The 70,635-nt window shown below is 49.2% G+C and overlaps 1 protein-coding gene, 1 long non-coding RNA gene and 1 other non-coding gene across 6 annotated transcripts; 1 reads left to right on the top strand and 2 right to left on the bottom strand.

The window, feature by feature from the left end:
* Positions 1-295: 295 nt before the first annotated feature.
* Positions 296-402, bottom strand: LOC112658107 (U6 spliceosomal RNA). Its single transcript, XR_003135513.3, has one exon. It is a non-coding gene; the product is annotated as a U6 spliceosomal RNA (small nuclear RNA).
* A 16,253-nt stretch (positions 403-16,655) lies between these two features.
* LOC112657454 (uncharacterized) lies at positions 16,656-22,220 on the bottom strand. Of its 2 annotated transcripts, none has more exons than XR_007412526.1 (4): positions 21,991-22,220; positions 19,501-19,644; positions 19,107-19,264; positions 16,656-18,292 (listed from the first exon to the last, which is right to left on the bottom strand). It is a non-coding gene; the product is annotated as an uncharacterized LOC112657454 (long non-coding RNA). The 2 variants fall into 2 exon arrangements; XR_003135028.3 differs by lacking the exon at positions 21,991-22,220 and adding an exon at positions 20,376-20,564.
* GSC (goosecoid homeobox) lies at positions 20,435-43,329 on the top strand. 3 transcript variants are annotated; one of them, XM_025443485.3, is made up of 4 exons: positions 20,435-21,026; positions 21,465-21,724; positions 22,020-22,146; positions 23,268-28,893. In XM_025443485.3, the coding sequence occupies exons 1-4, from the start codon at positions 20,672-20,674 to the stop codon at positions 23,480-23,482; spliced, it is 957 nt and encodes a 318-aa protein (XP_025299270.1). In that variant the 5' UTR covers positions 20,435-20,671; the 3' UTR covers positions 23,483-28,893. The 3 variants fall into 3 exon arrangements, with proteins under 3 accessions (XP_025299270.1, XP_025299271.1, XP_025299272.1); XM_025443486.3 differs by lacking the exon at positions 23,268-28,893 and adding an exon at positions 42,958-43,329 and having other exon boundaries at positions 20,442-21,026; XM_025443487.3 differs by lacking the exon at positions 23,268-28,893 and having other exon boundaries at positions 20,459-21,026; positions 22,020-22,449.
* The last annotated feature ends 27,306 nt before the right edge of the window (positions 43,330-70,635 follow it).

The following is a 70,635-nucleotide window of genomic DNA, read 5'->3' as shown; positions in this document are numbered from 1 at the left end:
CCTGGAATCATTCCCTGAGCCGAAGGCAGATACTCAACCACTGAGCCACTCAGGTGTCCCAAGAGAGAAAATCTTAAATAGGCTCCATGCCCAGCACTGAACCCAACAAGGGACTTGATCCCATGACCCTGAGCTGAAATCAAGAGTTGGATGCTTAGCTGACTGAGCCACCCAGGCACCCCTCAGTATATATATATTTCTTTCATTTGATTCATTTTACTGCAATATTCACTTTATTGTGATAGTCTGGAACCAAACCTCCAGTATCTCTGAGGCATGGTTGTAAAGAAATCCTAAAAATATGGAAAGCTTCATGAATCTGTGTATCATCCCCATGCAGGGCCCATGCTCATCTTCTCTACATCGTTCTAATTTTTATATATATGCTGCCGAAGCAAGCACTCAGGATACATTTCTTAAGAACAAGTCCATTCTCTTATGTAATAGTTCATGAAATTCGGGAAAGTTAACATTTTGACAATACAAATATCTAATATGTATTCCATATTCAAATCTCCCCAGTAATGTCCTTCAGAGCAACTTTCCCCTGATCCAGGATGCAAAATGGCATTTCATACTGCATTTACTTGTCATGTGTCCCAGGTTTCCTCAGTCTGGAACAAATCCTCAACCTTCCTTCATCTCTCATGATATTGGCATTTTTGAAGATTATGGGATAGCTGTTTTCTAGAGTCCTCCCCTATCTGGGTATGCCTGACTGATTTCTCATATTAGATCTAAGTTTTAAAATGTTTTACAAGCATGCAGCATAAATGATACTGTGTCCTGCCCACTGCATCCCATCCCAACATTGTTCCCATCCTGCTGAGCGTATAACTGTGATCGCTGATTGAAGTGGGATCTCCTAGGTCTTCTCCCTTTTAATTATTAAGAAATCTCTGGTCTCCTTTTTTAATCGATAAGTAATCCGTAGCATGAGGCTCTGAGTGTAAGTATCCCGTTTCCGAATAATTTCACCCAGAGTTGTTTAGCATCTGTCACTGATTTTTGCCCTGAACCAATTTTTATTAGGATATCTGCAAATTATCTTTGAAGATGTAAAAAAAAGAGGGAGTGGGGTGCATGTGGCAGGAATACTGCAGAAGGGTTGAGCTTGTTTAAGATAAAGGCCTGGAAGATCTGGAAGATGTTACTCCATTTTATGCAAAATTTTTAATCTGCAAATTTGGTTTGGGAGGAAGGGACAAGTGGTCCCTGCCATTAGAACAGCATGTGATCACATTGGGGAGACAGTGCAGACAGAGCAGAGAGGACACACACACACACACACACACACACACACACGAAAGGAGAGGCAGGAAAATGCCAAGTGAGAGGTTCAGAGGGAAGCCAGCCGCCTGGAGGGCCTGCAGCCCGCAGTCTGAGGTTGCCCAGCTCACAGGCTCCATGTAGGGGAGAGTCCCCCATCTCCAGTGTCACGGGTTGATGGGTCCCAGCCAAATTCACCTGGTGAGATCCTAACCTTCAGTAGCTCAGAATGTGACCTATTTTGAGATAAGGTCTTGAAAGAAGAAAAAATCAAGTTAAAATGAGGTCATTAGGATAAGCCTTAATCCAATATGAATTTTGACCTTATAAAAGAAAGAAATTTGGACCTAGACTGCACACACAGAAGGAAGAAGATGTGAAGACGTAGGGAGAACATCATCAATAATCCAAGGAACACCGAGGTTTCCAGAAGCCTGGAGGGAGGCCTGGAACAGGTTCTCCCCAACATCTCTCAGAAGGTGCCAACCCTGCCAACACTTTGACCTTGGATTTCCAGTCTCCAGACTCTGTGACAACCCATTTCTGCTGGTTAAGTCAACCAGGGTGTGGAGTTGTCACAGCACCACTAAGAAGCTAATACACCCACCACTGGTGTCATGACCCCATGTTCAGGGGCTGCAAAATGTACAGGAAAAGAGCCCAGGCTGGGAGGCAGAGCCTTGGGGTCATGGCCAGGTTCTACTACTTCACAGCTACCTAAGCTCAGGATGATTTGTTTCTCTCCAGTCTTACTTCTTCATTTTTCCATAGAGGGGAGTGACATTGGAACAATACAAATCACCTACGGGGGGGACCTTGCATTCCGCTGTGGGCATCGTGGCTGGCTGATGACCAATCCAGCTATCGCTGGCTGCAGGGCTCCTTCACGGGAATCCCCTCACCCGAGTTCTGCTCTGCAGATGTGGCCACATCTGGACTCCCTTTCACACTCAAGGTCAGCTCGTATAGGGCAGAACTAGACAACACAAGCCAGTTGCCCAGAGTGTCCCCATGCTGCCTCAGTGAAAGGATGGAGTTTGTTTCTCCATCTGCTATTTAACATAATCCACTGTGTACAAGGCCTGACAGGCCCATGAGAGACACAGAGAGGCTGGTTGTGAGGACAGCTAGGGCCTGGCATATAAGAATCATTCAATAAATGTCAGCTGTTTTTGTTAGCACTGCATTTCTCAGCTGGTTTTCTCTCTTCCACTTGTCAATGGGAGCCAAGATTGGGGCGTAAGAAAAAAAAGATAGAGATCTGAGTTTAAAGAGGTTGAAATATAGCCTGAGTTAGGATCAGAAGCATCAGTACAAACTCATGATATATTTTACCCTTTAAAACATTATCTGTATTTTTTTAAAGACTTTACTTACTTATTCATGAGAGATACAGAGAGAGAGGAAGAGATATAGGCATAGAGAGAAGCAGGCTCCCCACAGGGACCCCAGAATCACGACCTGAGCCGAAGGCAGATGCTCAACCGCAGAGCCACCCAGGCTTCCGCAGTTATTTGGTGTTTTTTTGTTTGTTTGTTTTTTAATTTTTATTTATTTATTTTTTTTATTTTTTTTTGTTTGTTTGTTTTTTAATTCTGTTAACTCTAGACCCATTCTGTCAAACCCTAACATCAGATGTGTCAAAGTGTGGATAACAAAACAAGTATATCTCAGAATTGGAAAGGGCCCAGAAACAATGCTGAAACAGTGTCAGTGAGCATTCCCAGTATCCAGATTATGGTCTCTAAATACTATTTCTCAGGTAAAGAAACCAGGCATGGTTGATTCCAGGTCTTGGGCAGGAAATGAATGAGATAATTCTGGGACATCCCATCATACAGGAAAGCTGGGCAACCATGAAGACTACTGAGGCATGTCAGCTTAGAACTCGGAAGCAAATTTGGAAAGGTTCCCATTCACCAGAGATGGGAAACTGTGAGCATCAATAGGAAAATCAATTTCACTATACTGAAACCCATCAAATAAAATTAAATTCATGAATTTGCGACATGCAAAGGAAGGAGAAAAAACTCACTGGGTCACTCTCGGAGTATACGAGGGAATCACCTTATTAGTTTGAAAGTGACAAATAAAGGTAAAGAAAAAATACATACATATACATCGCTGAGGGGAATGCGAAATGGTACAGCCACTTTGGAAAAGAACCCACAGAATGAGAAAGAATGTCTGCAAATCATATACAGGATAAAGGACCTGCATCCAGAATAAATATAGAATTCTTACAACTCGAGATGCCTTGGTGGCACAGTGATTGAGCATCTGCCTTTGGCTCAGGTCGTGATCCCGAGGTCCTGAGATCAAGTCCCACATTGGGTTCCCCGCAGGGAGCCTGCTTCTCCCTCTGCCTGTGTCTCTGCCTCTCTCTGTGTGTCTCTCATGAATAATAATAATAATAATAATAATAATAATAATAATTCTTACAACCTGACGATAAAAAATACAAACACTCCAATGAAAACTGGGCTAAAGATTTGAATAGATGTCTCTCCATAGAAGATAGACAAATGGCCCATAAGCACATAAAGAGATGCTTATTTAGTCATGAGGAATATACAAATCAAAACTACAGTAGGATAGCACTTCACACTACTAGGACAGCTATAAATGAAAAAGACAGTAACAAGTGCTGACAAGGATGTGGAGAGATTGGAACCCTCCATGCATTGTGGTGAGAATGTAAAAATGGTGCAGTCACATTGGAAACGGTCCGGCACTTCCATAAACAGCGAACTGTAGACCCAGCAAGCCTACTCCTTACATACACACCCAAGAGAAGTGAAAACATACGTCCGCACTAAACTTTATGGGATGTGAATTATATCTTAATAAGGCTATTTTTAAAAGTTGTTGTTATGAAAGACTCTTAACTCTGGGAAACAAACTAGGGGTGGTGGAAGGGGAGGTGGGCGGGGGGTGGGGGTGACTGGGTGGCGGGCACTGAGGGGGTCACTTGATGGGATGAGCACTGGGTGTTATTCTGTATGTTGACAAATTGAACGCCAATAAAAAATAAATTTATTAAAAAATAATAAAATAATAAAAGTTGTTAAAGAGGGGTGTCTCGGTGGCTCAGTCGGTAAAGCATCCAACTCTTAATTTTAGCTCAGGTCATGATCTCAGGGTCGTGAGTTGGAGCCCCACGTCAGGCTCTGAACTCAGTGCAGAGCCTGCTTGAGATTCTCTCTCCCTCTCCCTGCTCATGTGCTCTCTCTCTCTCTCTCTCAAGTAAATAAATAAATCTGTCCAGAAAATTGTCTTTAGAGATGCCCATGGGTATTATTAAAAATTGACCTTGAATAAACTCCTTAAACTCGGGGTGCCTCAGTTTGGCGTATACATCAGGGTAATACTATCACCCACCTCCAAGGGCTATTATGAGGATAAACGAGAATATAAGTGTACAGCCTCTGGCTAGTGCCTCACTCGTTGTAACTGCTCAACAAATGGCAGCTTTTACTGACCTCATGGTTCCTATCAGATCCCCAGGCACTGTGCTGGGGAACAGGGTCGCATAGGGATGGGGGTGTGGGGAAAACCAGTTCTCCCCTGGAGGATCTCACAGGAGCAGGATAGAAGAAAACCAAGTTAGTGAGCAGCAGGTACCATGCGACACCTGCTGTTGTCACGATGGGAGCCCAGGGCCCAGGGGAAGCAGACACGGCAACTCCTCCAAGGCGAGGGGTGCAAGCCAAGCACAGCAGCTCAAGAATAGCAATCGCACGGGGTACTGCTTCTAACCCAAAGGTGTCATCCAACATAAGATGTGTCACTATTTTATGTATACACAAAAAGACATCAGGCGTAAACCGTAACATCAGATGCGTCTAAGTGTGGATAACAAAACACGTGTATCTCAGAATTGGCAAAATACGGTAAGGGCCAAGCACTGTATCTGAGTTAACTCTGCAGCAATCCTGGGAGAGGCACAGTCCAGAAGGTCTATTCAAACTAATCCTAAGGTTCATACAGCTCCTGGTGGCGGCCTCTAACTCCAATTTCATTCTAGACCCACACCAGATCCTGGAGTCGAACCTATAGCCCTAACCCTAAATGTGGCCCTGGCCTTAACTCTAACGCCAGCACCATTCCCAGTCGTAACTCTGGGTCAGCTCTAGCAGGTATGATTTTCTTCCCATTTTAAAGATGGACACAGTGAGTCTGGATCGGACCGTCGAGGATTTACCCAGGACCCTATGGTTTCCAGCGCAGAGGTGATCGGAGCCCAGAGCGGTTCAACTTCGGAGTCTGTGCAGTTTTCCCGCACTCCTGGGAGCCTGAGGCTCTGAGACAGAAATTCAAAGTGCACCCGGCTTATGGGGCAGCTCCAGATGAAGTCAGACCCTGCTCAGACCCCGGGCGGGCGAGGGAGGAAACAACTGCTTCCCGGCAGGGGGGAGGGGGTGGGGCAGGAGAGGATGCTTCCTTCGGCCAACAGAGCAGCAGCCTACCCGGGCAGGGTGTTCCAGGGTGCTTGTTAATCACGCAAAGGGTGTTGAAGCCTGGGTGCTTGTTAATCATGTAAAGTGTGACCAGAGAGCCAAGTTACTCAACAGGGGGTGGGGCACCCCCAGTAGGAACCCCGTTAGGGAGGTGCAGGGAAGGCCAAGAGAAACCCACCCAGTGGGTATGGCAGGGGGCACATGAGACAGCAGTCTCAGAAAGGAGCTCTGTAGCACACCCAGCACCCCGGCACCCATCGGCCCCATCCTGACCCCAACCCCAGAGGCCAGCAGTCAGCAACCTCACAGGCAATGGGACCTGCTCCTTGGCAGAGGGCTGCCTATGTACCAAGGCATGAGCAGCCTTGCCCTGGTTTCCAGCACATTCTTCCATTGCTGGAAGCAGCGCGAGCTCTGTGCGGCTGGCCCTACCGCCTGTCTGACTGTGTTATCTGTCCTCCAGGTGCAGGTGGGCACCCTGGCGGCGTCACAGACCACTTATGGAGAGGAGGAGAGCTGAAGGGACCTGGCCACATCCCACACCTGCAGTCAGCCCTCCTCCACGTTGTCTCCTGTGCTGCAAGGCGGAAGCGCAGGGCAGTGCTTCTCAGCCCTGGAGTCCCCCAGGGCAGGCGGCAAAGTGCTACTACACCCCAGTCTCAACTGGTCTCAGCGGAATGGCAAGCAGAACGGCGGAGAAGGGCCACGCAGCTCTCCAGCAGGTGCCTGGTTCAAACCCTGGTTTCACCTGCCCACCCTACCTCTTAATCACCCCCACCCTTAAGCACCCCTACCTGTTAAGCACCATGCCAATGTCATGTGAGCATCTGTGCAGAACCCCCCCCCCTTCATTCTGATGTGATGAGGGCTTCAGCCTAATGTTACCATAAAGAAATTTCTAGTATATATATCACTGTGTCCTGTGCACGTGAAGGAAAGTGAGAGCCAGGTAAGTTGTTTTCCCCTGACGAGAGTCCAACTTCTATGAACTAGATCCCCATGTTCCCACATAGCATCCCCCGCTGGGCCTTTACGCCTGTTGAAAGCTCTTCCTAAGTGGCTCCCTTATTCTTCACGGCAACCTATGTGGACAGGATGACTGTCAGCCCCATTTTATGGGTGCAAAATAAAAACCGAGGATCAGGGAGGTTCAAGCAAGTTAACACAGAAAGCCCCTGCTGAAAGTTTCCATTCTCAGCATCCGTTCTCTGTCTCGCCAAGGGCTGGGTGCAAGGAGTACAGCCTTCAGGGAGATTTGGGTTTGTCTAATACTTCTACTTTCTTACAATCTAAATGATCACTTAATCTTCCAGGATCCAATTTTCTCATTGTGCAAATGAGGACACTAATGCAACTTAAAAGGGCCTTTAAAGTATATAGAGATAAGGGAGTACTATCAAGATAGTCTTTATCTTTCCCCTTGAAGAGGATGGAGGGTTAATTTTCTGAGCCACATGGAGGATCCACACACTGCCTTGAGTCTGAAAGGTGTTTAGGGTCTTGGAAAATGCTAAATCTGAACACCCAGAATGCCTCCCCTGGATACACTAAGGGATCAGCTTCAGTGGGGGTACAGGTGTCTTGGTGCTCCTCCGGTAAGGGCCAAGGCTGAACCCCTTCTGTGCACCAAGTACTAATCCGTGCAACAATCCCCCCAGAGAAGTCCTCACAAGTAATCTTACACGGATGAATCCCGAGGCTCTGAAACCCCGACAACTTACCTGGCACCCTAGTGACCTGGCTATGAGCTGGCGAAATCGGGACTAGAGCTCCGGTCTTAGTATGGTGGTTGGCCCAAAGCTTCATGACATCAAAGTCACATTTCCCGATTGTTAGATGAAGATCAAGCAGGCTCATTACAAAAAAAGCCTGAGCAGGAACTTTGGATATATTCACATCAAAATCAAACTTGGCATCAACATCTGAATTACGAGTCTCTGCGACTCCACAGAACTCAGACATTTGTGCTCTGTCTGTTGTAACACATCAAGCTGGGACGATAATTTCCTGTCCTGTTCACCTCACCCATAGCTAGAATCACCTGCTTTATTTCTCCTTAGCCATGGCTTTTTATTGCTGGAAATTTCTTTGCATGTAAGGGACTCACTGAGGGGTCAAGGACTTTTTCATGTTCATCTTTCTTCCCCGGCACGGAGCCCAGTGCCCGGCACACAGAAAGCAATCAGTAAAGATCTATTGAGTGAATGAATGAGTGTGCTGCGAATATGAACTTGAAAGATCAAATATTAGTTTCATGCTCTAACATAGCAATTCCTTTGTGATTATCTTAATTCCTTATAAACTATTTTCAGCTCAGTATCGCAAACTGCCACTGAGCGCAAACAATGCCAGGCACTGTTAGGTGCTGAGGGACAAAGATGATTAGTGTTTTAATGAGGCTCACTTGCCGGCCTCCCCTTGTTTCTTAAGAGTTAAAGGGTATGTAAGGCAAGGATTGGGATCCCCATTGCAGGGTGACAAGAAGTGACTTGCACACAAAAGGGACGAGTTTAGGGGGTAGAATCCAGTCTTAAGACTTTAAAACTATAATGTGTCCATTTAGGACTCCCCTCTTGTTCACGCCCCCAGCCACGGTCCAGGAACCCAGAGGAGCAAGTCATTAGCGAGGGGGACTCATTTCCAAGGATGCTGTTTGCCTGTGATGAGGTGTTAGTTGAGGAAATGAGGATGGGGGTGGTGGGGTCGTTTATCCCATTATTTGTTTGACCTTGGTGCTGTTTCCTTGGAACACTGCCATACAGAAGAGAAAAGGACTTTCAGATTTTGGAGATAGCGGTTTTGGATGCATGTTTAATTTTAATTTCACAAGTAAAACATGGATGCTGTGCCTGTGTACAAAAGCAAAACATTAGCAATAAGGCTCCACTCCTCCTTAAGTAGCTTCTCTAATCCCAGGCCTTCCTCCAAAGAGGTGACCGGTCCCTGTTAATTCAGTGGTGGACCTTCCAGATCTTTCTCTTTTGCATTTATATTTCTTTCTCAAACACCATACAGCACTTACTATGTTCCATACCATTGTTCTGCTTTCCAAATATGTATTTTTAAAGATTTTATTTATTTTTTCATGAGAGACACAGAGAGAGAGGCAGAGACACAGGCAGAGGGAGAAGCAGGTTCCCTGCAGGGAGCTCGATGCAGGACTCGATCCCAGGACTCCGGGGATCATGATTGGACCCAAAGGCTCAACCACTGAGCCACCCAGGTGCCCCTGCTTTCCAAATATTAACTCATATGAGCCCATAGTCAAGTTGCTAGGTCGTGTGTATGTGACTCACTCACACAGTTATACTCTTAGAGTTCTATAATTTGTCTTTATTATTCCACAAGATATCTAGGAGATCTTTCCATATTAGTGCATATAAAATGGCCTTATTCTGCTCAATGGCTGTGTGATTATTTATTATGTGTGCACGCTGGTTTATTTAACCAGTACCCTGCCCGTAAACATTTAGGTTGTCCCTAATGAATTTCATCATCTTCATGAATATCCTTCAGCAGACCCTGTGAAGGGGATTGCTGGGTGGATTTACTCAAGGGTTTTAAATCTTAATCTTCAATAGGTTAGCGTATGAATGATACATGTCACACCCAAACAGGTTTGGGGCAGCTTGGTGGGGAGGAGGGGAGGAGGAGGAGGGATAGGGCTTGGGGTTACGTGTGAACTCTGACCTAAATACTGCCCCTTCCGCCCTGAATTCTTTGGGAGATAGAGATACCTCCTTCCAAGGTGTGTGCACAGCTTTTCCGGAGGATCCCACCCTTTCAGCGAGTGGTCCTTTAGCTTCTCAGACTCCCCACACTTGGAAGCCACCCTGATTTTTCCCATAGCAGAGCTGGAGCAGCTGGTTGTTTGAAGAAGCAAAAAAGCTAGGCTGCATAAGGAAGGGTCTGGTGCAAGGAGCCCCAGGCTATCAGGCCTGGCCATGAATAAAGGTGCCAAGACCTCCTTCAGTCACCAGGAGCAAAGGCATTAGACTTCTCTGGCCCTGAGTCTCTTCATCAGGCAAGCCAGATCCCTGTTCCGTGGCTCCCAGTTGCTTTAATCTGAGAATCCAATGAAGTAGTGGAGAATCGCGATTCCTAAGTGATGCATCCTAAGTGATGCATTTCCCTTGGGAACTCCCCCAGGATAGGATTTGAGGCTTTCCTTTTGCAGCGAGCAAAATCCCAGGCCTCTATCTACCTGTAGTTAGGCTTCTCTCTCCCTTGACGAAGAACTAACTTCTTAAACTGTGTGCAAGACCTGGGGCCCTAATGGTAAATATCCCTTAATGTGGTAAAGACTTTGCACTGCAACAATGACTACAGCTGTTTGGTGGGTGCACACTGCTCACTTGTCCTGAGGATGGGACCCTACCATCTCCATTTTAGAGAGTCAAAGACCGAGACTCAGAGAAGGGACAGGGCTCGCTCCAGCTCACACAGCTTGCAAGAGTCAGAGCTGGAAGTCAGTCTAACAACGAAAAGCCTGGATTTTTAGCCACCACACCACCCACAGGGGGGTAAGCCGCTCTGGAATTAGGAGCTCTGGAACCAGCCTGAGAGAGTTGAACTTTGCCAGCCTTTGACATGACTCTTTTGCTAGATGCACTGCAAGTGCCTAGAATTTCACCTTGGAGTCTCTAGACTTGCTTTGTCAGTGTGGTGAGCAGGGAGTGGTAAGCCAGGATTTCAAAGAGGCCTCCCAAAGGTGGTGGAGGCCTGCCAACAGTGCCTGTCACCTCTTAGGCCTCTTAAGAGGCAGGGTTTTTTTTTTTGTTTTTTGTTTTTTTTTTTAAATTCATGATAGACAGAGAGAGAGACAGAGGGAGGCAGAGACACAGGCAGAGGGAGAAGCAGGCTCCATGCAGGGAGCCTGACACAGGACTTGATCCCGGGACTCCAGGATCACGCCCTGGGCCAAAAGCAGGGGCTGAACCGCTGAGCCACCCAGGGATCCCCGAGGCAGTGTTTTCAACAACCCAAGACCAGGAGGGGAGCATCACGGAGGGCCAACTTTGTCCATGCAGCTCTGCCCTCACATCTCCCTGCGGCCTTTAACTGGATTCTGACTCCTTCTACCTCTCAGGCTGTATCACTGGAAAACAAGGATGTGTCTCTCCTGACCCCAGGCAGCACTTACATTAATGTTGAATAGTGGCAGATGTCTGAGCTGAGAGGGGATGCACAGCTTGTTTCTTGATTATTCCCCCATTTCAGACATGGGAAAAGGAAGGCTCCAGTGGAAACACAACCCAGGGCACTCTGGGGAGTCTTCACGCTTTCTTCGCACAGGACCCACCCAGAGGACAGTGGACATTCCACCCAGGTGTATCAGTCCTCAGGGGAAATGATGATAGCCGGCCTCCCTGTGTACACAGCTGTGGCTGGAGAGACACAGGGATGCCTGCATGCCAGTGTACGCCTGTGCACACCCTAGCCACATAGTGACCCCAGCCAGCATCTGGGGGAACTGCCTGGGCTTACAGATGGACAGACCTTCTCCCTTGCCTGCTCTTTTATCTGTTTCAGAAGAGCACCCACTGTGGTTAATTAACACTCTCCTGCTAATGGTGTTTAGCCTGGAATTGGGGTGGGGAGGGTGGAGCGCAGGAGAAGGGGCGCAAATGCATTCTCTCCTCCTTAAACAAGTGTTTTAGCACACTTCCTGGGCCAAGGCCTGTGGCCAGCTGGTGGGACCCATGGAGCAGAATCAAGGCTGGTTCTGCCCATGGGGTCTCAGCTCCTACACCTCCAACTCTAGGGGGCCTCGTTCTGGAGCCCAGGAAGGCCCCAAGGATTCCCTCCAGGTCTTCAGAGTAGCAGAGGCCATGTCCACACAGTGCCCTGGACAGGGAAGCCAGTGTGGTGACGCAGACCAACAGGGAAAGGCCAACTGGGATGACGGGAGAAGGCAGCCAGGGAAGGCGCAGAGACTGAGCAGCCCAGAGCAGGAGCCCCCGACGTGGCCAGAGTCCGGACAAAGTGGGACAGAAGGGAGGAAAAGTAACTTGGCATCAGCGAACAAAAGGTATGGCTCGCCAGGCCAACGAGCTGGGCATTCACTTGTTCTGCAAGAGCTGGCAAAGTCAAAGAGCGACAGGGAGCGACTCAGAGCTCCCATCCAGGCCTCAGCTGGAAGAGGCGGGGCAGAGGGAATGATTCCTACCTGCAACAGGAGACAGTGACAGGGCCCACCTCCCAGGAAGGCAGTGACCATCCACCGGGCACACGGAGATGGTCCTCTCTGTCTCCCTCTGGCCTCAAAGTGAGGATTGCATGCCAGGTCCATTTGCTGCGTTTTCTAGAACAACCGAACGGGTGGTTTGTCCTAATTAGACATAGTCATGGCTGGTCCTCAATACCAGTTTCCACTGCCTTCCGCCCCAGGATGCAGATGTTTGCTCCCATTTAGAACATGAACCCATAAAAAGGCAATTTGTTACTAGGCTGGGAGACCAGGTCAGCCCCGACAGAGATCCAAGGAGCGAGATTTCACAGCGACTCCAGCTTTCCGAGCGAGAAATATTCAATAAAGAATTTCCCTGAAATATGGAGTGGTACGCATTCGTCACACATATTCAATATCCACCAACCCTCAGAAGCACCACAAGGCCCCTGCCACGCAGGGAGCTCTGAAAGCAACGCACTCCACTGCTGCTCTTTTACCGAAGGACCTGAATGGTGAACAAGTTATTTCAAAAATTATTTCAAGTGAAACTTTCAGTTGATTATCTAGTTTAACTTGGAAAGCCACTTTCTGAGGGTTGGGGGTGGCGGGTGGGGGCGGCAGTGGTGGGGGTTGAATGGCCAGAGCTTAAATCAGAATGTGGATAGCATTATCGAAAACTCCTGTTCCCATCTTAAAGTCAACTTCAGGATACTTTAAGATCCAAATAATTCCAGAATCCTAGGCTTTCAGAGGAAAGCATTGTCATTAGCTGGGCAGGAACCGTGTTTGTTGATGTCAGCATTTCACTTGTAAATACTGTTCTGACCTACCAGGCAGAGAAGAAAATGACCCTATCTACAAACCTTATAAGAGGAGAATGAAATGTTCTTTGGGGACCTGTTAAGAAAAAAAAAAACAAAACCCTGCGAGGTATCATGTAGACAAGAGGGGTTCTTTTCAGTTCAACTGTCCTATGTTTGGCTCATACTCTGAATTCCCCAAGCTATCATTACTACAAACAGACTACTTTCCCCCCTTATGCATAAATTACTAACAACCCAATGACAGGGGAGATGGACTCTTGTGATTTTAAATCCAAAACCTTCTGGTCTGCAGAAAGAATTTTACTGCTAAGTGAAACCAAATCTACCTCTGGACCCCAGCATCATTCAGGTTTTGTCCCTGGCTGCAGGCAGATGCCCCCAAATAAGAAAATAAACACAAGCTCCAGGAAGGAGGTGACCAAAGAGCTGGTACTGGCATTCGCTGGCCCAGAAATGACCAAGTGTGCAAACTGAAGGAGGAGGGGGCCCGGCGAGTGTGAGTGTGTGTGTGTGTGTGTGTGTGTAGGGCAGTGCATTCCCAAACTCCCAATCTCCTGGCTATGAAAAGATAATAAAAGCCCCAACACAAATCAAACAGATTGAAAGTTGAGGTTGTTTCTGAGGATTCTCTTTTTTTCCTTTCCAGGACAGAGAAGTGATCTAAATTATCAGCCTCCTCTGTCCCGTGGCAAAGCCAGGTTTAGGATGAGTGACAGCATCAGACCCTCTGGGTGATGGGACTGAGCAGGTGACATGACCTGTGACCTCTGAAAGTGGCTTCCCCCCCCTCGCTTCCCATGACTCTGCCTGACTCCTTAGGCTTCAGAAGCCGAAGGATTTCTGCATGTAACCAATGGACTAGGGAGTTCTAGCTGCTTCTTTATAAAGCAGACAGGAATCAATAGGCCCAAGTAAGTGCCCTTTTAGGAATTCAAAAAACCATTCAAACCACTACTGATGGTGATGCTAGAGCCTCCCTTGGCGGGTGAGCACTTTGAAGGACAAGGCACATCTGGGAATCTGCGTGTTAGTTCCTCACTCCGATGTTTTAAAAAGAGCCAACAATGCTACCTGCATTGATCACACTCAGATCTTAGGATGACGTACTGTCCAGTGACCATTTTAGCAAGTCCTCTTTCAAAAGATACACATGCTAGCAGAGTTTCACATGACACATATGTCCGCTGACAGTAACACCAACACGGCCATCCCGGCACGGCTATCTTTTCCTATAATTTTCAGTTTTATTTTATACTAGCCTCCCCTTCAAAAAACAGAACAAAACACAAACACCCCGAAGTCCTCAACCTCTCAAATTATCTTTCAAGTATTACGTGTTCCTCTTTTACCCAAAATACAGCTCTTGCCTAGCTAACTTTGATCACAAACACATTTTTTTTGGGGGGGGGGTGGTAAGTTCCTAAAAGTTCAGCAACTGAACGCTACGGAAATATTTTATTAGCAAATCAATTGTTTGTCTAAGAAGTTTAAAACTACAGCTAACAGGGGGAAAAAATTACCCTTATTCATTTCAAAATGGACGGAAGGGTTAGACAGGAATGTAGAACGCTCAGGAAAAACAAAACAAAACAAAAAAAAGTCTGGTGCCTTCTTTATGCTCTGAAATATGTCCTTTCCTTTCCGGTTTGCTGACCACAGTATGATGTGTTGGAATGCGTAAGAAATGTAAATAAAACACCTCCTCCTGTCTTTCTTGGCCAGTCTTTTTTTTTTTTTTTCATCATCAGGGTTTTGTCTTTAAAGAAGATCTCTGCTTGCTCCCGTGACTCAACTGTATACAAAGAAACCGGGCTCCGTTGCATCCTATCTCTCCCCCGAGTTCCTCCAAAACTTCAGAGGGGGAGATATCTCTTGGGAAAGTCGGTGTAGGACAACGCTGACATGTAGGATAAATAGGGTAGGACCCCCGAGAACAGAGGGGAGGGCGAGATGACCGCCAGGCCAGGGTGCCTAGCAAGTCAATGCGTGCCCCCCATGTCTAGCACCCCGGGCCACCTCATAGGCCAGGCAGCTCTCTCTGTCTCCCTCCAGGGTGACCAGCCTTCCAATCCACATCCCAAGCTTGTTTACGGGAGACGGATATATTAGCAACAAATGGGTTTATGCAGATGGATCGGTGTTTCAGAAACTGGGGGCAACCCAGAGGGGTCTCTGAACTATGTGTCCTGGGCTGCCTCTGCCACCCCCAGCAACGGCCTCCTGCTGAGAGAACCCCCCCCCCCCTTGCTGCAGGGACTCAGACCTGCTATTTGTGTGCAGGGATTCGGAGCCCAGGGTGATTCTCCTCCCGGGACTGAGTGATTTTTGCATCTTAATGGGTTCTGTGACACGAAGCCATTTCGCTGGCAACGTCCTGAAGTGATACCTAGATTTGTAACACCTATTTGTGTGTTGGACGGATTGGCTCGGCCCTCCGATAAGCATTTAATGACACGGCAGACAGTTCCAGCCCTGCCTAAGTGTCCCCTCAGACAGGCTGGCTTAAAGAAAAATGACAGAAAATGTTCTTTAATAACTATGGTTTATCCATTTCTTTCAGATGGTAAGTGGCACGTTCTCACCTCATTTGTAGCTTTTAATCCCAAATGGACATTGCTTTTGAAATATCCTCTTTCTCTCTTTCTTTCTTTCCTTTTTTTTTCTCCCCGAGGCTGCCACTGGAAAGTTGAAATCTAGCAAGAATGTAATGGTAGGTGCCAGCTTTCAGAATTACAGGGTGACCGCCTGAGCTGATCCTAAAAAGCAAGTGTCTTTTTTATACCGCATAAAAGGCTGAAATGTTTACATATCAAAAGGCTATAGGCCAATTTCTGTCAAAATTACACATGAAGTTAAGCAGTACAAGCAATTTATTTAAACACTAGTCATTGTAGAAAAATTCAAAACCATATGCTCTTTTAGCAGTTTTTCACAAATGCATTTGACCCATGACTTGGCTAGACATACAAGCTTCATAATTTACTCTAAATTTCAAATCCCCTTGACGTTTAAATAAAAGATCTTCATTAATGAGGTTTACATGAATGAAAACTTTAGAAGCTGATATTGGTTAGCGAGGGGCTTCGGGAACCGTCTGTGCATTCGCTCTAATTTTCAAATGACTGACTTTGCTAATCATTTCAAGAGAAAGTTCCACTAAGAACAAATTATCATCATTTGCATTCTGTGATTTGCAAAAGCAACGGTGCAAGTCACTTTGAAACAAACTTAGGTAAACAACTCTGCCGAAAGCGAATTTCTGCAACCCTAGAATCCCGGAGCTTTTTTTTTTTTTTTCCCTGATGCTTTGGGAAGACGTCATTTTTCGACACTCTCTTCTCCGCCCCCCCCCACCCCCGTTATGTTGCGTTTTCCTAACACCTTGATTATTTTGTCTGCAAGGGCTCAGAGCGCTTATTTGGACTGTTGCAAAACTTTGAGCAAAACTCAGCTAGTAAGTAAGCGTCCCTACATCCCCATGAATGGTGCGGGAGATCCAGCCCTTGCCCGCCGCCCCTTAGCAGGGTGCTATCTGCACCTGGTGCTATACTCCACCCTCCCCAGCTCACACGGAAAACCCCCTGGGGCTACCGGAGGTGTCCTCCAAGGAGCAGGGCCTTGGACCGGGGTCTGTGCACTATTTTTGAGGCACTGGGTTTTTTTTTTTAAGCAGGACTACAAACAATAAAGCCGATTTGCGCGCTGTGAAGGCTGGATGGGGTCCGGATGCCACGCACGGGCTGTGGCCCCGTCTGCTCATTGTTGCTCATTCCTCTGAGCTAATTCACCCTTTTGGGGGGGGGCTCCCTACCTTTGAAAAGGACACATCAGCTTTTTGCCCATGTCACAAAAAGTCCTTCTTAAGGGCGCCCGATGATGAGCGGTGACTGGGTGAGAGGCTGAAAAAATTAAGAAAGTTCCCGAAATCGCAAGAAGTTAGGACCGCATATGCTTTTTTTTTTTTTTTACAGCCAGCGGGGTGCGTGCCTGTGTGCATGTGCGTGTGCGTGGAAAGATTATGGGTGACAGTTTTCTCCACGATGACACTTTCTTGGGGCCGGCCAGTGGAGATACCCAGACGCACACTCCAAATCTCCGAATTTGGGCTCTCCGTTTTAAATCAGAGAAGCAATTTAATCTGTGCCCTATGAATCAATTTAGCGATGATTACGGAGCAAAAGCGCCTTGACACATACCGGTCCGCACATCTACCTTATGCGTACGGAATCCGCTGATCTGTTCTTTAATATATTAAAAATGAGGGCTATTACTGGGGCGACTGACTCCTCAACAAACACATTTTCATAGACTTCTGGCATGGTGATTGCTTTGTGTGAAATCGTGTTTGGGTGATAATAAGTAAAATCAGCGGCGTGTGTATTGCATGTCCGACCTAAGCGCTTGCTGGCTGCCTCCGGACGCTCCGGGTCCTCCCATGCTGAGCGGTGCGTGCGGGGCCGACAAACAATCGCTTAGGAACAGGAGGCAGGCAATTTGCGTGCTTTGCATTTGTTATTCCAATTGCGCCTGGCGAAGCGAGGCGGATGATTGTTTAGCGCCCGACGGACACTTGTGGGTTTTGGCCCCGTGGAGGACGCTCAGCACGGGCTGCGCATCACCTCCCCCGCTCCTGCCTCCCCGCGGACACTGCAGCCCGCTGATTGAGGGGCAGCCAGGATGGGGAGCCCCCGCCTTGCAGGGGGTGAGCTCCCTGAGAGGGAGAGAGAATAACCGGCTGAGTAACTGGAGTAGAGCGGGGTCTGGGTCCCTGTGACCTCTTCCCAGAAAGTCCCTTCTGCAAGAGGACACAGCTCCCAGACTCCCTTTGCCTAATCTTGGAACCAGCTGATAGAGACCCTGAGGTGGGTGGGGGTGGGGATAGCACGCTCCTTTGCCCCAATGCAAAAAACTAGAAAAATGCTCCAAAGTCTACCCCCCAGTCTCCTTGGCGAACAGGCGACAATTAGCTAGCCTTATTAATTCTTATGGTTGTAAGGGACCCAATGATGGTTGGCGTTGTTTCCATCAACTTAAAACCAAAAACAAACAAACAAACAAAAAAACAACCAACCCGAGACCTACAGAGGAGGGATCATTTCCAAGGTGGCTGTGTTGCGTGGATAACTGACGCTCAGACTCTCCGTACAGTGCTCTTCCTTCCAGGAATCCGAGGGTAGTGAGAGAGCACTGCAGAAAGGCAAGGGGCGAAGTCTAGAGGTTTGCTAAATCTCATGATTAAAAAAAAAAAAAAACAATGTACCAAGTGGAAGCATGACACATGGTGGGGGGGGGCAGGGAGGCTGCCTTATTTAAAAACTAGAAAGCGCTCTTTTAGAAATCTAGCTGGTGTCTCCGCGCGCCTTGCTGATCTGAGCACCTTTGCAGAAAAGGATGAGGAATCTGCCTCGGTTTCCCGCAGTGCTTCTGTGACTCCGACTCCGCTTGGCTCAGCAAAGGTCTTAAAAGATCCACTCACATAAGTGCTGCCCCAGCACCCAACCCTGAACACACACGCGGCCAGAGTCACTGCAGGAGCTGCAGCCTTTAGTTGTCTTCCATCGACTGCCCTGCAGAATCAAACCCAGGAAAGGTTGGCGGGGGGATGTGTGCCCGGAAACTGGTGATTTTTTAAGTCTCCCAGAGTGGGGGGAAAAATGCCTCTATCCCTGGTTCTTTCCCTAGACCTGACCTCTCAGAAGGGGAGGGTCACACTCTTATCCCCTGGGAGCGGTTTCTAATTGTTAAAAAAAAAAAAAATCGATTGCCTCCCCAAACTGAGAGCCATCTCGGTCTTGCCCTCATCTGCCACTACAACTAATTCTGAGTCTGCTCAGCATTCGGAGAAGCAAGGCTCCTGGGCCACAAGCGGGTGGGCCCGAGGGTGCAGAGGTCGGCGAGGGGAGGGAGGCCTAGGAGAAGAGCCGCCGCCTAGCTTCTCCCGGCCACACTGGCAGGCGCGCCCACCGCGGGGACCATGCCCGGGCCTGACCTGAGCTTCGCGCCACCGCTCCTCTGACCGGGGAACAGCGACTGACAAGTGCCCTGTCCCCTTTGCCTTACCGCTGGGCGGAGGCAGCCCCCAGACTTTGCCTTTCTGGAGCAACAGCAGACAACCCTGCGGGGATCCCTGTTAATTAGCCTGCGAGCCACAGGGAGAAATGGGGGTGAGTTAAAGGTGGCCCTTCTACGGCGAACCCCAACCCGGCCCTCGGCCTGTGTCGCTGGGGCTCAGCCCTACCCCTATCCCTACCCCTGCCCCTGCAGTGGCTGGAGGTGCCAGCGCAAAGAGCCGACAAAGGCCATCTCTGCAAGACTAGGGCTTGCCCCGGGCCCGCCAGGACCTCGGGGGCTCCTTTCGTTCCGCGCGCACCCATCGCCTACCTTCTCGAAGGGCGTCCGCCGCCTGCGCTTGGCCGTGGGCTGGAGGCATCTCCAGCAGCTCGGCCGGCTGGGGCTCCGGTGAATCACGGCGGCCGCCTGCAGCGAGCGGGGCCCGGCTTCGGCCAGGCCGCCGGGGCTCGGGGAGCGCAGCCTGGGGCCTGTCGGGTGAAGGGCAGCTAGGGGGCCTGTCCCAGCCAGGGAGCTGGCAAGACGGATGGGGGGAAATGCAGCTGGACTGTTGGGGGAAGGAGTGGGGAATCCCCAGAGCCCCATTTTTGGATTTTTGGATTGCAACAAAACAAAACAAAACAAAACCAACAACCCATCTGGAGGAGAAGACACCCCATTTCCAAGAATAATTTTTATAAAGGAAGAGAAAAAGCGTAAAACCTACCGACAGCCACGCAGGGAGCAGCTAGACACGTCCCTTCCCTTCGGAGTGCTACTCTTGGTGGCGAATTTTAATGAGCGGCTGAATTTGGTCTCCGCTGTGTAAAGGGCCTACGGATTCCTATGGTAGTTTTCAGACCCAAAGTGACTGCGGGGGAAAAAAAATATAAACACATATTTTTAAGAACCAACAACGCACCTCTCGCATCGATTTTTGTCTTCACAAATTTTGGCCTTTGCAAAAACAAAAAAAGGGTTGGGGGCTGGGGTTTACCGGTTCCACCCGGGAGAGAACCTCGAAATTCAAAAAAAAAAAAAAAAAAAAGAGGTGAAACCTGGCGGTGAGTGTTTTTTGGGGGGGGGGGGGGAAGTCCGGAGGAAGAGCGGAGTTTTGCATTTTGCTGGAGACAGGACGCAGCCCCTCGTTATTTTCCAAAACAAAACAAATTCCGAAGTGGGACAAAAAGGAGCCCCAAAGTAAAACTGGCCACAGTGAATTTGGGAGTTTCTCGCAGAGGAAATCGCACCCAATAATAGGACCCAATCTGAGAAGAAAAAAAAAAAAAAAAAAAAAAAGGGTGGGGGCGGAGAGGTCGGGCGGAGGGAGCTGTTAACTGCGCCGCACAATGGAATTAATGAGATTAACCGGAGCAATTAGGGCGCCCGCCCAGCTCGGCCGGGCCCCGCGGCGGGGCCCGCTGAATGGGAAAGATTAGGTTAATTTCATTAATTTGCAATCCACAATCCCTCTTCTGGCCCCCCGCAGCCCCCTCCCCTTGGCACCTCTCCCCCTCCCCCCTCGCCCTCAAGCCCCCCCACCCACCCACCCAAAGGAACAGAAAGGGCCAAATCTGGTTCTGTTTGTCATCTGCATATTACCAGGAACTAAATCCAGGATGACGTCGACTCAGTATAAAACCAACAAGAGGTTCAGGCGGCCTGAACTCCGTCCTCCCCGCGGGTTGAGCTCGGCGAGCGCTGCAGCGCGGGGAGGGCGGGAGGAGGGCGAGCGGACGAGGGGGCGGGGAGGGGCGCGGGGCTGCGCGCTCGGCCGCGCTCTCTTTCGCTTTGGTCCGCGGCTGCAGGCGAGAGGACCCCCCCCCCCGCCCGCGCCGCTTTGAGGCTTTTTCCCCGGCGCCTCCCCGCCGCCCCCGGTCCCGGCGCGGGGCTCGGGGATGCCCGCCAGCATGTTCAGCATCGACAACATCCTGGCCGCCCGGCCGCGCTGCAAAGACTCGGTGCTGCCGGTGGCGCCCAGCGCCGCGGCTCCGGTCGTCTTCCCGGCCCTGCACGGGGACTCGCTCTACGGCGCGGGCGGCGGCGCCTCCTCGGACTATGGCGCCTTCTACCCGCGGCCCGTGGCCCCCGGCGGCGCAGGCCTCCCGGCCGCGGTCGGCGGCTCCCGCCTCGGCTACAACAACTACTTCTACGGGCAGCTGCACGTGCAGGCGGCCCCCGTGGGCCCGGCCTGCTGCGGGGCTGTGCCGCCGCTCGGCGCCCAGCAGTGCTCCTGCGTCTCGACGCCCCCAGGTAGGGTCGCGCCCGGCGCCCGGTGCCCGCTGCCCGCTGCCCGGTGCCCGGGCCGTGGGCGGGCGGCGGCGCTGGCGGTCCCCGGTTGCACAGACTTTCCTCCTTGCGCTTGCGAGCTCGCTCCCCCTGCATCACACACACCCCTCCTTTTTTACTTTATTTTATTTCTGTGTGTGTGTGTGTGTGTGGCCGATCGGGCACGGGAGGTTGTACACTTGCTGCAAACTTTAGGCGACAGTGAGAGGAGACCAACTGGCTCAGGGGCTGCGCGGGGAGACCGGGCTTTTGGGGATTCCCGAAGTGGCCCTGGGAGTGTGCGCGCGGACGCACTGCCCTCGCCTCGGCTTGCCGCGCACCGCCCGGATTCCCCGCACCCTGCTGCAGAGGATCTGCCCGTGGGCGCGGAGCCGGCTGACCTGGAGCGCTCCTCTGTCGCAGGCTACGAGGGCCCGGGCTCGGTGCTGGTGTCCCCGGTCCCGCACCAGATGCTGCCCTACATGAACGTGGGCACGCTGTCGCGCACCGAGCTGCAACTCCTCAACCAGCTGCACTGCCGGCGGAAGCGGCGGCACCGCACCATCTTCACCGACGAGCAGCTCGAAGCGCTGGAGAACCTCTTCCAGGAGACCAAGTACCCGGACGTGGGGACCCGCGAGCAGCTGGCGCGGAAGGTGCACCTCCGCGAGGAGAAAGTGGAGGTGGGCGCGCCCGCCGGCCCCCCGCGGCGACCTCGGGGCCCTGCAGCCCGGCCCGGCCCAGGCCTCCCCGAGCCTCCCCGACGCCCCGGGCGGCCCGCAGGCTGCAGGAGCGCGCTGTAGGCCCGGGGAGTTGCATGCATGCAAATGCAGAAGCGGGAGCAGGTCTCCCGGTCCTTCGGTGGGCGTGCGCGCGGGGTCCCCGGGTGCCCACCCCGGCCTGGGGGTGTCCGCCCCCCCCCCCCCCGGGAGCGCGCCTATGGTCTTACAGCTTGTTTTGTCCTCCGTTGCGCAACAGGTCTGGTTTAAAAACCGCCGTGCCAAGTGGCGGCGGCAGAAGCGGTCCTCGTCGGAGGAGTCGGAGAACGCAGAGAAGTGGAACAAGACCTCGTCCAAGGCGTCCCCCGAGAAGAGGGAAGAGGAAGGTAAAAGCGATTTGGACTCGGACAGCTGACGGCCGCGGGCCGGCCGTGGCTCTTGCCTAACTCGAAGGACTTGCACAGACAGAGGATGCTACTTTCTTGCACACGCGCTGCCTTGCGGGAGGGGGTCGAGAAAGAGGAACGAGGAGCTGTAAATAGTGTACAGAGCCGGGAGGGCCGGCGCCTGGGGTCGGTCGCGCCCGGGGCCCCGAGGCCAGGAGGTCTGAGCCCGCAGGCGCCCGGCTCCCCACCGTAGTATTTATAGTTAAGTTAACGGTGACAATACAATAAAGTGATGGCGATGTAGACGGGCCACATTCTGTATTTCGTACCCATCCCACCTCCTGAGCCCCCCCCCCCCAAAAAAACCAGAAATCTACCACTTTACTTAGTTCTGTAGTTTCGAAAGAAAAATCGGACAGCTCTGATCTGTCCTGGGGAGAAAAGAAAAAAAAGGAAAAGAAACTCTGGGTGTGAATCAGTCACAGAATGAGTGTCCTGCTTTAAAATCCACTCAGGTCTCCGGGTCTCCGGGAAGAGGTGGAGAGGGGTTTGCCGGGTTGTTGGGGGGTGAGTGGCATTGCCTTCCTGCTCCCCCCGACCAGTGGGGAGAACCAGGGCGCTTCTCCCTTGCGGCCCGTGGGAAGCCCTAGAGGGAAAGTAGGATCTACCCCGGAGCTGGGCGATCCTGGGAGCCTCTTGCCAGAGCCAGCTCAGCCGTCCCCGTTCCCACGAAATCTTCAGACCTAAGGCTGCGAGTCCTAGGATGGAATTAGGTGGTAGGCATGCCTCTCTCCCGACACTTTTCTGAATCTTTCTCGGCCACTCTGCTGCTCCTCTTCTTGCCGGGCAGCAAGACCCAGATGGCCCCACAATCTGCTGGGCAGGACTTCGGCCCAGCGTCGGCTCTAAGCTGTGGGCCCCGAGACCCACTGGGGACCTCGGCCGGCGCCGCTGGGCTGTGGTGCTTTAACCCAGGCATTTGGGGTGGCCAGGTCTGCACCCTGAGTTCTGTCGGCCAACCAGGTACAAGAGCGCAGGGTGGCTGCAGTGGCACTTCTAGACAGGAGCGCTGATGCCTTTGGCTTCCCCTCCTCCCCCGCCAATCTCCCCCTCTGCACTAGATGGGGCCCGAGAAGGAGCATCCCCGGAGCACAGCTGGTGGGCTGGTCAGCAGCTTGTGAAGGACTGGAGAGGCAGAGAAGCTTCTCGGTGCTGGTGCCGCCTGAGCGCTTGGGACAGGGATGAAGACAAGAACATGCATTTTGTATGGTTCCCCAGGCCACCGGGCAGCGGTTGGGGTGGGTGGAGACCAAGGGCCAGCAGGAATGGTTTTTAATGCTTCAACTTTATTGATTTTACAATAAATCCATTTTATAGATAAGGAAGCTAAGGCTCTGAGAGCTTCCCGGGGTGGTGGACTTGTGTGCTAGCCAGGGAAGTAATGCCCTTGTTCTACTTTCTTCGGCTGCCTGGGGTATTTGTGGTACCGTCCTTCCAGGGGAAGATTGTGCATCCTGGTTGCGGAACCAGCACATGCAGAAGGGCTTTTTACAAGAGGCGGCATTTTTCCCACAGCATTTTCATGTTTAAAAGGTAAAAGTGACTCCTGGAGCATGTGAAGGGACACTTACGAACTATGGAGTAACTCTCAGACCGCCTTTTTAATAAGGAGCATCCCTAGGTGGAAGCAGGAGACAGCTGTTTGGAGGCCAGGTGTGCCTTGGGGGTGTCAGGGTCGCCTTGGTTCATGTGTGACCTTGAGCAAATTACCGAACACCTTTGGCTTTGCACCTTCTGTGACTATAAAATGGGCACAACCAGAATATCTGCTTCCCTGGGGTTGGTGTGGACACAAACTCAATTAGAACAGCTGGCATAGGAGAATCCTTCAGCATGGCTTCTAATTTAAAAAAAAAAAATACTACTATGATTTATATTGTCAGACCCAGCGCTTCAAGATTTATGTACATTATTTCAGTTTACTTTTCAAGAAACTGAGATGCGGAGTTCTCACCATTTTCCAATTGAGAAAATTAAGGTTCAGAAAAGTTAAATGCTTTAACAACATTCAGCATTAGCAAATAATCATCTTTGGGCATCTTTGCCCAAGTAAGTTTTCTACCGTAATTGGAAATGTTTCCACTAATACCAGTTCCGGTGAGAAATACTTAAGAGGCCATTGCATTCATTTCAAATGAACCTTAGACTTCAGACTTCCATGGTTGAGAAAGCCTTGCCTTTCCCTACGCCCCTCCTCCATTGCTGTTCCTAAGTACTGTCACCTGTCCCATTGGAGACTGGTGAGCCTACAGGGGGAGCCAGGAAGAGCTCTGACTTCTACCCCTACAGTCTAGAACACTCTAACAATGTAGGACCTAAGTGGGCAGTGTCATTCCAGCCTGAGACATCTGACATTCCAGAACTCTAACTCCTGTGTCTCTGTCTGTGACTTACCCTTGGACTCCCTATAAACAGGAATCATTTAAAAAATGACCTGCATTTGTCTAATCTGGAGAGGTGGCCTTATCAGGTGCCAGGGAGAGAGAGATTGAAGGAGGAAGAGGTCCTCAGACATTCCTCCCCCAGGAGCACTCGGTGAAAAGCCAGGACAAATGGAGTGTGCAAGGGGGGTGGGGGCAGAGCCAGGGAGCTGCTCTAGCTTGGTGACAAGACAAAGGTCCTTTCCTGTCTGTGTCTCCATGCCGGAGGATCCTGCACCATGCTTCAGCCTAGGCCCAGCTCACTGGAAACGAACATAATAAACTAATCTGGAGTGAAGAGGGAAATGTCAGGAAGGTCTCATACACCTCACTCACTTCCGGATTCCCCAATCAGCTATGCGGCTCATTTTGTCTGGAGCCAGGGAGGGCTAATGTCATGGACCAGAGGACACCTGGGCTTCAAGAGCTGTCTTTGGGCCTTGTAATTGTCTTTGGTGAGAATTGGGATCACAGTGTTGGAACGTGGCATATATATGTGCTGGAGGGGGCACTGCCTGAATGGCCTGTAGCCTGTACAACCTTCCCTCCAAATGAGAGTGTTGTCCCCATTTGACAGTTGAGCAGACTGAGGCACAAAGTTAACACAAGGGCCCAAATGAGAACTGTCATCTTTAAAAGATAAGCCTTTTTTTTTTTTAAAGACTTTATTTATTCATGAGAGACACAGAGAAAGAGAGACATGGGCAGAGGGAAAAGCAGGCTCCCTGTGGGGAGCCTGATGCAGGATTCGGTCCCAAGACCCCGGGATCACACCCTGAGCCAAAGGCAGATGCTCAACCACTGAGCCACCCAGGTGCCCCAGGACAAGGCCCTTAGTTTCCATAAATTGGTCTGCCTCGCTGAACTAAGCATTCTTTTTGGTGGTGGTGAAGGCTGTGCATAAAAGTTCCCCTACAGCAAATGATGCGGGAACGAATGCACTTGCCCCTGGGGGACGTGGGGATTAATCTGCCCTAAAGTGCCAGAAAGATTCTGGCAAAGAATGACAATGATAGCCTCTCCCAGGAGTCTAGCACTTTCCACCCCAGAGCCCTTCCTACATACATCTCTGGCCCTCTGCAGGTGAGAATCAGCAGCCCATTTTGCAGATGAGAAGTAGAGGTTCAGACAAACTAAATGCCTTGCTGGGGACACACAGTAAATGGCAGATCCCCCAAACCCCAAGCCTGAGCAGACTGTCCCGCACACCCCTTGGGGTGGCAGCAAGGTATGAGGTAATGGCTTCCAGCTGCCCCAGGGCGAAGGAGGGCCCTGGCTTCGGGCAGCTGACAAGCACCAAGAAGGTGGGGGTGGGGGCGGCGTGGCAGGGGAAGAAACCAGATTCTCGGGTTCTGGGTATACCGCGTGGAGGGTATGTTCTCACCATTGTTGCAGTGGGTTGGGGGGGTGGGTGGAAGGGCCTGAAAACAAGTGCTTGATCAACCGTACCCCTGGGGTGGATGTGTCAGTGACGGTTCTTGAATCCAGTTGCCTCTTACTGACTTCTGAACTTTGAGCTCATGTCTTAGGAGCCTGGTGTGAAGGATGCCCTTTCAATGGGTACCTGTGAGATGGAAGCTGGTGGATTCCTCTTGTTTCTTTGTGTGGGGGAGGGGAGGAACTGGAGGCTGAGAGGTAGGGGTCACAGGGCGCTCTTTCTGAATTGTGCTCAAGTGGAATTGTTCCCGCACCAGGGCTCCTCCCCCACCGTGAGGATCTCCTCCAGTCAGGTCCCCCCCAATTCACTGTCCCTTGTTCCTGGCACGTTGCAAACGCAAACCTCCACCTTAAGGAAGGCGGAATCCCAGCCTGGGGGCCTGCAGGGGTGTGGGGTAGGGGTGGAGAGTGACAGTGGTGTGGCAAGTGGACTGGCTGGGTGGCTGGTACAGGTGTGCATCTGGATGGGGCCACGTGCTCAGTCCCCTGAGTGACCCTGGAGAGGTTCCTTCCTCACCTGCACGATGGGCTCGGCTGGGGGATTAGAGATAATGTAAGAACCCAGCAGAGTGTCTGACACATTTATTATCGTGCGCTTTGAAAAACACCCTCCAATTGTCTGGATAATGCCCTGCCTGCATAAGTAGGTTGGAGTTAGGAATTAAGGAATGCCCCCTTGTTTTTAATTGTCCCTGGCTTAGGAGTTTATGCGTGACCGCAGGACACAGACTGTAGTGACATTAAATGTGACTGCGGTGGATTTAAGACGAGGTGTGATAGGTTGTATTCTCCCTAAGAGGTTTAGGACAAGGAGATGTAGGGTGAAGGAGAGAATGCCCAGGGGTGTGGGTTCGGATTCCACTTGCGAGTTTTATGAAATGACCTTGAAGTTTTGCAAAAGTTAAAAATGAAAACAAAACTGCTGCAGCCAGCGCACAGCTCCCTGAAAGTTCCAGAAGAGACGAATAGGCAGCTGGAACTTTCCGTTGCGGGGGGCTTCTCACTCTTTGGGGAGACACGGTGTGTCCCGAGGCCTGTCCCTAGACCCATGTTGACAACACAGAAGACCTCTGGCTTGGTTTTAAATCTGGGATGGGGAGAAAAAGCCATTGTCTTTTCAGTCCAAACGACCCACGGAACGAGCAGGATAAATTACGGCGTGTTGCGGTATTTTTAAGTGTGTCTATAATTTTTGGCTTCCAGCAGCCCTCATTTGTTCTCAAGTGTCCAGCCCTGGGAAGCATCAGTGAAGAGAGATCTTAATCCCACTCTCAAACCCTCTCTTCCTTGGGAGTTCGAGACACTTGTACCTTCTGTTTTGCTAATTCCGAGGTCCTCTGGAGTCTGCTGACCAGAGCAAGCGACCCACCTACCCCTACCTACCGGGTCAGTTGCGTGAGCTGCATTTTGCAGATTGTCCTCCCTCCGTCCCTCCCTTAACCTGAGCAGATTTATAGAAGCTATAATTAGTGAGGTAATTTTAGCTGTGATGGACAGAGTTCAAAACTGTCCATATCCTTTCCCCGATCTGCCCGTTGGATAATGCCGAGCCCGGGAAATGCTTCCACCCTGTTGCATTATCGGGGAGGCTCCTGACCCCCGAAAATGCCAGCACAACGGGTTAAAGAGACCAGTTCTCTTTGTCGGACCGAGCGAGGCCGAGCTCCTTCCCTGGCGTGAACATTGCTTTCCTCCGGCTGTTGCCCTGTTCCCAGTGCTCAGGACTCACACATGGTAACTTGTTTAACATTTTTCGTGGGGGAGGATGGGGCGGAGGCAGGAATATCTTAAAAGTAAGCATTTTTCAGAGGAATAAACCACCATGTCCTGCAGCCTGCAGTGAGAAAGATGGGGTGCTACAGGTGCAGTGTCCCAAGTGGCCGTCCGGCACGTGGCCACGGGGCTGCCCTGAGAAGGGACATAGCGACAAGGGCCTCCCTCCAGTGAGGGGGTGAGCGTGTGGCTTGGGAGGGGCTCCCCCAGCCAGGTAGGGGCTCCCTCCCGGCAGGCCAGCCTCGGGGCCGGCGTGGTCTGGATCACACCAGCCAGTGTTTGACCAGCCGGCCTCACCGTGACTGTGTCCCCTTTAATCGTGTCCCAAGCAAATTATTGACATCACCCAGCAAGGCCTGGAGACGCTTCTTTCCAGATGGAGTATGGCTAATCCTCCTTTGAAAATCCTCAAAGTGCTAACTATGGGACCAGAAAAATAAGACTGCCCTTCTCCAAGAAGCAGGGAGGCCCAGAGCGCTTGGAAAGTCCCCCCTCTGCGAGGGAGACTCAGAACTCTGTGAAGTCGGAATCCCAGCTGGTTGTTTCATCTGAAGATGTTCAGACTTGGGGCCAGATGGCTGGGACATTAGGGGATGCGCATGTTCAACATTGTTTTGTATTTGAGGAATAAATATTTAAATCTGAAACCAAGTGAATCACTTTCTACTGAAGTGGGGCAGGGATGGAAAGTTGTGTGTGCTTCTTGATGTAGCCCCCTGCCCTAAACATAACCCCAGGGCGTGTGATTCCTGCCATGCTGGGAACCTTTAAAAAGGGGGTACCCCCTCGGCGGGCTGGTGCAGGACACCAGAACCGTGGTGGTGGTGGTGCTTCCTCTGCTTTAGGGTTACCAGCTCTGTTTCGTGTCTGCTTTTACCCTAAGACCCCCGAGGCGCATGGATGCAAACTGGGGACCCCCGTCCCTTTGTCCTCAGCTTGGTGAAAACTCCCAGGTTCTGTTTCAGCTCGGACCGGTGTCGGAACTGGTCTCTGATACAAATGTCAGCGGCTGAAGTCTTAATCCTTTTCTGGACTGTCATTAAAACTCTCAAAAGATTGTAGGTGTTTATGATTTATTTTTGTCTTAGTAGAAGATGTGCGTGTGTAGGTTTGTTTTTTTAAAGAAGGGAGATTTTTTTTTTTTCTTTTTGCGACTCCCAGGGGGTGTTGTTGTAAAAAAAAAAAAAAAATGTATCATATGTTAGTTTGGGGATTGACAAATTTCATAATCATTTTCCTGGCCATGTCCTTATCTAATCCCTTCTAAGCCTTAGGAGGCAGGGTGGAGGTGGTTACCGTCATCTGGTTACATAATAGTGGCTACTTTGACAGTTTTTGCCCCGTGTCCGGCCTGCACTGTTCTGATCGCTTTGTCATCTGTGCTTAAGCCATCCTATCCAGGTCCCTGTGAAGTTGATGTTGTTGCCACCATTAAGCAGAAGGTGATGTGACCTGTCTATACAAGGTTGGATCTTAGACTCCAAGTGCACTTCTCTTTCTGCCCTGCCAGACTTCCTTCTTAAGGGCTAGCCAGGAGGTCTGGGTTCGAATCTCTGCATGGTCACCAGCAGGCGATGATGTCACCTTCACGCTTCAGCCCTCTCATTTCCAAAATGGGAGGATTATAATTTCCTGCGACACATGAAAATTACCTGAGGTTTTGCAAATGCCAGTGATCAATCACGGGAAATACATCAACACAGTAACAACACTCATAAGTGTATAATCGAACAATATATTTATTCAAGACCTTCATGAAACGGTCATCATAATGATGGCCTCCATTCAGCCCACAAATATTAAAAGGGTGCCCAGTCTCTGCTCAGTACTGTTCCAGGTGTTTGGAGAGAGAGAGAGAGAGAGAGCCTGTGCCCTCCTAGAATTTGCTTTCTATTCGAGGAGACAGTCACTCACCAAATAGGCCGTAATTTCAGACAGGGCTAAGTACCAAGATGAAAACCAAGAGAAAAGGGTGCTGGGGGCTGGAGCAGGGTTTGGGCTGTTTTATAGCGTGGTCTGAGGTCTGTGCGGTGAGGGGGTTAAATGCCATCTCGAGTAACCCTCCAGAGCAGGGTGGGCAGCCGATGCCCATGGGCCAATCTGGCCCACTGCCTGTTTTTTTCCCATAAAGTTTTATTGGAACACAGCCATGCCTGGTTCATTTATGTCTTGTCTGTGGTCACTTTCCCCTGTGAAGGAAGAGTTGAGTAGTTGCAGTAGAGGCTGTAGGGCCCACGGAAACTGAAATAGCTGCTTGCTGCCTGGTCTCTCACAGAGTAACTTTGCTGGCCCCTGGTTTAAAAAATTTAGAGTTCAAGCTAAAAATGGAAACTGTGGCTGATAAGGGGTGCAGCGAGGATTTATACCTATTTACCTAATGCTGTATTTCCTTCTCTGTGCTTTTAGCTCAGCATTAGGCCCCTGTGATGGGGTGAGTTGGGGGGAGGTCAGAGGGTAGGACATAAGGCGGAGCGGTGAAACACAATATGGTGCCTGATGCCGGGGTTGCTGCTTTCTCAGTGATGTGCAGGAAATGATTTTAGACCAGTGGAAAACAGGATGTCAAGAAATCCCAAATTATGTGTCATTGACTAGGAGACCAAGAGGGAAGACAGCCGCAATCCCAGAAGGCTTCCTGGAGGAAGTGGGAGTTGCAGGGAAGGTTTGCATTTGGCCACGCAGAGCCGAAGCACCGAGAGAGGCAGGTATGGTGGCGGCAAGGAGACCACGTAGTCAGATCAGAGAGGAGGCTGGCGCTCCCTCCGTTCCTCCAATACTTGCCGTGCCCCTGCTGAGCGCCAGGCAGGCCCCAGGCCGAGTTGGGTCACAAACACAAACGAAGCAGTGTCCATCCTCAGGCAGGTGCATTCTGGGCTGGCTGCTCCAGTACTAAATATTGGTGCTGGGGTGGAGCGGGGCCCATGAAATGCTGTGGTTGGGCAGAGGTGGGGCCCTAGAAGCTTCTGAGAACAGATCCCTGGAGCCACATACTTTGAGGCACATGGTGATGAGGGAGGGGAGAGAGAGAGAGCACCTTCAGGAAGAGGGAGCCGTTTGAGCCAAGGCATGGAGGTGGGAGGGGAGGGTGCGGAGGCAAACCGGCCATGGGCGGCTTTGGCAGGGCAGAGGCTGGAGGGCACTGAGGGCAGGAGACTGGTGGGTGTCTTGTTGGGCATGTGCAGTGCTCAGGTCACTTTTTTTTTTTTTTAAGATTTTATTTATTCATGAGAGATAGAGAGAAGCAGAGGCACAGGCAGAGGGAGAAGCAGGCTCCATGCAGGGAGCCCAATGCGGGACTCGATCCCGGGACTCCAGGATGACGCTTGGGCCGAAGGCAGGCGCTCAACCACTGAGCCACCCAGGGATCCCCTCAGGTCACTGTTTTAAAGCTGACTTGCAGAATAGGCATCCCTGCCCTCCTAGATGTCGGAAGACAGGGAGATGGCCAGGGTCACGCTGACACGTGAGTGATTCACGTCCACCGCCAGCCACGGGGGCCGTGTCCCGTCAGCATCTGCTCGGCATCCTCTCCATCTCCTATCGGAGCAGAGGAAAACATCTCGCTCAGAGCCTTCTGCAGAGAAGGGTTTTTTTTGTTTTGTTTTGTTTTGTTTTGGAAGGGATTTTAAAATACAGTGATTTGTGGCGGGTAGTTGAGTTCATCAAAGTAATTTTTCCAGATGCTGTAATTTTTGGGCAGCTGACACGTCAAGGCTCCCTCATCTCCACCGCCTCCCCCAGGCTCCGAGTCCCCCCGCCAGCCTCAGGCACCGGTCCTGCCCCACGGGAACCGGCCCAGGCACGCGGACGGCATCTTGCAGATCGTCCTCCACGGCCCTTAACGCTCTGTGTCTGTAGCGACCATGGGATGGGATGTGGGCGGCGTGGGGTCTGTTCTTCCCATTTTACGGAGGAGGAACTGGATCAGAGGCATCAGGCTGCTTTCCTGAGATCGCGCGGCCGCGAAGAAAACGAGTGGAAGAGCAGAAGTCTCCAGCCCTGGAACTTTCCATTTGTATCTGGCTCTGCCTGCTGTTGGGAGTGTAGCTGCCCTTTCTGGATGTGACAGCGTGTTGGTGTCCGTGTGAAGTGAGGCTCAAACCCGTGCCCCTCCTGGGAACCGAATCTTCCAATGCCCTTTCCTCCAGGCAGCCTTCTTGACCACTCCAGCCTTGCGTAGGCCTCAAAGGCTTTGGCCTGATCTCTTGTGCCTTCTAAGGGTTTGTAAAGATCCTTGGATGTGCTTGGACGTCATACAGACCCATACTGTCATGACGGTCCCCTCCCCAAATAAATCAAGCTTTGCGTTTGGCAGTGACCGTGACATTCTAATGCTTTAGAGAGCAGATTGGCCCCAAATACCTGTGGCTACCACCCTCCCCCGCCTCTGTACAGATGTCCATGGCATTGGCATAGACTCTCACCCCTTCCTTATCAGGGGGGATCACCTCCATTCAAAACCTCTGGCAAAAGGCAGACCTGGGAGGAGTTACATTAACTCCCTGGCATAGATTTATTCTCAGGCTGCTTCATCCCGGGAACAGACCCAGGTCAGTTAGCCTGAGCTCCCCAGGCTCAGGGGAAGGGCTTAATCTGGTGGGTGACAGCCACACCCTCTCTGGGCTCTGCATCAGGGTGGGGCTGCCTCTCAGAGCACAAAGCCAGGGGACAGGAAGGATTCTTCTCCACCTGAGCCGCTGCTCTTCCTGAGAGCGTTGTGGACGGCTCAGGCCCAGGGAGTGGGGCTTGGGTGCAGGGTGACAGACGTCTTCATCTGCACTCCTGTGACCTGGGCCCAGGCAGCTCCAGCCCCAGCATCCTCCTTCCTCTCTCTCACAGCTAATTATTACAACGGTAGCCTTGGAAATCTCTGACCCAGCCTGGGGGGTGGTGGGAGGAATGGGGCAGAGAGAGATCAGGATTAGCCATCAGAAGCGAGGCCTCTGCTGCTTCCTGGCTGGGTGAAACTTGGCCGCCAGGCTCAAGCTCTGGGCCTCAGTTTCCCCATCTGTTAGGGATAGTCATTAGTCCTGCCTTGTTCACCTGCCAGGGTTGTTGAGAGGTTCACATGGTTTGATGAGTGTGAACAGTGTGTGATGGGCCCCATGATCACGTGTCGATCGGAGCACCTGGTGGCATGAGGACTTTAGATTGTACCTGGCAGTGTCCCTGTCAGTTCTTTTTTTTTTTTTTTTTTTTTCCCTGTCAGTTCTGACTACTGTTTGGTCTCTCCTGTATGCATGTTGCCTCTTAGAACGATGGAGCAGTCTGGCCTGGTCACTGGTCCAGCCAGAGACATGAGGCCCCCTTGGAACGCGGGCCACAGAGAGGCATCTGTGGGACATTTAGTTTGCACCCTTTGAGGAAAGTGCAGGGCCTCCACAGGCATGGGACCTCTTTCTTCTTTTCCTGTCGTGCATTAAACTGGGGTCCCCAAGGGATAAGTTCTCGTCTTAACCCCAGGAACCTCTGAATGTAATGTTATTTGGAAAAAGGGTCTTTGTAGCTAAAGATCTCACAATGAAATCGTCCAGGATTTGGGGTGGGCTCTGAATCCAATGACTAGTGTTCTTAGAAGAAGGGAGAGGGGACCCACCAGGGTCCGCCAGAGGCTGATCGGAGCGATGCTGTCACATGCCTAAGGAGCACCTGCAGCCACGCAGAGCTAGAAGGAGGCAAGGAAGGGGTCTCCCGGAGCGCCCCTGGAGGTACCGTGGCCCCACCAACACATACATTTTGGAATTCCGGCCTCCAGGACTGTAAGGTGAAAACTATCCATTGTTTCAAGCTACCAAGTTTGCAGTAATTCCTCGTAGCAGCCCGAGGAAGCAGATACACCTGCTTTGTCCTGAAATGCTGCCCCTAAATCTGACTCATCCTACTGTTGTTTGTAATGACACTGCATTCAGGCGACTGTGACTTGCTGTTTCCTACCGCTCGGCCTGTGTTTCCCCACTGGATTTCATCCTAGGATCTGTGAGCAGGCAGCAGGGAAAACAGATGACTCTTTTGAATTTAGGAAATTAACAGTTTTTTTCCTTCTGGAAACATTATAGGATGACATTTACAGGAAAAACTTCCACGGCCCTTTGCAGCTCAAGAGTTGAGTGTGTGGACTCCAAGAGAGGAGAAGAAGAAAGGCAGGGGGGCTGGCCCGGCCACCCAGACGTAGCTCGCCGTTTCCCACCTTGGGGCATCTGTTCATGTGGTTCCCGGGGTCGAGGATACCTCTTCTCCCTGCGGTGCTGGCTCCTAAAATCCCAACAGCCCTCTGGAGCTGCTCAGGGGGCAGGAAGCAGGGAAGTAGTCACTGGCCTCTGATTCAGAGGCTCCCTGTTCTAGGCCTGGGTTTGGGGCCTGGATAGGACTCCCGCCTCGCTCGCCTTCAGTTTCTCATTCTGTAAATCTAGCTCAGCTCACGGGGCATTTACTAAAGCATCTACCCTATATCAGGCAGGGTGTTAGATGTTGGGGATCAAAGAGTGTACAGACTGGTTATGTTGTCCTTGCTTCTGATTTTAGGACCTAGGAGAGATCTGTAGAATGAATGCGTGAGTGAGTAACCCTTCCCGGGCCCTGCTGTGTGTGTTGGGGGTGGGGGTGGCAAGGGGCTGTCTGCACACACCTACCTCTCCCTCCTCTTAACCCCGCAGCAGGCAGGATGGATGACAGAGTCAGCAGGAGACAGACCAGAGAGCTGCAAATGCTGCCAAATTTGGATTTTTGCTGAATGATTGTGCTCGTGCGACGTGACCAGGTGTTTGGGTCTTTTCAGGTCGCCAGGGGGCCTAACGGCATCCTTAGACGATCCTGCCCAGACCCTAGAATGTTCCCAGAGACAAAAATCCTATTGCTGCACACCCCAAAGAACTACTGATGCCTTGACTGTGCTGGGGTTTGTTGTTTCAACATTATTTGTGGTCATCATGCCGCCACGGGTTGGGGGTTATGGAGTGTCTGTTGCCGTTACCTGGACGTTCAGCATCCCACTGGCTTTGCAGTTGGACAGACCCGGTTCTCATTCTGGCACTAACCTATCGGAGCAGGACCCCACCCTTATGACCTCTCTTAATGATCAGATGTAGGCTTTGTGATGTTGGGCACATCTCCTAACCTTTCTGAGCTTCCTTTTCTTCATCGGCAGAAAATGTAATACTCTTACCACCATGTCCACGTGGAGCCAGTTCTCAAGAAACTGGAAATATTGTTATCAGGAACTTTGTTTCATGACATGATTCTCTACTTCTGATTTTGCCTGTCTGCTAAGCTTAGGGGCTGAAGTAGGGGATGGGGAGGCGTGATCAGCTTCCTGCAGTGGCTGTAACAAGGTATCGCACACCTGGTGACTTCAAATAAGAAAGATGCACTCTCTCACAATTCTGGAGGCCCAGGAGCCTGAAGTCGAGGTCCTGGCAGGGAGATGCTCCCTCAGAAGGCTCTAGGGGCAGTTTTGTTGCTCATCTCTGGCAGCTTCCAGGGGCTGCAGGCTCCTGGGCTCGTGGCTGCATCACGCCCATCTGTGTGTTGTTGGTGGCCAGTTCCCCTGTGTCTCTGGGTCAGATCTCCTTTTGCCTTTCTCTGATGGGGACACTTTCATGGCATCTACAACCCACCCTAAATCCAAGATAGTCTCCTCTCGAGGTCCTTAACTAAATGACATCTGCAGAGACCCTTTTCCCATATACCCTTACATTCAGAGGTTCCTGGCGTTAGGGCATGGACACATCTTTTGGGGGCTACGACGGAGTCCACTCCAGAAAGCAGGAAAAGAAGGGATTTCTGCGAACCCATTTCTCGGCAGAGGATGAAACGCTTCTCTTATGTGCTCCTCCTCATTCTAAGAAGGTCTGTAGCAGACCTCTCCCTTGGGTTCTCACCATCTGGTCATGCCGAGGGTGATCTACATGGACTCGTGATGCTCTGAGGCCTGAGGGCCATCCCAGGGCACCCACAGGACAGGCCACAAGTGCCAGGAAGGTGACTGGTGGCAGCAAATGCCAGATGGGACTGAAGACCCCCTGTGTAATTAGCTTGGGCTGCCAAAACAGAAAATTATGGAGTGGGTGGCTTAAAAGACAGACATGTTTATTTATTTCTTTATTTTTTAAAGATTTTTGTTTATTTGAGGGAAAGCAAGAGAGAAGGAGATGAGTAGCGGGGAGGGGCAGAAGGAGAGGGAGAAGCAGGCTCCCCACTGGGCGAGGAGCCCGATGTGGGAGTCTATCCCAGGACCCCGGGATCATGACCTGAGCCGAAGGCAGACACTTAACGAGCTGAGCCACCCAGGTGCCCCAAAGACAGACATTTATCTCCTCAGTGTTCTGGAGCCTGGAAGTATAAGATCAAGGTGTTGGGAGATCTGGTTTTGTGGCCTGTGGACACTGCCTCCTCTCCTTGTCTTCCCGGGCCCTGCTTCTGTGTGTGCACGCTCCTGGGGTCTCTTCCATTGCTTCTAAGGACACCTGTCCTATCAGGTCAGGGCCCCACCCTCCTGACCTCATTTCACCTCAGTCACCTCTTTAAAGGCCCCTATCTGATCCCTGGGTGGCTCAGCGGTTTGGCACCTGCCTTTGGCCCAGGGCATGATCCTCTCTTTCTCTATCTGTGTCTCTCATGAATAAAGAAATAAAATCTTAAAAAAAAAATAAATAAAGGCCTCCATCTCCAAAGATGGGGGTTAGGGCTTCAACAAATGAATTTTGGAGGGAGGCACAATCCAATCTCTCCCACCCCCTTTGCTCAGCTTTGCCAACAGAAGCAACGTTTGATAGATTGGGCTGACCAGATGTTGGATTTCTGAAGTCGCGTGATTGTTTCCAGTTTTATTAATCAACGCTGCCTACCGGAGCTTCCACCACGTATTAAAATCTTCATGGGCCTCTAACTGATGATGCTGCCGGTGAGAGCCACCACGTTTCGAGCACTGAATGCGGTGCAGGGGCGCTTACACACTATGTATCCCGGCCTCACTTCGCCCTCCCACTATAAGCCAGGACAATGATTTGTTGCATTTGATTGATGAGTTGCTGGGGGCTTAGAAAGGGGAGATCCCCCTAGCTGGGTACCATCAGGAAGACACTGTGAAACCCCGTCTGTCTGACCCCAGAGGCTGGGCCGCCCCCTTCCCCACCATTTCTTACCCATCTTGGCTCAGAGGAGGACATTCAACACACAACTACTACTTGGGTACTGCCACTCTTTTTTTTTTTTTTTTAAGATTTTATTTATTTATTCATGAGAGACACACAGAGAGAGGCAGAGACACAGGCAGAGGGAGAAGCAGGCTCCCCGATGCGGGACTCGATCCCAGGACGCCGGGATCACACCCTGAGCCAAAGGCAGATGCTCAACCACTGGGCCACCCAGGTGTCCCACCACCCTTTCTTTTATTCCAAAAAGGCCTGATCCCCACCCCCCCGATCCCGCAACTTCTCCCTCTCTCTTTGGAAGGCTATGGCCCTGGCCAGATAAATTGTTGTCCTCTTTTCAATAATCCCAAAGCCAGCCCCGCAGGGACGTCCGCTGGCACGCGCGGCCTTCCCCCTGCCTGCTATTACATTCAGTGCTTGGGGGAAAAACCTTCCCCACACATAGCAACGGTCTCCAGGCTGAGCCGAGCTGAGGGCTTCCAAGTAGAGGGGTCATTTGGATACTGACCAGCATCTTCATGGGATGGAGGTGACCGCCAGCCAGCCAGCCAGCCAGCCAGCCAGCCACGAAGGGTGGGTGTGTCTCTTTGCAGCCAAGGGAAGGGGGGTGGCCTCGAGGATGCTCATTCTTTCCAGTGCGTGGGGCGTTCTCGTCACTGCCCCTGGAAATCTGGATGCATTTGCCTTTGCAAGAGTGGCTTGTTTGCAGGGCAAAGGTGAAGAGACGCAGTGAGCAGCGCAGCCTCTCGCACACGCTTGTCCCCAGAAGCATCTGTTGCCAGAATGCTAGAATGCTCTCTCGTTTGCTCTTGCTTTTGTTTGGAGCCTCGCTGGAAATGAGCGATTTTCAATCATTTCGACCCCATTCGGTTGAATCCTTGAGGCTGTCTCTACTTTCCCCGTCCTGAGGGGTTGCTCTGCATTTGGTCCAAATTATGGGACCGCCGACAGACGGCAGTAAAAGTGCTTTGGCAGGCAGGGCCGGACGATGGTGGGAAGAGCTCTCCTCTGGGGATGGAGAGTGATGAGCTTGGCTCCGCTCCCCGAGACCCCTCGAGCCTGGTGACACAGTGAGCCGTTTAATCTCTCAGAGATATAGTTGCCTCAAGTATAAAACAGAGCTAATAACTCATGCCCCTTTGTTCTCTCCAGGGCACGTTACGGCAATCTTGGAAGCACAAAAGCAACTTTTTTCCCTCTTTTCCCCGAGAGAGGGAGGGATGAGTGGACTCCTCAGATGAATTGCATGTGAAATAACAGAATATGATGTTGATAACAGTCCATATTTTTGCCTGTGGAATAGTGCACATCTAAGTATTCTTTTTATAGACCCACGATAGAACATCTGGGAGGCCAAACACAGACTACACGGCCCTGGCCTGGGCTCTTGACGCAAGGCTGAGCGAGGCATTTTCGCGTCGAATGCTTGCAATCGTGGATGAGAGCAAGGAATGTTCTGGAAAGGGACAGAGACGTGGGGAGGAGTAGGGGCGTGTCCAGGATCTCACTGGAGCTGGCTGCATCTGTGAGGCAAGGGCCAACTGAGCACAGAGTCCGGGACTGGGGGCCTCCCAGCAGTGCCCAGAGCACCAGGGAATGGGGCCGGGAAGAGGGCCCAAGCCTCAGGTCAGGGGGGTAAGGAGAGGCCGAGGTCCCGGCCCAGGCTTTCAGTCTGGTGCCAAACAGACCGGAACATCTTTGGAAGCTGGGCTCCTCGGGGTGCCCTGGCTGGCGCTGTGAGCAAGGTCAGTGGGCCCGGACCCTGGTTCTATGGGAACAGCGGTGGGGGCAGGGGGCAGACCAACAGGATGGAATATTCTGGGCCTGAGGGGCACCGGGGCACCACGTGGAGGAGAGCTGAACTGACCCCCATGCTCCAGGTCCACAGGACGCCCTACCCTGCAGACCGTGTGAATGCAGAGTCCCTGTGGGAGCAGCACTATTTTTAGCCAACACTGGGACAGAGAGACATAATGCAATGGGCCAGTTCTTGTCCTGGCCTCCCTGGGGCTGCCCCTCTGTACCCCACACAGCCTGTTCTCTGGGCCCCACATCAGGCCTCACTTGGCTTGTCTTTTTTGAATTTTCTTCTTCCCTCTCTCTCCCTTGCTTTTTATTCCCTCTTTTCCTGTCTGGCCCTTTCCTCCTCCAATGCCTTTTCTCTTTGGCTAGAGGCTGGGGGTGCGAAGAGGAACAGGACAGGGACCCCACCAGGGCAGGAGACAGACTCCAGCACCGGGATGGGATCCTCTGGAGACAGTGGGTGATGCCAAGAGAGAGGTGGGTGCAGGGCGCAGCAAGGACGGGGGTGGGCAGGGACGCTTCCCTACGTCCCCTGGGCCTCCCTCAGTCTTCGGGTCTGTGCAGTGGGCCTGCTGATGCCAGTTGCTCCCTGGGGCCCAGGACTACACCAGCTACTGTGTAGACCTCGCGCCCTGAGCCGGGCACCTGAGCAGCACCCCTGCCCAGCCCGCGCTGGCTGCTTACATTGTCCTTGTTGTGCTACCTGGGAAAGGAGAGAGATGGGGTCAGGAAAGATAAGAATTAATAAAGGTTGGGGACACCTGGGGGGCTCAGCAGTTGAGCGTCTGCTTGGGCTCAGGGCGTGATTCCAGGTCTGGGGATCGAGTCCCACATCGGGCTCCCTGCAAGGAGCCTACTTCTCCCTCTGCCTGTGTCTCTGCCTCTCTCTCATGAATAAATAAATAAAAAATCTTTAAAAATAAAAGAATTAATAAAGGTTGAAAGATGCACGCCCTGTGGCCTGTTCCAGGGGTGCCACACAAAGGGTGTCCAGGTGGAGTTGACAGAGGCTGGGGCGGGGTGGGGAGGCTCTGGGGCGACAATAGAGGGACTGAATCTGCGGGGTGGGGGTGGCAGGGCTGGATTAGGGGGGCTTTAGTGGGACAATGCTCATTAATAGGGGCTGATCCCGGCTTTTCTTTCCCTCAGAATGACCCTCCCAGTGTCCTTACTGAGACAAAGATGCCACCACCGGATCAGGATAATGAGGTTGATTGTGCCATAAATTGGCAACAGCTCCATTCACCGCTTAAGACACGCACAGCTCTGTGGGTCACTTAGGAAGGGCTGCTGGGTCTTCAGGACAGGGAATTTTATTATTTTTTTAAAATTTAAATTCGATTAATCAACATACAGTGTATCACCAGTTTCAGAGGTAGAGTTCAGTGATTCATCAGTTGCATATAACACCCAGTGCTCATCACATCACATGCCCTCCTTGATGCTCATCCCCCAGTTACCCCATCCCCCCACCCCCCTCGCCTCCAAGGACAGTGAATTTTAACTTATTCGTTAGTTAATTTTAAAGATTTTACTTATTTATTTGACAGAGAGAGAGAGCACAAGCAGGACGAGCAGCAGAGGGAGAGGGAGAAGCAGGCTCCCTGCTGAGCAGGGCTGGATCCCTGGGAGACCACGATCTGAGCCGAAGGCAGACGATTAACCCATGATCCACCTGGGTGCCCCTTAGGACAGTGAATTTTATTTTATTTATTATTTATTTTATTTTATTTTATTTTATTTTATTTTATTTTATTTATTCTATTCTATTCTATTTATTTATTTTATTATTATTTTTTTTAGGACAGTGAATTTTAAAACAGAAAGTGATGAGGGAATTAAAGTCTAGATCTGTGTCTCTGTGTGTATCTGATCATATCTGTATTATAATAAAATATATATTTAGATCTTTAATCCATCTGGAATTTATTTTAGTATCTACGGTGAGATAAGAATTTAAATGTATATTTTTAAAGTGTTGGCCAGTTGTTTCAATGCTATTTACTATATTTTCTATCACCTCCACTATTATTTTATAATATAGCATCATTTCTATTTGTGGCATCATATCTATTCTCTCTCTCTCCTTCTCTCCTCTCTCATCTATCTACATCTTTATGCCCCCTTCATTGTGTTCCCTTAGTTTATTTATTGCCGTATTGTGTAACTATCCTAGTTGTACCATAACTCTTAATATCTGATGGAATAAGATCTTGTTCTCTTCTGTTTGGTTTCTTTCCCCCCTAATTTTAGTAGCCAAATTTGTTTTACAGTTTCATTTAAAATCTCAGAGAAATAAATATCTGTTGGTATTTTGATTGGAATCACACTTAACCTCACAGATTAATTTACAGAGAATTTTTACAATTACAGAGAATCTTTGCAATTACAGAAAATCTTTACAATAGTGAATATTTCCATCCAGGACTCTGGAGTTTCTCAGTTAGCTCTTACTGTATAACAAAGCATCCTGAAACTCAGTGACCTGAAACCTAAATATTTGTTATTGCTCACATGTCTGTGAGTTGGCTGGAGACTGGCAGATTTGGGCTGGGTTCAGCTAGGTGGCTGTGTTTCCAGCTATAGATACACCTAGTTAGACTTAGCTCCCCACTAAAGCTGGGGCTTAGGGCCATTCCCTTTGTATTCCTTTTGGGCTCCAGGGCGGGGACAGCTTCTCTCATGAGAATGGCAGAGATGCAGAAAGGCAAGCAGAAGGTTCTTAAGTCCTGGCCTCAGAATGGGCACATTGTCACATATGCTTACGTTCTGTTGGCGAATCAAGTCATGTGGTCAAGCCTAGACTCAAGGGATGAAGGAACACTCTGCCCACAGTGAGGCCAAGTTCAGGAAGGGATGCAGAGAGAGAGAGAAAGAAATGGGGCCAGTGATATAATCGACCTCAAGGTATAACTTTATATTTAATTTTTCTTTTTTGTTCCTTAATTCCTTTTATAGCATTTTGCATATATATTTCATAATGCTCATTAGATTTATTCCTAGATATTACAGTTCTTGCTGTTATTATGAGTGGAACCCTTTTTCCATTATACATAAAAATAGTTTTTACTGGCATACAGAGAAATAGCTTATTTTATTTTATTTTTTAAGATTTTATTTATTCATTAAAGACACAGAGAGAGAGAGGCAGAGACACAGGCAGAGAAGCAGGCTCCATTCAGGGAGCCCGATGTGGGACTCGATCCCGGGACCCCAGGATCACGTCTTGGGCCACCCAGGCGTCCCGAGAAATACTTTATTTTATTATATCCAGCCACTTTACCAAATTCTTTCCCATTCAACATGATTTTCAGTTGACTTTGGGTATATACTAGGTGTACAATAATATCATTGGAAATCTATAATGATTTTGCCTATTCTCTTCTAATACTTATCTCTTATTTCTTTTCTTTAACTTATTGCACTCACTAGGTTCTCTAGAACAATAGCGAATATAATTGCATTGATAGCAGGCATCTTCATTTCCTTCTTGTAAAATAATTGCTTTTGGGTTTCACTGACAAATATTATATTTGCTATTGGTTGTTCCATGACAAGTAATGGTAGATGCTTACAGTGAAGATAAGCCTCCTTCTAGAAAAGTAAAGAGATAAGTTTGTGAGTCAAACATGCTTTCATAAATTATTAGCTTGTGTTCTTTTTTAAGATTTTATTAATTTATTCATGAGAGACACAGAGAGAGGCAGAGACATAGGCGGAGGGAGAAGCAGGCTCCTGGTGGGGAGCCCAATGCGTGACTCGATCCCAAAACCCTGGGATCATGACCTGAGCCAAAGGCAGACGCTCAACCACTGAGCCACCCAGGTGCCCCAAATTATTAGTTTGTATTCTTTTGGCTACCAGTAATAGACATCAGCTCAGTCTACCTTCAATTAGGAAAAAACCCCAAAACCTAACAACAGCATTTATATAAGGATGTAGGACAGAAACAGCTAAGCTTGATGAAGGGCTTATGAGGTGACTCAGATTCTCCCTTCATCTCTCATCTCTGTTCCTTTCTGTGCCTCTTCCATATTTTTATATGCCTAGACTGGTATTCTCTGTTCCCCAAGTCATAGGGCAAACACATGATTCCTAGACACTGAAGCAGGATCACACTCCTCCTTTCTCTGTCCTTCATCACTCTATTTCTCCATGACCCATTCCAGATTCTAGCAGAAGGAACTCTGATCAGCCCTACCTGAGTCAGATGCCTTCCAGCTTCCAGAAAACATCGATGGTCAGGGGACAAAGATGCCTCATTGTACATGGCCCAGAGGGTCCCCATCTGGATCTGGGGAGGTGAGGAGTGGTTGTTTGGGGCAAACATTCCACAGACGTTGCTTGTGCAGAGACTGCCCTCAACCCAACAGCAGGAATCCTGGGCTTGCATCCGAAAAGCTTCAAGTCACATCCTGACTCTGCCCCAGACTCTATTCTTGACCTTGGAAATGTAAAGAGCCCCCAGCCCTCCGGCTCCTGATCTTTGCCAGCTTTACTGATGTATAATCAACAAATAAAGTTGTATTATTTAACGTGTATGCCGTGATGTTTGATAAATGTATACAATGCGAGATGATCACTGCAATCAAGCTAATTGACACACTCATCACCTCACATTGTTATCATTTTGTGTGTGTATGTGTGTGTGGTGAGAACATAGACGATCTATTCCTCAGCAAATTTCAAGTATACAATACAGTTGTATTAACTGTGGTCACCATGCTGTATCCTAGATCCTCAGAACTTACTCATCCTGCGTAACTGAAACTTTGTACCCTCATTAACCTCTCTCCATTCACCCCTGACCCCAGCTCCTGGCCACCCCCATTCTATCCTCCATTTCTATGAGCTTCACCTTTCAAGACTCCACTGATGAGTGAGATTATACAATGTCTGGCTTCTTTCACATGGTATAAGGTCCTCCAAGCTCATCAAGTTTGTCTCAAATGGCAAGATAGCCTTCTTTATTAGGGATAATTAATATTTCATATGTAGATAGGTAGATATCTCACCTTTTCTTTATCCATTCTTCCATCGATGGACACTTAGGTTGCTTCCCTACCTTGGCTACAACGAATAAGCATTTTCTCCTATTTTTTTTTTGAGATTTTATTTATTTATTCATGAGAGACACAGAGAGTGAGGCAGAAACACAGGCAGAAGGAGAAGCAGGCTCCCTGTGGGGAGCCTAATGCAGGACTCGATCCCAGGACCCCAGGATCACGCCCTGAGCCGAAGGCAGATGCTCAACCACTGAGACACCCAAGTGCCCCACATTGTCTCCTATTTTTGACGTTGGATTAACAATGCCTGTGCTTCTTGCTTGCAAGGCTATGGGAGAAAGTGATGCATTATGTAATATGAAAGTATTTTTTGTCCCATAGCTACCAATTGCATAATTGCTGTGATGATTTCTTCTGCTGTTCATTCCCCTTCCTCTCCCTCCTCCTTCTTAAAATATAACCTGTTTCCTTGCATTATAAAAAAAATGTACGTACTCATCGGAGATTTAAAAGAAAAAGAGGGTGAGCCAGAAGAAGAAAATAAAATACCCTTATCCTTTGTTAACACCATATCATTCACTGGTCATGACCTCATTTTTTTACCCTTTTTTTTTTCCTTTTGTTCCCTACTTTCACTTTTTAAACAAAAATAGAAACATTCAAGGAAGTTCTTCCTTCTGAGTGTCTCCTCCTCGGGACAGAGTGGGAGTGGCATGTGGAGGCGGACCCTGCAGGGACCCAGCATTCTGGAGAGGAAGCAGAAAGATGAGGGCAAACTGGACTGGAAATAATCTCCGGCTGCCCCTTCCTTTGTGGGCTTTCCTTCCTCTCTCCTTCCTGGCTCCTGTGAGGGGCCAAGGGGCTACCTGCTGGGTCAGGGTACAAGAGGGGTGCAGAGTGCTGCCTGCCCTGGGGTCAAAGCACCCCACCTCTCCATGCGTCTGTTCAGCCTCCTGAGCCCCTCCCACTTCAGGACCACCATCTCTTTGTGATTTTTTTTCACCTTCAAGAGCATGCATCACATTTAACTTAACTTCCTTCAATGTGTGTATATTCAACTGTAGTGACACTCAATGCAGGAGACCAGACTTGGACACCAAAGTCTCCCACAGATAGTGCAGAGGAACCTGACCTATCAGAAGTCATAGGTACTGCCCTGCTGGTTTGCATTTATTTATTTGTTTGTTTGTTTATTTATTTATTTATTTAGAGTGAGAGCACTGTGGGGTGGGGAGGGGCAGAGGGAGATGGAGAGAGAGAATCTCAAGTAGGCTCCATTCTGAGCATGGAGCCCAATGTGGGGCTCGATCCCACAACCCTAGATCATGACCTGAGCCAAAACCAAGAGAATGCTTAACTGACTGAGCCACCTGGTGCCCTCCAGCTGGTTTGCTCTTCAGGCTGCTGGGGGACCGGGGTGGGATCTTGGGGGTAGGCCAGTTGTTGGTGGGGCTTGGGGTGGGTGGTTGTGCTATCCAGGAAGGATGGAGATGGAGATTCATGCCACAAGCCCAGGAAAGGTACACAGACAGAGCTTAATATATCAGTTGGTTTAAAAACTGGGCTCCTAGGTCAGCTGTCTGGGGTCAAACTGTGGCTCTGAGATCTTGGGAAAGTCATTTGCTCTCCAAACCTCAGTGTCTTCATCTGTGAAATGGGGATGTTAAGGGACTGGATGTGAGGTAGTAAGTCCTGATTTGCAGTGTTTGTCAACATTCTCCTCATGGAATGTTTGCAGCCACACACCGTCATCATTAGATTATTAGATTATTTCTAACACACTCACACTGTGGATATAAACAGCCCCCAAAGCATAGATGACAGTAAGATGATTAGGAAATGATGAGTTTTGAGTCTGTATTACCTTTGTTTTTCATATAATTTACTTAATTCTAAGTACATATAATCTGATTTTTAGTAACAGCTGTATTTAACAAGTGGCTCACACAATTTCCAAAAATTTCAGTTTGCTTTCTTGCATGCCCGCAGGAGCCGGCTCAGGCCAAGGCTCAGTGGGTCACCCCGAGCAGACATGAAGTAAGCAAACCCATCAGCATCCTGCTTGCTCTGTAGCAGGGCTTCCCACACTTTGCTGCGTGTAGCCCTGCCCAGAAAACTGATCCAGGCCACTGAGTCTGGGCCTTCACAATTTTACCTCATTCCCGGGTAGTTTTGATAGATGATCTAAGTTTGCAAACCACTGGCACAGTGTTAGGATACGAGGGCGCCCAATTAATGTTAGGTAGAATGGTACCAGGTTGCCCTATTCTACTGTTTGGACCGGTTCTATTGGCAACTTCACAGAGCTCCATCTGATAACTCTTCCTTGTTGCTGCTTGGGAACCACTAAAAAATTTCTGGGCAAAGCACATGGGGTGTGGGTGTACTGACAAGGCTGATACCGAAGCCATGGCTTCTTCTTTTTCTTTCTTTTTTTTTTTTTAAGATTTTTATTTATTTATTCATAGAGACACACAGAGAGAGAGAGAGGCAGAGACACAGGCAGAGGGAGAAGAAGGCTCCATGCAGAGAGCCCGACGTGGGACTCGATGGACTCGATCCCGGGTCTCTGGGATCATGCCCTGGGCCGCAGGCGGCGCTAAACGGCTACACTACTGGGGCTGCCCGAGGCCGTGGCTTCTATCTGTGGGATGTCAGCTTCCCACAACCACACGCCGGGAGAAAGGCGCTGCTGGCCCATCATTGAGCATGGGGAACAAGCGCAGGCCCAGCAGGTGCCCAGGGGAGCCGGGCAGGTGGCTCCGCCGGGAACCACTCATTTGGTTTGCCAATCCCCTTCTCAGACTCACCTGTCAGGTCAGCAGGACGGATGTGCAAAAGAGCCTCAACAGCTGATGCACAAAAAGAAAAAAATCTCTCCTTCTCCCTAAGATGCAATGGGACGTTGCTAGTGTGGTCAGTGGGTCGGCAGCGTTGGCCTCACTTGGGAGCTGCTTCCAAATGTACCCCCACCTGAGGTTCACAGCCACCCAGGGGCTCCCATGCATGCTAAAGTTGTCCTTGAGGCAGCAGAGGGGCATCTTGTGGAAAGGAGCCTGGGAGGACGAGAATGGAAGCTCCCAAGGGTGCGGCTCTGTCCGCTTTTGTCTTGGGGTGGTTACTAACAGCTGCATTGAGGTATAGTTGACATATGAGTCCGTTCACCCATCTTAAGTGTACGATTCAGTGATTTTTAGTCTATTTACAGAGCTGTGCCGCTGGCACCACGATCTAATTATAGAACATTTCCATCGCCCCCAGAAGAGTTCTTGTGCCCATTCACAGTCATCCCCATTCCCATCTCAGCCTTAAGCAAACAGGAATCTACTTTCTCTCTCTTTAGATTTGCCTTTTGGGGACATTTCATACGAATGGGATCAAACAATATGTGTTCTTCTAGCTCCCCCACCCTCTTTAGTGTAGTATAATTGACGTACAGCGTTGCGTGAGTTTAAGGCGTACAGTGTGGTGCTTGGGTACACGTCTGTGCTGCAAAATAATGAGCTCCCTAGCATCAGCGAACACCTGCATGCCATCACTTAACTGCCCTTTCTTTTTTGTGGTGAGAACACTTAAGATCCACCCTCGGAGTAACTTTTAAGTACATGGCACAGTGTTCTTAACTCCAGTGGCCGTGCCGGACGTTAGATTCCCCAGAACTTACTCATCTTCTAACTGGAAGTGTGTCCCCTTTGACCGACATCTCCCCATTTCTCCCACCTCCCCAAGGACTTGGACTGGTTTGTTCACTACTCTATCCTTAGCACCACTGTGGCTGGAATAAATGTGGGTTTGTGTATTTTGATGGGAAAAGTGGGTCTGGGATCTGGAGCGGGGGTGAGGGGGATTAGCCTCCGTGCTGGGCTGCTGGCCAACTGGCGAGTCTTGAACCAGAAGCTTCGTATCTCCGAGGCTCAGTATTCCTGTCTGCAAAATGGGATTAGCAACGACTGCCTCGAAGAGCTGTTGTAAGAAGTGAGACAATAATGCAGCTGAGAGCAGAGGCCCAGGCACTGGGTGTGCAGTATAGGCAGTATGTTCTCTAAAAACACTTAAAAGGGACACTTGATGGGATGAGCATTGGGTGTTATTCTATATGTTGGCAGACTGAACACCAATAAAAATAAATTTATAAAAAAATAAATAAAATAAAATAAAATAAAATAAAATAAAATAAAATAAAATAAATAAAATAAAATAAAATAAAATAAAAAACACTTTCAATGTGTAGCAACTCTGTGCCCCAGAGTGTGTGTGTGTGTGTGTGTGTGTGCGTGTGTGTGTGTGTGTGTGTGCTGGAGGAGGGCAGAATGAGAGGGAAAAGTCTAGAACATAGAAATCCCCCAGGTTTGGGTTTGGCCTGGGGAGGCCATATTTTAAACTCTCATCTCTAGGGTGACCTTTGAGTCCTGCTTCGTCTTTTGGGATTATACCCGAGATGTTTTTCATATTTTTGGGTTGCTTTTCCTTTCTGGTTTTCATCTTCGCTCCTAGACCACAGAAGTTCTGCTGCCGCCACTGCCGCAAGGACACAGGCCTGTGCACGGGGTCCTGGCTGCTCCAGCGCCCGGGTCTCAGGGACAGAGTCTGCCCTCTGTTTATCCAGCAGTCACACCTGATTAATCTAAATCAATTTGCAAATGTCTTTATTTACATGGAAAATCCTTTGGATAAACAAGGACTCCTGTGATACAGTCCACACTGAAACCAAAATATCCCAGCTCCTTCTTGAAAAAAAGGTTCCCGACGTGCAGACACTCGAGCCATCCCAGACGGTCTCGGTCTGGCCAAGTGGGATCTGTGTGTGCCTGCCTGATGTGAACACAGAAAGGGGCCTTTACAAGTTTCTTTAGAATCTGCTGCTCTGGGATGCCTGGGTGGCTCCGTGGTTGAGCGTCTGCCTTGGGCTCAGGTCATGATCCTGGGGTCCTGGGATCGAGTCCCACATCCGGCTCCCCACAGGGAGCCTGCTTCTCCCTCTGCCTGTGTCCCTACCTCTCTCTGTGTGTCTCTCATAAATAAATAAATAAATAAAATCTTAAAAAAAAGAAAGAAAGAAAGAAAGAAAGAAAGAAAGAAAGAAAGAAAGAAAGAAAGAAAGAAAGAAAGAAAGAAACTGCTGCTCCTGCTTCAGATTATCCAGGTCAAGGTAAAAAGGTATAATAGGCCGGCGTGAGCCCCCGTGGAGGTCGCGACTCGAGGAGATGATGGTGTGCACTGGTTTCCAGAGGCCGCAGGCACTGGGCACCAAGAGCCTGCAGGCTTGAGCACAACACAAGTGCATCCTGGAAGGGTTCTGGAGACTAATTGTCTGACACCCAGGGGTCCACGGGGCCGTGCTCTTCCAGTGGTTCTCGGGGGGTGACCTTCCTCCCTTCCTCCTCCCCACCTGTGGTTGCGGGCAGTCCCTGACACTCCATGTCCTGTCCCTGCATCACTCTGGTCTCTGCTTCCTTGTCATATGGCTTTCTTCCCTGCGTGTATCCCTCTCTGTGTCCCTTTTCTTATAAGGACACCGGTTCTTCTGGATTAGGGGCCCATCCCATTCCAATATGACAATGTATTCACTAATTCCATCTCCAATTTCCCAGGAGGGGCCCATTTGGAGGCCCTGGAGGTTAGAACTTCAACCTCCAGGGCGGGGGGCACAGTGCAACCTGTCACATTAAGAGGTTTGGGGCAGGAGTAGCTGGTTTCCCATCCCAGCAGTGTCCTCCATTGCCTGGGGGCAAAAAGTCTTTCTCACTGAGACTTGATCCCTGTCTCTGGACGATGACTGTAACAGGATGCTACCCGGCTGACCTGTGACAGGGGAAGTGACATGACTACTTGGCACAGAGCTGGTCCTGCCCAGCGTTGGTCCTGTCTCCTTCCCCCAGGCTCAACTGTCAAGCGCGAAATATTTGTCTCCTAGGCTTCCAATTAGAAAAGTTTGCAGTATCTGGAAGGCTTGCTGTGGCAAATGAAACCGATGCTAAAAGGTTCAGACCACAGTGGCCTATATATCGGATGGTAAGGAGAGTTGGTCTTTGAGTGGGACCCCAGGCTGAGTGCCATCAGCTCCTCTTTGCTGGTGGTTGCACAAATGCAACACAGGGAGCCTGCTGGACCCTGGGTGCTTTAGGAGTAGCTTTGTGTGTTGCAGATGGAGCTGTTACTAAATAACATAGCTTTTTTTTTTTCCCCTTAAAATACAAGATGTGAGATTGCCCAATATTCAAATCTGAGAGTCAGACTTGGATACATTCCATGGAGTGCTGAGGTTGGATTGAAACTGTGTGACTCTGTCTCCCTGAGCCCAGGGTGACTGCGCTATTTATTTCTTGACCCAGAATATTCCACTTATTTATTGCTGCCTAACAGACCACTCCAGTGCTTAGTGGTTTAAAATAATATGTTATTAACTCTCATGGCTCTGGGGTCGACTGGGCTCAGCTGGGTGGTTTTGTCTGCCTCCCACACAATTTCGATGGGATGCTGGCTGGTGTTGGAGGCATCTGAGGGTTGCTCACGTGTCTGACTGGGAGGGCTGGCATATGGGGGCTGGGCAGCAGGGGTTCCTGGGACACCCTCATCTCCATGTGGACTCTACATGGTTTCTCCCCCATGGCGCCTTCAAGACAGCTGGAAGCCTATGGTGCTTGAGGTTCCAAAAACACATGCCCCAAAGAGACAGCCTTGCTTTTTATGAATGAGGGTCCAAAGCCAGAGCACAGTCCCTTCCCAGAGAGTCATCGAGGCCAGCCTATATTCAAGGGGAAGGCGATTAGACCCTATCTTTTTCTGGCAGGAGCATCAAAGAATTTATAGACACCTTTTGTGTGTGTGGGTGTCTGTTTAAAGATTTTATTTATTTATGCATGAGAGACACAGAGACAGAGACAGAGACATAGGGTGAGGGAGAAGCAGACTCCCTGTGGGGAGCCCAATGCAGGACTCAATCCCAGGACCCCAGGATCACAACCTGAGCCAAAGGCAGACGCTCAACCTCTGAGCCTCCCAGGTGCCCCTAAGACATGTTTTAAAACCTCCATGAGATGGACAGGGAGTTGCTGTCTTATTTATGGTTTATTTAAAAAAAGGTGACAAGAATGCCACTCAAACATCTAAAGATCCAAGCATTCATGTAAATTAATTAAACTATTACTGGAAAATGTCCATCCATGTTAGTGTCCTAGATCTTTTTTTTTTTTCCTTGTTAGGATAAAGTCGGCTTTGGGTGGTTAGCTCAATCTTCGCCTCTTAGGAGAGCAGCATCTACAGAAAGAGTTGAGGACTGCAGCTGGTCCTCGTGGGGTCATCTTGTCACCCAGAGAAAGGGCTATTCTCATTAAAAACACTGGGAGACGGGCACTGAGGGGGGCACTTGATGGGATGAGCACTGGGTGTTATTCTATATGTTGGCAAATTGAACACCAATAAAAAATAAATAAAAAAAAAACACTTGGAGGATTAATTCAATAGGAAATTTCTACAACTACGAGGGTAAACTGTTTTTTATCTTATCCCAAGACTCTCCTTTCTCTTTGTTGCTATGAAGGAGGATTATTACTAGTAGGAGAGCAGAACTCACAGAGAGCACACAGTAGGTGCTCAATCCATGTTTTCTGTATTGACTTGCTGCAGAACAGCATCAGTGGGTTCCCGCCTGTAGCTACACAGGGCCTGGTTACACAGTGGCCAGAATAACAGCTGGATTAGCACCGATGATCAAAGTTTGGCTTTGCCACAGAACCGGATGCAGAGCCACCAGTGTGTTGGGCAAGAGTCCACCGAAGAAACAGAGCAACTTGAGTGTGAGGGTCGTAAGGGGTTTACCCTAGGCTTCCGACTTTGTACCTTTATGGGAACTAGTCAGAGTCTATGTCAGCATGTTGTCCTCAAGTTGGCTGCGGGTCTGAGGCCAGCAGGGCTGGCAGCAGAAAGAGAAGAGCAACGTGCAGTGGGGAGAACAAGGCGATCCATGATTTGGGCCCCTTAGGGAGGACATGGGCCAGGAGCTGGAGGAGCTGTGGGCCAGGAGACCCAGGACCAAGCGTGTGAGCTCCAGCTGCAGTATTTGCAGCTATAGCAACCCCCGGATGGTGATGGGGGGTCTTCATGTCCTACAGATTTTGGTAACAGATAATTCTTAATTCATTAAAAAATAATAAATTGGCTCTCTGTCTGGGGGCCTGGAGCAATCTGCATGAGGTATTCAAAGAGCAAAGCTGAAGTCAAATGTGTATTCTTTGAACCCATTTCTGTCAATGAGGACAAAAATGTTTTGTGTATGTGCATGTACTTGTATGTGTGTGGCCATTATACACTAAGAAGTGATTTTACAAGCATGGGGCGAGTGTGGACAGAACAAATACAAGGTTGCTAAAGCTGGTTCAGTAGGATGGGATGAAGAAGAAATAAGGAGCCTTACACAGAGTAAAAAGTAGGTATAAGACTGGGTCAGAGGGGTGCTGACTGGCTGGCCCAGTTGGTGTGCAACTCTTGATCTTGGGGTGGTGAGTTCGAGCCCCATGTTGGGTGTAGAGATTACTTAAAAAAAAAATTAAAAAAAAAAAAGAGACGGGGTCAAACACAGACCTAACACCACTGGATGGATGGACATGATCTCACTTAGGCCATAATTCAAGATTTCACATGTGTGTTTATACGTAGTTTATTGATACTCTTTGCCTTTACCCTTCTTAGGCTTATTTTTTTTGTATACGTAAGCTATTTTATACCCATTTATTGTCACTCTCTCTGTCTTCATAATTAAAGTGCATTACTTCTAGAGAGTATATAGTTGGGTTTCTTTTGTCCATGGCCCCTTCCAACTGGTCTTTATTTTATTTTATTTTTTACTGGTCTGCATTTTAATTGGAATGTTTAGATCATTAACATTTTATTTTATTTTATATTTTATTTTATTTATTTTGTTTTTATTTTATTTTATTTATTTATTTTATTTTATTTTTACTGGTCTACGTTTTAATTGGAATGTTTAGATCATTAACATTTCATGTGATTGTTCCTACGATTGCATTTAGGTCTGCCTCTTTGTTATTTATTTTTGGCTTGTCCCTTTCTTATTTTTGGAACTGCTCTCGAGAACAATTTCAAATTCACAGAGAAGACACAACGATAGCTATGGACTGGTCGTGCCCCCTCCCCCACCATTCCTGTGTCCAAATCCCAACCCTCAATGTGATGGTATTTGCAGGTGGTGCCTCTGTGGGGGGATCAGGGCCTGAGGGTGGAGCCCCTGTGAATGGGATCTGTGCCCTTGTAAAAGGAGGAGGAGTTGCAGGATCCCTCTCTTTCTCTCTGGTGTGTGAGGACACAGCAATAAAACAGCCATCTTCAAACCAGGAAGAGGACCCTCCCTAGAACTGGCTGTGCTGACCCCCTGCTCTTAGACTTCTTACCTCCAGAACTGGGAGAAATAAACATCTGTTCTGAGAGCCCCGGGACTGGCTCACCCAGTTTCCCCATTAACATGTTCCGTGAGATCTTACCATGGTACATTTGTCACAAGTAAGAAACCAACACTGGCACAGTACTGTTCCCTGAACTGCAGACTTTTTGGGATTTCACCAGTTTTTCCATTTATGTCCTGTTTCCAACCCAGGGTATCACCTTGCATTTAGTGTGTCCTCTTAGTCTCCTCTGGTCTCTAATAGCTTCTCAGTCTTGCCTTGTTTTTCATGACCTTGACAGTCTTGGGGAATCCTGGCCAAGTATCCTGTAGAATATTTCCCAACTTGGGCTTGCAGGATGTTTTTCTCATTAGACTCGGGTTATGGGGTTTAGGAGAGAATACCAATGAAGTGAAGTGCCCTTCTTGTCCTGGCCTATCAGGGACACGTCATTGGTGATGTTGGCCTTCCCCACTCGGTTAAGGGGGTGTCTGCCGGTTTTCTCCACTGCGCAACTACTATGTGTTCCCCTTTCTATGTCCTTTACCTCTTCGGAGGCAAGTCACTAACTAGCCCCCCAGGAGGGGGAGGGGAAATTCAGCTCCACCTTCTAGAAAGGGGGTATCTACATATATTATTTGAAATTTTTTATTGGGAAGGTTTGTTTCTTGTCCCTATTTATTGGCTTACTCAATTATTTATTCATCTAAGTATGGATTCGTGTGTATTTATTTTTTGCTTTGGGTTGTAATTTAAAACTATGTTATTTATTTTGTTCAGATTGTTTCAGTGGTGATCACTGGGAGCTCTTTCAGGTTGGCTTCTGTGTCTATGTGACTTGTCCCTACTCTTTAAGGTTTTATGATCATACCTACCCTGAACTTTTTAGCTTTTTAGACATATGAGCCAATAAGGTTCCCCTCCACCCTCCTGCATTGCTTAAGCTACATTGAATTGGATATCTGACAGTGGCAAGCAAAAAGAGATCTGATATATTATCTATATCTATTATACATAACATATTTGATACATAACAGATATAATGTATATCGGACTCAGCTTAGATATCATAGGCCTATTAAAATTATTACTCAGACTTGTTAAAAATACATTGAAGTAGGTAAAAAAAAATTGATCCTACTCAAAATTTAGGCCAATATAGTTACTGGCATTAAATAAATAATGTAACTTGGAGCTTCCTGGCAGCCAGAGCAAAAATAGAAACAGGATTAATTCTGTAACACTTGTCTTTTTTTTTTTTTTTTAAGATTCTGTTTATTCATGAGAGACATACAGAGAGAGGCAGAGACATAGGCAGAGGGAGATGCAGGCTTTCTGCAGGGAGCCCGATGTGGGACTCATGTCCTGATCCAAAGGCAGATGCTCAACCACTGAACCACCCAGGCGTCCCAACACTTGTCTTATTAAAGGAAACATATCAACAACCTCTTAGGAGAGATAATATTATCTTTGATCCAAACATTGCAAATATTTTCTCATGAGCATTCTTGCTATGAGGTTATGAAGCAGGGTAAGGATGTTTTTGAAGATGCCTTAACGTTTCGGTATAAAAACAAAGGGTTGCTATCATTTCAGTGTAATTTAGTAAAGGCATTTCTGTAAGAAGATAATTTCTTGTCTTGAAACCACCCCTTTCATGTTCTAACCTGATACAGACCAAGAGCTTCCAGAGCTGCATGAATGGATGGATAGCCTTTGTCTTAGACTATTTTTCTCAGATATCCTTGGATATTTGAAAAAGAGTTGCCAAACTATTTCTCTAAAAATAATACCCACCCTTGACACACACATATTACTGAAAGGGCACTGATCTATACGTCAGAATTCCAACTGTAGAATTTGATCTGCAGGTTTAACTCTATTTCCCACTGTCCCTCATGAATTTTGTGTCTATTCTCTATCAGCCCAGCAATCTCCTTCTAATTTCTCTGCAGAGCTTAATGGGATTTTTCCTGAAGAAAGTGCTCCATAACACACCAAGGATAGCAGGTTTGTAACACAGGGGGCAGTGGGGCCTCGGAAAATCTCCTCCCTGGGGATTCTGGGTGGTTCAGTCGGTTAAGCATCCAGACTCTTGATTTCAGTTCAGGTCATGATCTCAGAGTCCTGGGATCGAGCCCCACATTGGGCTCCGTGCTCAGTAGGGAGTCTACTTGGGATTCTCTCTCTCTCCCTCTTCCTATTTTGCTCTTCCTCTAAATTAAATAAATCTTTTTTTTTTTTTTTTTTTTTTTTTAAGGAAATCTCCTCCCTAATCTCTGCTTGTATCCCTCTTGTGCTTGCCTGGTATTCGCAGGCAGAAAGTGACTGCTGGGCATTCTGTCCCCAGCCCTCTGGGATTCACATCAGAGCTCCCAACCCACATTCCTTTACATTAAAGGAGCCCACCCCACCGACGCTGGCCCACCTCCTCCCTTGAATCCTATCTCCAGAGAGGTTTACCTTCCAGCAGCTTAGTGAGTTAATCCACTTACCAAAGGTTTGGCTGCTGTTTGACTTCCAAGGTATTTTCCTGCCACCACCAAGCTCTCTCTTTTGACACCAAGTTTCTGTCACACTGTAGGATTTAGAGTGAGATAGATTAGCCTACGGGAAAGACTTCAAGTCAGCACACGAATTCCAGTCCCCAGAGAGACTGGTGGCTTGGAGGAAACCCCAAATAGTATCCTAACCCCAAGCCATTGAGGAACAATTCATTTGAAAAGCTCAGGGTCCTGGTCCAAGGCATTGTGGCCCAAATGTCCACCAGCCACACATGACACGTCAGCCTCATACAAGGTTCACTCGGTATTTCTTTAAGTCACTTCATGTTTTTTTTTTTTTTTAAAGATTTTATTTATTTATTCATGAGAGACAGAGAGAGAGAGAGAGAGAGGGGGCAGAGACACAGGCAGAGGGAGAAGCAGGCTCCCCGTGGGAACCCGATGTGGGACTCGATCCCAGGACTCTAGGATCACGACCTGGGCCGAAGGCAGGCACTAAACCGCTGAGCCACCCAGGGATCCCCCACTTCATGTTTTAAAGTTTAAGAGCATTTATTTATAAATGAAACCCCATGGGTCTGATCAGCCAGAGCCTGAGGTCCTTCCAGCTCCAGGGGGTTGTGGCTGTGGAGCTGGGACGACCTTCAGGGGTCAGGCAGGGATGCAGCCACCAGCTCGAGCACCTGTCGGAGCCTCACGCTCCCCTCCCTAGAGTCTGAAGGTGGCCCAGAGGAGAGAAATGGGGCCAGGCCCAGGCAGTGGTCCTGGCACACCTCCAGAAACTCCTGTCCTGTCCTCCTCCCCCAGCCTGATAGCTGCCCCAGGCCAGACGAAACCAAGTGTTCCCCAGACGGGTTCAACTTCCTCCATTCGGTCCTGCGGACGGTAGAGAGCAAATTTGAAATGGGATAGTTCTACATTCAGAAATACTTCTTTGTCCCAAAAGTGTTTTTGCAGTCTCAAAGTTCCCAGACCTAGTGGCCTATGGTGGCGTGGTCTGGGGAAGGTTAGAATCCCTGGACGGTGAGCCCAGCATTTTCCAGGCCCTAGATGGGGGTAGGGGGAGAGAGAGGCTGTGCTCCCAAGATGCATCCCTTCCACTCAGCCCCTTCAACATTTGCCCTTGAAAGTGGGAGACGGGGCTGACCTCACAGGAGCCTTGCAAAGAAGGCACTGCTGCTAGCTTTTCAACTTCAACAGGTGACCCCATTTCTGTACCTAAAGGAAACGTTGCGAAAACGTGTCAAGTTTGGAAGGACAGGTGTGCATGGACTCAGCTCTGCAGATCTGGGGAGTAAAAATGCTTCAATCAGGCTGCATGCTTCTTTTCCAGGAAACTGCTGCCGGCCCCTTTTTCTGTTACAGTGGCTGGAGCTCTGCAACCAGGGGAGAGGCTGGATTGCTTTCATTACGGTGCTAGTGCACAATCACCCGGATCGGGTCCAAGGAGGCCAACGGAGGGCTCCAGGCCACAGGGGTGCGGGGCGGGGGTGGGCAGGCCCAAGGGCTCCCCTTCTGCTGGGGAAGGGGTGACGTGGCAGGGGTGGAGAGTCAGGAAGCCTCTGGCTCAGGATCATTTGACACGTTTTCGGTTCAGCTTACAGCATAGCTTCCACTGTCTTCTGCAAGTTTTGTGACTGCACAGAGCACCTGTAAAACATTGGCTTCGCTAGCCTCGTAATAATGCAATATATCTCCTGTGACTGGACGTTGGGACCCTACTAGCCCTGTTATGGGGGGACCGGCAGGCGTTTTGTAATAGAAAACTCGGTGGGGGGAGGCGTGGCTCAACCCCAAGTCCTGGAAGCCGGAACCCTGAGATATACATTTAAAGAGGCACATTCGGAAATTCACCGAAAAGGAAGAGGAAATGGAAAGGAATCTCTCCATCACTGCAGTCCGTGGGAAGCACGCGCGGGTGCCACGGGGGGGTGAAATCCACCGCCGAGGAAACAATCACCTGGATGAGGAGGACTAATGAAAACATAACAGTGTTCCATTCTGGCTCTGTGTCTCGTCTGGAGAAGGTTCTGGGCCCCAGAGCTGCTTGCTCTTGGTTAAAAAAGATCATTTTTCTAATAGAGGTCATCAGCCATGCCATAAGGGACCTTTGGCACTGTCATTCAAGGCTGTTTCGGGCCCCCTTCCATGTCCCAACTGTTGGGGGACCCTGGCTGCTGGAAAGAGACCAGACATTGTCCACATGTCATCAGGTCGTCCACTTCAACTTTGCCCTTCCTTCCTTCCTTCCTTCCTTCCTTCCTTCCTTCCTTCCTTCCTTCCTTCCTTCCTTCCTTCTTTCCTTCCTCCAGCCATGTGACCCCGGGCAAGTTCCTCGCTCTCTCAGTTTTCCCATCTGCAAAAACTATAAGGTTGATTCCTCTCTTTGAGATTGGACATTCCCATCGGCACAGCAGAATGTGCCTTGGGCAATGCCTACCTAGCACATAGTAGGTGCTTCATAGTTGGCTTCAGTTATAAGGAGACTCCAGGCTCTTTCTTTCTTTCTTTCTTTCTTTCTTTCTTTCTTTCTTTCTTTCTTTCTTTCTTTCTTTCTTTCTTTCTTCTCTTTCTTTCTTTTCTTCTTTCTTTCCTCTCTTTTTTTAAAGATTTTATTTATTTATTCATGAGAGACACAGAAAGAGAGAGAGAGGCAGAGACACAGGCAGAGGGAGAAGCAGGCTCCCTGCAGGGAGCCCAACGCGGGACTCGATCCTGGGACCCCAGGATCACACCCTGGGCCGAAGGCAGGCGCTAAACCGCTGACCCACCCAGGGATCCCAACTCCAGGCTCTTTGAATTGGTGTGTGGAACACAGCATTTTTCCTTGATGTGTATGCATTACAGAAGTCACAGGACAATCTAAAGTCTGTCATCTTATAGTCCTGACACAGCCATTTGTACCCTCCTTTTGCTCTATCACTGTCTCTGTAATATTTTTTACTCTACTTTTTGCATGTAACATTATAATGTGATCATTTCCCCTTTGCCACACTCAGTCTTTCCCACTCAGCACTGCGTTAGGGCGGGCCTTTTGCTATCTCGAATGAGGGGTCTGTGGATTATCTTCAGTTACTAGCAGCTACCTGGAATGCTCCATGGACATCAGCAGTGTTCAGACCCTGAGACCTCATTGTTCAACCCATTACTCTACATAATTCTAGGGAATAATGACAAAACATTTTCTACCTTTCATAGCAAATTCACATGATTTCTTTTAATTTTTTTTTCTATAAGATTGGGTCCTTAGAAAAATTCCTAGCAGAAAAGAAAAAAAAAATCCCCCCAAACCACAAAACAAAACCACAAAGATAATGCACATTTTTTATGGCTCTTGGACAACTTCCAAATTGCTTTCAGCTCACTGGTTTAGCAAACATACAAGAGCCCACTCTGTGACGTGGCTTCTCACCTGTAGTGACAAGATAGACCCATCAGAGCGTGGATGTGTGCCTGTCTTACTACTGCTAGATCAGCGTTCATTGTTACTGCATTTAACTTTCTCCCTGCTAAACAGTACCCACTTGTTTGTGCTGCAGCTCTGCCTTTCATGAGTTTTCCTTTGGATCTAATGACTGGGTTTCCATCCTAGCCAGCCATAGGAAACTCCGACAGCAGGGACATGTTGCAAGGGATGCATTGAAGCACGAGCCTCAGTTTTGTGACACAGGACAAAAGGGCTGAATTAGATGCTCATTAACTTGTGTGCAGGCACCCTGGGAAGCGGGTGTTGGTATGCTCATTTTGCTCTTGAGGAAACTGAGGCTGGGTGACACTGTGTTACTTGTCTGAGGTTGTATGTGTGGTTAAGCAACAACAGTTCTCTCTACATCATAGGTTCTTTGGGGCACTGGGTGGCTCGGTCAGTTAAGCATCTGACTCTTGGTTTCAGCTTGGGATATCATCTCAGGGTCCTGAGATCCAGCCCTGCAATGGGCTCTGGGCTCAGTATGGAGTCTGCTTGAGATCCCCCTCTGGCTTCCGCCACCCCTTGCACTCACTCGCACTCTCTTTCTCTAAAATAAATAAATAAATATTTAAATCATAGGTTCTTCACCATGCTACATGATTGTACTAAAAGACATTCTGGGGAGAGAACGTTGCTGGCACAAGCAGAAGTCTTGCAGAGATAAATTAGGAAGGGGCCAAGTTCATCTCCAGGATAGGCCATAGTGTGTGTGATTTAAATTTTTTTTAATATTTTATTTATTTATTCATGAGACATGCACACAGAGAGACAGAGACACAGGCAGAGGGAGAAACAGACTCCCTGTGGGGAGCCTGATGCAAGACTTGATCCCAGAACCCCAGGATCATGACCTGAGTCAAAGGCAGATGCTCAACCATTGAGCCACCCAGGTGCCCACCCCCTTAATTTTTTTTTTTTTTTTGAGTTTTTGTTTGCATGGTGCCTGCACATCACCCCTCCAGCAGGGATAGATTTGTACTGCGACATAACATGGTTGTAGCCTGGGAGTACTCCTGGACCTCCAGAGCCCTGCAAGGCATCCCAGCTCCCTCCTTTTAGCCCTAGATCCGCCCACTGTCTCTGTGGGCTCTGCAAATCAAAGTACCCCTTCCATTAACTTTAGCAAGTTGGTGATGAAGTTCTTCAAAAGAGACTCTCCTCCCCTTTTAAAAAGTGGAATCAGAGTCCAGGAGAGCTTCTGTTTTAAGTAAAGGCTGTAACCAATTATTAGAAGTTAGATCCTCCTCTGGTGATTTATCAAATAAATTCCCTTTGAGTGGCAACTCGTGATTTCTAGGAGGGATGAAAGGAGCCAGAGAGCCCATATATCTTAGTAATTGTAAAGTTAAATGTCTACAGGAGCCAGAAGAAATACAAATGAGTGGTTCAGGAGGATATTAGGGAGTGGTGGGGACTGTGGCAAGCAAGAAGATGTGTCTGTATGCAGGTAGCATGATCGATTTGTTCTTGCAGAGTGTTGCCATGAATGAAATAGGACCTGTTTTTATTATTTTATTTTATTTTATTTTATTTTATTTTATTTTATTTTATTATTTTATTTTATTTTATTATTATTTTATTTATTGCTAAATTTTATTCTTCAAGAGATGCTGGAATTCCAAATTTCTAGATAAAATATGCCCATTTTTATAAATGAGAAATAGATTTGGATTCTAAGAGAAAAAAAAATACATGTCAAACACCAACTATGCCTGCAAACTGACTTTGGCTGAGGGCAGGAAGTTTGTATGCTTTGATCTAGGGGTACATTTATTTTACCGAGGAGAAAGCTGAGACCCAGAGAAGGGGAACGAATCATTCCGTGCTCACAGTTTAAGGGCTTTCAGGTAAAGGAAGCTGCATTGCCAAAGTGGAGAATATTTGAACTCTCCGGGAAACCCATTTAGGTGCAGTCAGGGCTAACTGTGACAGTTAAAGTTTATTGGCCACTTGCTACGCTCTAGGTCAGACGTCTATCTCATGTGGTCGTTCCAGCTAACTGTTTTATCCACTTTGCAAATGAAGAAGTTGAGGCTCATGGATGACGAGTCCAAATAAAGCATAGGCCAGTTTGCAAGGGTTCCCTTAGCCTGTGCTCCTTCTGCTGCTGTTAGCTGTCTTAGGTAATGAGCCTCCTGTCCCAAACAGAGCCCCTACAGTGAAAAGGTTGCTATAGAGGATGGATAGGTAGAGCCAGATGCCCCTGGAGGCTCCTCGGAGACGAGGTTTCTTGACTTCAGCACTAATGGCATTTTGGTGGGTAGTTCTTTGTTTTGAGGGCTCTTCCTATGCATGGTGGGATGTTCAGGAGCATGCCTGGCTTTTCCCAGTGGTCTTCAGAATCCCTATGTCAGTAGCACCCCCCGCCCCCATTTGTGACAACCAAAAATGTCTTCAGACATTGTCAAATGTCCCCTGGGAGAAAAATGACCCCAACTTGGGAACCACTTCTTCAAGGTTTGAGATTCTCTTCTCATACACCTGGGATTAGTGGTTATCTCATTAGCTTGGGAGCAGAGGCAGGGAAACAGAGTAGGATTGGTGGATCCTCCAGGGAGGGCCTCCTGTGCATCATCTCATAGGGTCTCTTAGACGCTATGAGAGAGGGCCATCACCCTTACTTCACCGTTTAGGATACAGACACTCCCAAGAGCTCAATGATTCACCCAAGTGACAAGGCCAAGTCACGGAGGATGTGATGAGCACATGCATGTCCTAACACACAGGGCTTTTTACTATATAAGAATATGCAATGCATTCAAATCAAGAGAATAGAGAAAGATACCAAGGAACATTTAACCACAGGGAAAATAATAATGAAGACAAGGGCAGAAAGCAATGAACTAGTGACTAACACAATAATAAAAGTAGAACAATGAGACGCAGGTTGGCCTTTTGATTATATTCACAGGATCAATAGGAGAAAGAGTGTTCATAAGGCTGATGAAGGAAAGATGCAAGTAAATTGAAATATAAACTTCTATGGAGAAAGTTTAAATGTTTGCTATGAAAGAACAAAAAGAAGGTCCGTAAAATGAAGAGACACTCATATTCTTCAAGAGCACTACTTAATGTTACAAAGACATCCGTTGTCCGAAGTTAAGCCGTTGTTTCAATGCAGGCCTCACCAAATCTCAGCTGGATTTTTTGGGGAACTCCATAGACTTGTTCTAAAACTTTCTTGCAAGAATAAAGATCGATGAACAGCTGAGTCAACTCTGAAACGAAAAGTAGGGTTGAGATGTTCCCTACCCAAGGACATACTGATGACAACAGTATGGAACAAAGAATGTGCCACTGAGGCCCTGGAACAGAATAGGAAGCTCAGAGGCTGAGCCATGTGTGCAGGTGGAAACGAAGCATGATAAAGTTGTCCCCACAAGTCAGCCGGGAAGAACGAAGAGTTTAGTGAGTGGAGTTGGAAAAACTGTCCCACCAAGTGGAGGCAAAGAGAAGCCTAGTGCTAATAATACCACTTACAAAGGGGGGGTCCAGACAGAAGATGCTTAAATTTGAAAAGTGAGGTTCAAAAATCAATAGGAAATAACATAGAAGAAGATAATAGAGCATTCTTGTGGGAACTACTGGGCATGCGGGGTGTGTGTGTGTGTGTGTGCGCGCATGTGTGTGTGTTAACAGCACAGGCATAAGACAAAAACAAAGATGGATTTGATCATAACACAAATGAAGGCTTCTGTTCAGAGAAGCACATTTTGGAACATGTTCACAGACAGGTAAACTGAGAGACAGACTTGCAATGTTGGAAACGGACAAGGGACTAACATTGAGAATACCCAAGAAATTTCTGCAAAACAAGCAAAAAGAGGAACTGCAAGGGAAAACGGGACCAAAGGGTATAAAACAGACACCTCACACAAGAAGAGACCCCAAAGACTAACCAGCAAATGAAGAGAATGCCCAAACTCAGCCGCAAACAGCGAGGTGCTGAGTAAAACGAGACCACACACATCCATCAGACTGGCAAAAACAAAAACACAGAAATCAGGATAATGCACGTTGCTTGTGGGGAACGCAGAGATATAGAAAACCCTGTGCCTGGCTGGGGAGCGGGGACGTTTGGATGGTTGTGGTTGTCCTAGAGTGTGACCTGGCCGGCCCTGGTGTAATGGGGGTGTATATGTTCTCCCCACGACTGTGCAATTCCAGCCTGGCTATTATTTCTCCATGAAATTTTCACACATCTCTATCAGGTGACGTATGCAGGATATTCATCAAGGCTGTTGGGGTGTCCAGAGGCAGTCCAGTGGGGGTCCTGTGGACATGGGTATGGAAGATGTGGTGGACAAACTCTGTGCAACACTAAGCAGGAGTTAACAGCATAATTACAGGTCTTTCAAAAACAGTGCTGGGTGTATAAATAAGAAGTGGGAGACCTATGGCCCAATACCACTTATGCAAATTCAACACTTGCACACAACTATGATGCATACTGGGGCATGCGCGCTGGAATGTGTGTGACTCTCCCTGCGGGAGAGGGCAGTGGGGGAGGGAATGAGGCTAAAAGAAAAGAAATAAGTGAGTGAATCAAGACAGATGCTCTGAATTGACCGATGGTGAGTGTGAGCCACGAAATGAGGTTGTGATGAACTCAACCAACATCTTTCCCTGAAGTTTAAAAAAAAATACGTCGTTTTAAGAAAATAAAGCTGTCTGCCACTGTTATGCTGTTGGGGAATGGCCAGATTCCCCAGCCCACTTGTCATTTGCAAGCCTGACTTTCTCCATCCAAGCTGCAGCTCTGATCCTGATTTTGTGTCTTCCTCTCACGGCTCCTCCAGACATCACGGCTGTCATGTCGAATCTTCCTGGCCTTGCACGCTGTGTGGAAAATCAAGCCCCGCGTCTGCACAGCCGACGGTGGGTGTCTTGTCATGAACAAGCCCAGGAAATTCGGAATGATGTAATGGCCATGGGTCTTCTGGGTGAAAATGAGAAAAAGTCCTCACCTAGTATCCCTGCCAACATTTGCAGACCGTAAATAGGAACATTTACAGGCGAAAACTAGGCAGTCGCGATGTGGCTGCCATGGAAATCTCTGGCTTGGGAGGCATTTGGAAGAAAGGATAGAATAAAGCGCTGGGAGACATGCTTGTACCCATATTTTATCCCCTTACCCCCATCAGGGGCCTCTGGATTTGGTGTTTTGTTTTTTTGGTTTTTTTTGTTTGTTTTTTTTTTTTTTTTTTTTTTTTTTTTTTTTTTTGCAAGGCCTCTGGATTTTGTGTGCTGCGGAGCGCACGGCTGAACCCGGGATCCAGAATCACGATGATGAGCATATTGGCTGCTATTTATTTATGTATCTATTATCTGCTGTTTGCTGATTACTCACTTTGTGCCAAGTAGCAGGTTGGGACTGTCACAGATGTTGCTAATTCTTATGACTCCCCCATGTGGGGAAAGAGTTTGGACCCCAGTTTGACCGCAGAGAAGGAGAAAAGCAGCTCCCTGAGTTCCTGGAAGGCCCTCCGGACTCTCTTGCTGGGGTCGTCTATTCTCTGCGGCTGGCCGTGGCAGGTAAGCCTGGCTCGAATCCCTAAAGCAGAGTGCTGTGTGTCCTCGGGCAGGCCCCTCAACCTCACTAGGGCACAGATTTCTCATTCAGCAAATGAGCAGAAGGTCCCTGCCCCGGTCACTTCACCAGGATGTTGATGTGTGTGTGTGTGTGTGTGTGTGTGTGTGTGTGCGGGGAGGGGGTCATCTGGGGGCTTGTGAGATGTTCTTGGAATGAAGGAAGCTGCTGACAACTTACTTTCAGGTTTTGTGCTATCCTAGGCATTCATGTCCAAGGTCTCGTTAATTTAAATTGCCTCCCCCCTTTTATTTCCTATGCCCCCCTCCCTCGCCTATGACATGTGACACTTTCACTACCACACCTGTGGTGCACGTACATCATCGACGGTTACTATTATTGTCGTGATGACTACTGTTACTCGATTGCACACCAAGTATGCGAGCATGAACAGGCACTTTCTATGCATTATCTAAATATTCTGTGTGCGTAAGAAATGAAGAGGAAGACTTTGGCATAAGAGTGTCGGGGACACGGAGAGCCAGGCTCACAGTGACTTAGTGGTGACTCTTATCTGATGCTCTTCTATCTATCTGGGCTCCCTGTCCTTCCCTGGCATCCCTCAGGTGGCTCTTGTGAGTGGGCCATTGAAGCATGACTTTGGGGTCAGGGGAGACCTGGGTTTGAGTCCTGGCTCTGCTGAGGATCAGCCGTGGGACCCTAGGTAAGTCACATATGTCTCAGATGAGGACAGCCACATCCCCTCCCAGGGCTCCAGTGAGGGCCACATGCTTGCACGTGCCTGGTATACAGTAAGCATTCAGTAAGTCCTAACTGCCTCCCTTTGATGTAAAACTTTGTGTATTTTCCTTCCCAGCAAGGTTGTTCATTGGTCTTTCAGGGACACAGAGAGGCAAGTGAGAATAATAAAAAAACTTCAGATCCCGTGGCGGTCAATTTTATGTGTCAACTTGGCTGAGCCACAGTACCCAGATAGTTGGACTTTGCTGTGAATGTGGGTTTTTGGTTTGTTTGTTTGCTTGCTTGTTTTTATGTGAGATTAATATTTAAATTGGTGGACATTGAATGAAGCAGATCCCCTGCTGCGATGTGGGTGGGTGGGCCCTGTCCAATCAGTTGAAGGCCTGCCTAGAGCAAAGAGTGAGCTCCCCTGAGCAAGAAGGAACCCCGCAGCAGGTGGACTTTGGTCTCCCACTGGGACTCCTCCACTAGGTCCCCAGCCTGCCAGCTTGCCCTGCAGATTTTATACAACAGGCCTCCATAGTAGTGTAGGCCAATCCCTTAAAACTTCTCTCTCTCTCTCTCTCTCTCCCTCCATCCCCCGACCCCCCATCCTATTGGCTCTGTTTCTCTGGAGAACCCTACCACAGACTCCCAAGTCAAAACTCTGTGCTGTCTGGTGCCTCTCCCTGAAGAGGCAGCCTTGAAGAGCGATTTGGGGGCAGGTCGACCCAGGATGCCTCAGGAGGCAGGCGAAGGACTCAGCACCAGCACCTCGGAGCTGCCTTGCTGAGCGGAGGGCTGTGTTTCCTGATAATGAGAAGCTGACCATGAGGCAGGAGGCATCATGGGATTTCCCCAATTTGTCTGAATAATGAAGTGTTGCCCTTCGCCTGCGTGGCTGACTATGAACAAAATCTGTGTTCTGGGCTCTATCCGCCATTTGGGGAAAAAGAGAAAAAAACACATTTGGATGTTTTATGAATGCTCCCATGAAAGTGTGCGCTGTGTTCATCGACTTCTTCCCTACCCTAGAGCCTGCTAATTACCCGAAGTTATGTGCTACTCGTGCTCATTACCGTTGCTGCGGGTGCTCAGACATTACATTTCCAGGCTTTACCATTCTGAGCTTTGCTTTATCACAGGTTTCTCAACCTTAGCACTATTGACATTCGGGCCTGGACAATTCTTTGTCGTCTGGGGTCGTACCTAAGCGTTGCAGGATGTTCACCAGCATCCCGGTCTCTAACGGGGGCCCCCTTACCCATTAGTCTCAGCAGACGCAGTGTCTAAGGGTAGGGGCTTATGAAAAAATGTTTTAATCTAAACTAAATCCTAAAATCAGGAGAAAAAAACGAATATAATAATGACAAGGAATCTATAACAACGATTCCACTGTGGATTCTATTCCTCTTCACACCAACTCAGTTTTAAAATATGATTTAATTTTTTTTTTTTTTTTTTTGAGGAAAGGGCCCATGAAGATGAAAGAATGTACGGTCCAGGGAAGTCTTGACATCTTGACATGCATCCCTGCTTCTACGCACTAGGTGCCGTTAGCATTCCCCTCCCCGATTGTGACAACCAAAAATGTTTCTAGATATTTGCCAGGCGTGGGGCAGGTGGGGGACTGGGGTTGGGGGGCATTATGCAAAATCAGGCAGTTGAGAATCACTGCTCTACACTATTCTATGCTGTGTCAGTACTAATCCCTTAGTTGGGCAACAAGCATTCGGAGGGCACCTCCTGGGTGCTGGGTGCTTGCTCTGGGGACCAGAAGAATAGAAGACTAAGACCTTTTTCCCACTCTGAGCTGCTTCGGGAGTGGCCGGAGAACCAGGGGAGGTGGGCAAATGGGCTAAGAATGTGCAGGACGCATCAGTCCCACCGCTGCAGAGGCATTGCCTGGGGGAGTCAGGAAGGATCCTCAGAAATGCGTCTTTTCAACCAGGTTTTGGAAGGTGGGTGGACGTTTCTCAGGTTGGAACAAAAAGGAGAAGAGGATCCTGGGCCTGCACATAAGCATACAGGGGTGAGATGGCACGCCGGGGTCTGCTTCTGGGGCCACCACAAAGCATTAAGGGACAGACATAGACCCCTTTGTAATAAGCCTGCAGTAGGTGCCTATTTAGTTCCCTGGAAGCACAGAAATATTAATTTCTTCTTGCATCTCCTGAAAGATCCCGTTTCTTCTGTTGGCACCGACAATGACACATGACGTGAAATACCGCCGGCTCCGACCCCACGACCAGCCCCGTGAAGTCCAATTACAAAATTAACGTTGATTTCAGATTTATCAGATTCGAGTTTTGACTTTTGGCCAGAGGCGAACAGGAGCATGGTGTTATTACAGGCTCGTACTTCACCTTCTTGAGGAAGGAAAGGAAAGACACACGTCGTTTTGATGGGATCCAGAGCCAGCTGGGGGAGAGGCGCCCTATTTTATAATGGTGCTGCTGTCTAGAAGGAGTCCTGCCCAGGAGGCTGGTTAGTCTCTGGGCCCGTCATGCCAGCAGGGTGAAATAGGATGCGGTTCCAGGGCCGACACCAGCTTTTCCAGGGCCAGGGGATCTGCCCGTAGCAGGATGAAAAGCTCTTGGCACAATGCGGGCCCACGCACTGGTGCATGGGAGCTGGGAGGGACAGCGCTTGTGGAAATGTCAAGTTAGCTGCTCTTCGAGCTTTGCCCAAGAAGGGTGGGGACTGCCCTTCTCGGGGGACACATAAAGGCGGCCTAGAAACATCTCCACCTCCTTCTGTGACTGTTAATGTCGCAGCAGCCCCTCCCCACATCCTCTGCTCCTTCCATGAACCATGCAATATGGATAGAAGGACAAAGATTTTTTGGGGGGAAGGGGGTGTTGAGTCCCTCATCACCCTCTGATGGGGTGCACACAGGGAGAGGCAGGCTCTGTCCCTTTGAGTCGCTCTTCTGCCTCTGGAGTCCGGGGCCATGGGAGAACAGTTGCATAGGATGAGGGTTGACCAGGCACAGTTGCACCTGCTTCTCGTGTCTTTACTCCGCGGCCAGCCCAACAACCTAGCAGGTGAGGGGCATAGAGTGAGCACTCGGCAGACACTTATTTGGACTCCTTGTTGCTAGAGCATCGGAGAAAATAATAGGCACGAGGAGCTGTGCCCCGAAGCTGAAGTAGGAGCTGGTGTTCGTGTGTATTATTAGCTTCTGCATTAGGACGGGACTCTGGTTGGAAGGATCTGGACACTGCAGAATGTGCGCCTTCAGTCTGCAGGGACAGGGGGCCGGTCTGTGTGATCCCTCAAGGGAGGGGGCCACCTCCGGACTCCGGTTGGAGCGCACGTGCCTTGCCCAAGGTCACACAATGAATTGCGGCAGAATTAGGGGTAGACTTGGGGCCACCTTCCCCCGTACCGGGAGCCCTTGGGTCATGGAGGACGTCTCCCTGGGTTCAGACCACTGCCCCTCTCTGGCCCCTTACCCCGCTGTCTGGTCCCCAGAGGAGATTTGGATGGGTGGCCTTTGCATTCCCCCCCGCCCCCTGGCTAGGGGACAGTGACTGTCACTGGGAGGGCCCAGCCCTACCTTCACAGGTCCCCCATCTCTGGGTGCCCGGCCCCCCAACCCAGCGTCTCCCAGAGAGCAGAGCCCGGTCGCCTCTGGCACCATCTGAAAAAATGAAAATAATTTAATACTTAGAAATGCAGCCCTCATTATCTCTCCCAGCAGCAAGATCTGTCTACAAACCTGAGAAGTTCAGATTACCAAGTTTCCAGGCCTTTTTACCAACCCAATTCAAAAACAATCCTGGTTTTATAACTCAATAAAACGGACTCAAGAGCTTTCATGCAGAGCAGAGCAGATGGGAGCTCGCAGGCCCAGGGCTGGTGGGGGCGTGGGGTGGGGGGTAAGGATAAGTCTACCCAGTCGGGGGTGGGGTGGGGAGGCACGGCCCGCAGGGCCCGGGCTGTCTTCAGGCCCAGGATCCTTGTATGGGGGGAAAACAGGCAGATGTGTCTGCTTCCACCTTTTATATGGGATTTACCCTCACAACAGGCTGAAGGGGCAGTGGCGCTGAAGCCCTCTTCTCTGTCACTGATGGGGAAATGAGGTGGGGGCCTGGTGCCAGGCAGGGTGGACTCACCAGCCAGCCCGTGCTCCTCTACCTGGAGGGGGGACCCTGAGTGCCTGCCTGCCATCCTGGGCAGCACGTTTTCTGCAGGGTTTCTACCCAGGACAGCTCAGGGCACCATGTGTCTGGTGCTTGCCCACTTTTCCTGAAGTCAGATGGCCCTGCTGGGTGGTGGGTGCCGATGGATCTCTAAGAATGTAGCACCCCCCACCCCCACCCTCACCCCCAGCCAGTTTCCTCAGGGTATGGGGGAAATGAAGCTTTCCACTTTTCCACTGCAGGGTGATGTGTGGTTTCAGTGAGAGGAGGAGGCGTGGGGCTGGGGAAGAGGTTCTCTCCCACACGGTTTAGGGGCGTGGGCACTGGTTCAGTCGTTGTCGACTGGGTGATTCGGAAACACAATGATTTAAACCTTTTGGTCCAGTAATTCTACTTGGTGGAATTGATCCTGGGGAGGAGTTTAAGCAAAAGGCAAAGATGTATGATGGAGGAAGTTCAGAACGACCCTGTGTGTGGGAGCGAAAATTAGCAAATAGCAGCCATCGATAGAGGGCAGGTTCCACAAAGGTGCCCTCCTCTCCCCACTCAGGAAAATACTCTGCACCTGTTCCTGGCATAGAGCATCAGCTAGGCTACCTTCAGGGACCCAGACTGAAACCTAGTCAGACACCACACACACACACACACACACACACGCGCGCACGCACACGCACGCAACAAGTTATGTAACTCTATAGAGGACCTAACTGGATTTTGGTAAAATCCTTGCAATATGCATTGATTTATATATTTTCTTAATATACATAAATAAATCTTGAAGTACACACCAACCAAATTGTTAACGCTGTGAGCATGTGGGGAAATGTTTTGCAATCCACTGAATCCATTTTATAGTGCTCGATTTAAAAAAAAAAAAAACACAACTCTAGCTTGCATTAATTTCATAATCGGAACAAAAGTTATTCCAGTTTAGAAAAGGGGAAAAACCACACAAACAAATGGAGAGAGCACAGAAAGAGCACAAGAATAGTTTGAACACACAGTAGGTGCTCAGTAAATGAGGTTCCTCCCACAGGGTCACTTGACACTA

This window comes from Canis lupus, chromosome 8 (assembly GCF_003254725.2).
Source record: "Canis lupus dingo isolate Sandy chromosome 8, ASM325472v2, whole genome shotgun sequence".
NCBI lineage: Eukaryota > Metazoa > Chordata > Mammalia > Carnivora > Canidae > Canis > Canis lupus.
This window is presented reverse-complemented; position numbering and strand designations above follow the sequence as displayed.

Bases quoted from the DNA above. Each gene is read 5' to 3' on its own strand.
- GSC (XM_025443485.3), top strand. From the start codon at position 20,672: ATGCCCGCCAGCATGTTCAGCATCGACAACATCCTGGCCGCCCGGCCG. The intron at 21,027-21,464 runs GTAGGGTCGCGC...CCTCTGTCGCAG, and splicing joins CTGCGTCTCGACGCCCCCAG to GCTACGAGGGCCCGGGCTCG. The intron at 22,147-23,267 runs GTAAAAGCGATT...CCTCTGCACTAG, and splicing joins CGAGAAGAGGGAAGAGGAAG to ATGGGGCCCGAGAAGGAGCA.